General features: G+C 46.3%; 1 protein-coding gene across 1 annotated transcript; it reads left to right on the top strand.

The window, feature by feature from the left end:
- Nucleotides 1-402: 402 nt before the first annotated feature.
- Nucleotides 403-35,558, top strand: LOC138258140 (nicotinamide N-methyltransferase-like). Its single transcript, XM_069205920.1, has 3 exons — nucleotides 403-584; nucleotides 21,801-22,008; nucleotides 34,908-35,558. Exons 1-3 carry the CDS (start codon nucleotides 437-439, stop codon nucleotides 35,341-35,343), a joined length of 792 nt encoding a protein of 263 aa, XP_069062021.1. The 5' UTR covers nucleotides 403-436; the 3' UTR covers nucleotides 35,344-35,558.
- The last annotated feature ends 36,531 nt before the right edge of the window (nucleotides 35,559-72,089 follow it).

Genomic DNA, 72,089 nt, shown 5'->3' on the forward strand with positions numbered 1-72,089 from the left:
ACATTCTTGGGAAGCAGGAAGCACTAGATGACCTTGTTTGTAAATCTGATTGCATGCTTAAGCTATATCTAACATAGAGCCATTGGGTGGTTTTCCTTAGGCCCCGGCAAAGAAGAGGTTTGCTAAGGACTTCACTTGAGGCCATGGACACCATTGTGTGCACATTTAATAATATTGTTTAAATGTGTGTGTCAGGCTTTAAAGTGTTGTCCTTAGAAACAGGAAAAACTCACAAACAGCCACTAGCTAAAATTATCAATTCAGCTTAGCACCAGTGACTCTGAAGGTAAAAGTGAAATTGCGTTGAAGCTGAAATAAGCTGCATGTGTAAACATAGTTTACTCAGTTTGAGAAGAATTTAAAATTTAAATGTCTGGGTATATAGGAAGAGTGCAGGGAACAGACAGTGAGAGCAGGAGAAAGCTCCACCAGAGACATGGCCGCTACTGCTAGCCTGAAAGAGCTCCATGAACATTTTTCCGACATGCAAAAGGCAAAGGAGAGGTATTTGGTCACCAAATCTGCCTTTTTTGACGATACTATTACTGACATGTTTTCTAAATTCATCAAAATCTACTCATCAGGTATGTGAATTTCATGACCCTGCTCATCCACAGACAGTAGGGTGAGTGTAATTCTGTTCACAGGTATGATACTGTATATGTGTCCATTATTTGTCTTATATAAACAATGTGTCCGAAGTATTTACTAATTATAATTGGATTGCTATGCATCAATTATGATAGGACTGCTAAGAAAAAAAAACTAAATTATTGGTAAGACTGTCTCTATTTCAAGAACTTGTGTCGCGCCAAGACAAAGAAACAGTAAATTCTGGCCCAACCATATCACAGTGGAAGTTAGTCCACATCTGGCAGCAGAAAGGATCTGGCCTGGTCAGTTGCTCTTGCCCCTGTCTTTTCCTGTCTATTTCTTGCTTTTCCCACGTTTTCACTGTTTTCTCCTTACTTCCCCTCCTTTTTTAGTGTGCTTTCTCCTTGCTTTTCGCTTTTCACTGCTTTCTCCTTGCATTTCTCCTGTATTTTGTGTGCCCTCTCCTCACTTTTCTGTCGTTTTTGATCCATTCTCCTTGCTTTTCATCCCTTTGTTGTGTGCCCACTCCTTGCGTTTCCCTCATTTTCATTGCCATCTTCTTGCTTTCTCCCTGATTTTGTGTGCCTTCTCCATGCTCTTCCCTCATTCCTACTGGTTTCTTGTTGCTTTTTCCTCTGTATCTTGTGTGCCTTTACCTTGCTATCTCCTTGTTCTCACTGCTTTCACCTTGCTTTTTCCCCTTTTTTGTGTACTTTCTCCTTGTTTTCCGCTAGTTTTTACTGTTTTCTCCTTGCTATTCATCCCCTCTTTTTTAGTGCGCCTACTCCTCTCCTTTTACCTCATTCTCACTGCTTTCCCCTTGCTTTTCCCTTGTTTTTGTCTGCCTTCTTGTTGCTTTTCTCTCATTTTCACTGCTTTCTCCTGGACCTGAAAGCGCCTGGATACCATGGGGTATATTTATACTCCGTTTGCGCCGAATTTGCGTCGTTTTTTTCGACGCAAATTCGACGCAAAACCAACGCCAACTAACGCCATATTTATACTATGGCGTTAGACGCTTCGGGCGCCAAAGTGCCCGGAGTGTGCGTCATTTTTTAGCGTGAACCCCTTCCTTGCGTTAATGAGATGCAAGGGTGGCGTTCCCGTCTTAAAAAATGACTCCCAGGCCTTTACGTGGTATTTATACTCCCGGGCAAAAATGACGCCCGGGAGTGGGCGTGGCCAAAAACGGCGCATTTGCGCCGCTTTTTAACGCCTGGGTCAGGGATGGCGTTATGGGACAAGTGGGCTCAAAATGAGCCCACAGTGCCCTCCCCTGCCCCCAGGGACCCCCCCTGCCACCCCTGCCCACCCCAGGAGGACACCCAAGGATGGAGGGACCCACCCCAGGGACATTCCGGTAAGTTCAGGTAAGTATACATTTTTTTGTTTTTATATTTTTTTTTTGGCATAGGGGGCCTGATTTGTGCCCCTCTACATGCCACAATGCCCAATGACCATGCCCAGGGGACATAAGTCCCCTGGGCATGGCCATTGGGCAAGGGGGCATGACTCCTATCTTTACAATGATAGGAGTCATGTTGATGGGGGATGGGCGTCGAAAAAAAATGGCGCAAGTCGGGTTACGACGATTTTTTCGACGTAACCTGACTTGCCCCATTTTAAGACGCCCATACGCCATTTTCCCCCTACGCCGGCGCTGTCTGGTGTACGTGGTTTTTTTCCACGCACACCAGGCAGCGCCGGTCCGCTTGCGCCGGCTAACGCCATTGCATAAATACGGCGCCCGCATGGCGCTTCAGAATGGCGTTAGACGGCGCAAAATTTTTTGACGCTAAACTGCGTTAGCGCAGTTTAGCGTCAAAAAGTATAAATATGGGCCCATGTGTGGTTATTAGACGTGAACAAAAACAAAGCATAATACTTATAAGCGTGGAATAAATTCTGAAAGGCCATGGCCGTAAAATAGAAATTAAAAAATGTATGAGTCATGTAGTCAGTTAAAACTTCAATTAAATGTGTGCATTCACTTCAACAATCCATGTAATGATAATTTAATCTTTTGAAGACCACATCAGCATCCTTAAATAATCCAATCCACGTACATCTCTGAGGCTCTTCCCCTGCGCTGTTAACTCGGGGCAGCGTGTCTTCCTCCTTTCAATATGCACAACTTCCAGGACGAGAAACAAATGAAATTTAAGGCAACAAAGTTTCTGCAAAAAACAATAGACAAACAAGGGTGAGAGTGACGGATTTGTCTAGGAAAGGCAAAATTGCACAATTTGTATTTGTGCAAATTAAAGAACCATCACCCTAGCTCTACTTTTGAAACAAATCTTGGAAAACGTGCATAGTGCACACGTGCTTGATGTTTGAGTACATACTCTGGGCAGGTTTAAACCTCAGCTGTGAAATATTATCCAATAGCAGCCTGAAATGGGACGCTGTACAGGTTCAGTTCATCCGGATGGTTTCCATGGGAAACCCGAAATTTAACATCAGTATTTACTTAGCAGAGATAATTTGTACACAGATGAGGCGGACAGGAATTTCCAACAGACTCAGGAGGGCCAAATCGAAGTAAAGTGGGGTTAAATGGAGGTACCGCCCTCTCCTTGTGTTAGAAGGCAGAGACTCTTTCAAGGTTGTCTCCCCTGAAAAAATGCCCTTCAGATTTTTATATCTTACTATGAGCACCATAATCTTCAACTTTTTCAATTATTGCATAAGTGATTGATAGAGCCAGAAATACACTGAGCCCAGGGGGACAGTCAAATCTGGCCCCAGAAAGAGAGAGTTCCAAGTAATTTCTTGAGAATTTAGGATCGGGAGCAAGAACGCACTCCTTCTGAGAACCTCTGGTGATGCCTGGATTACTTACCAATAACCTTCATTACTCCAATTCCTTATTCCTCATCCCATTACTTAGGTTCCCTTCCCTCCTTCCCTCCCTTTTCCTTTTAGGGAGTGTCTGTGGAGTCTTGGAGGTATTTTTATACTTGTTTTGCACCAAATTTGCATCATTTCTTTTGATGCCAATTCAGTGCAAAACTAACTCCATATTTATACGTTGGCGCTAGACCAGTCAAGCACCATAGTTACAGAGTGAAAGTCATTTTTGGGACGTGGAAACCTACCTTGCGTCAATGAGATGCAAGGTAGGCATTCTCATGTCAAAAAATTACTCTATGGCATTAGTCCCATATTTATCTCCCGTGCTAAAATCAAGCACGGGGAGAGGAGTGGTAAAATAATGGTGCAAATCTTACTTTGCACCAATATTTAATGCCAGGGTCAGGGCAGGCGTTAGGGGACCTGTGGGCCTATTTCCATGCTGGAATACCATGGAACAAGCCCACAGGTGCCCTCCTCAGGCCCAAGGGACAACCCCACCCACACCACAGGGACAGCGGAGGATGTCATCCCAGGTGAGTATAGGTAAGTACAGGTCAGTATTTTTTTTTTAAGTGCCATTGGGGTCCCCCAATAGCACTGGTCCCCCTTGCTGGCCATTGGGGTGGTGAGCATGACGCCTGTCTATTCTAAGACAGGAGTCATGTGGTATGGATGGTTTTGGGTCAGAAAATGACACTAGGCTGATTAGAGTCATTTTTTTACTCTAACCTGCCTAATGTAATTTTTGGGTGAAAACCCCCCTTCTCCCATGCCGACCCCCACCCTCACCCCCTGGCTAACATCTTTTTTTTTATGCTAGCCCACTCTTTGCGCCGGCTTGCACCATTCTATAAATATGGTGCCCGGCCGTCGCTCAAGAATGGTGCAAGCCGGTGCAAAACCTTTTGATGCAAAACTGCGTATAAATATGCCTTTTGGAATGTTCACAAAGTGCATAATTGTTGTTCCCCTTTAATACTAAAAGAGACTTTGCACTTGTATAGCACACTACTCACCCGTTAGGGTCTCAAGGTGCTGAACACATACTGCTGTGGAACCCCTCCTGGCTTTTCCCTGTGAGGCACCCACTCATGGACAGCCCCAGGGTGAAGCCAGGCATCCAAGCACTGTGAGTGCTGTTGTGGAGATTAAGCAAGCTATTGCCCAGAGTTACAGAATGGGTCCCCTTAATTAGATTAGGCACTGAAGCTGGAATTATTTGGTCCAAGGGAATTGAGCCCAAGACCTGCTGAGGTGGGAATTGAACCCAGGTCCTGGGCTAGATCTCTGCATCAGGGTCTGCTGCTCTAACCATTGTGCCACACTTCTCCAGAGGGTTGTTTTTCCTTCATTTTAATGACGAGTTGCTTGGTAGAGGTAACTGTATGGGAGAAATGGATGAGGAGCTAATGTTTATCTTTTCTTGGAACAGTTGATGTTCCTCATTTAACTTTGACCCAAGTTTTTGAATGTCACAGTAAGCCTCTTCGAGTAGTCCATGGGATGACCATCCCACCAGTGAGGACCAGAGGACGTCTGTGCACATTCTCAAGTGATGTACAATTAACAATCTTTGGCGTGGACTATTTTAAGAATCAGTTCTGAGAAGATGTTTAAGTTGTCCTCAATTCATGTCTTCTCCAGCCCCATCTCATGCAGCAGCACTTTAGAGGACCGTGTCCCATCAACAAGTAACAGGGTAATTATTCCATGCTTAGTGAGGGAGGTATGGAGCCCTTGTTGTACATTGGGAGCACAATAGAACCCCTCAATCTGCCTTTCCTGATACCAGGCAATTATAAAATAGTGGAACAAACTACTTGGTTCAAAATTCCAAATTATGCCATGACATACAATATGACTTACATTGTGATCGGTATCTGCTACATACTGCTGTCTTATGGGCAGTTCCACTTCTCTGGAGGGATTCAATTACCCGTCAACATTAAATCCCTCTATTTATTTCATAACGTCAATAGTGCCATTCTCCCTAGAAACAGTGGGAAGCTTGATTCATTCTTTCTTCTTAACTTCACAATGGGACAACCAAACCGTGGTGCTCAATTTGAGCCAGTGGTTGCCGGTCAGGGCCACCAGCAGTTATTTGTGGGAGACAGGTACTTTTTTCCTGCATCAGATTTATACTAAGTGCAAGAGAAGAATTAACACACAGTTCGTTAAAATGGAGAAAGAGAAAGATGGCAAAACCATCACAAAAAGAGAAAGCAGGAACCTGCAAAAGCAACAAAAGTGCAAAGTAGTGATTTAAATACAACTATCCTTGGCATTGTGCAAGTCAACATTTAATTTCATGGACAACAGCTTCTAGGCAGAGCTTCGGACACCAGCACTCTTTCTTTCCCAAACTAAGCACTCCGAAATAGCCTTTTTAGGCTAGAGCTTGTATCTTGCTTGGGAGACAATTATGGTAGCAAAAAAGGGTTTAGAGCCCACCCGTTGCTTACCATTTGTTGGCTTGCCTAGCACTCTTCTTTACAGCCTTGGAATTTGCCACTGCAGGCCTGGCATCATTTCCGTTCCTCTCTATGGAGGAAGAACCAAGCACTGATTGACTCAAGTTAATCAGTACTCATTTGCTGCTCCCAACGTGACGGGGATACAATTTTTTCTTTTTTACTTCTAGTGCTCTGCACACAGAAGGTGTGTAACTGCCAAAAATGTGACTTGCAGGACAAACAAAATTGCTAAGTGTTGCTTTCTACAGTGAACTTTCTTTATTTTGCCAAGTCTTTATTCCTCACTGTGCACTCATGTTATATTTTGTTTTTGCTTGTGGGCAATATTCTTAGCTGATGACGATTATCTTGTTATGAGTATTCCAAAGCAACATTGTTTCTTTGTTAAATGTCGTTCTTTAAACTATGTTTTAACATAATGGTGCAGAACACCTGAATACAACCTACTCCAATCAATGCCAGTCCACCATACCTTACCCCTCTACAATACAACCCAACCAATCCAATCTACCAGAGACTAACACTATTCACCCTACTCCAAACCAAACCACTCAACCCAGTCCAATCAACCGCAATCCTTTCAACCCACCCCATACAAATCTGTATCACTCCAATCCAAAACAATCTGCCTACTCCAATTCAAAACAATCTCCTCCATGCCAATCAAAACAATATGCCCCACTCCAATCTCCTCCAATCCAAAACAACCTGCCCCACTATAATCAAAAACTATCTGTCCCACTCAAATTTGCCCTACTCCAATCCAAAACAATCTGTGCCACCACACAACAATCTGCCCCACTCCATTCTGTCCCACTCTGTACTTCAATCCAAAACAATCTGCAAAACAATCTACTCCACTCCCATCCAAAACTATCTGCCTCAGTCCAATCTGCTCCACTTTAATCAAAAACAATCTGCCCCACTCCAATCTAAAACATACTACTCCAATATGTCCCACACCAATCTGCCCTACTCCATTCTAAAACAATCTACCCATTCCAATCCAAAACAATCGCCCCCACTCCAGTCTGCCCCACTGAATCCAAAACAATCTACCGCACTCCAACCTGACCCCAATCTGCCGTACTCCTGTCAAATACCATCAGTCCCACTCCAGTCAGCCCCACTTCAACATGTCCCACTCCAATACAAAACAATCTGTCCACTTCAGACTGCCCCACTCCAATCTGAAACAATCTGCCCTGCTCCACTTCAAAACAATCTGCCCCACTACAATCTATAACAATCTGCCCCTCTCCAATATGTCCCACTCCAATCCAAACCAATATGCTCCACTCCAAAACAAATTGCCCATCTCAAATTTGGTATACTCAAATCCAGAACAATTTCTTCCACTCCAATCCAGTACAATCTGCCTCACTCTAAACCAAAACAATCTGCCCCACTGTAATCTGTCTCACTCCAATTCAAAACAATCTGACCCACTCAAATTCAAAACATTCTTTCCCATTCCATCCCAAAATAATGTACCTCACTTCAATCTGCCACACTCCAATCCAAAAAAGCTTGCCCAACTTCAATCTTCCCACTCTATCCAAACCATCCTTCCCCACTCAAAAATAACCGGACCCACTCCAAACCAATCTGCCCCACTGCAAACTAAAACAATTTGTCCCATTCAAGTCCAAAACATTCTGCGCCACTCAAGTCTAAAACAATCTGCCCAACCCTAAAAAATCTGCCACACTCAAATCGGCCCTACTCGAGTCCAAAACAACCTGCCCCACTCTAATCCCAAACAATCTGCTCCACTTCAATCTTTCCAAATCTAATACAAAACAAACTGTCCCTTTCTAATTTGACCCACTCCAATCCAAAACAATCTACTTCACTCCAACTTAAAACAATCTGTCCCTCTCGAATCTGCCCTACTCCAATCTAAAACAAGATACCCCACTCCAATCCAATACAATCAGCCACACTTCAGTAGGCCCCACTTCATTCTGCTCCACTCCAATTCCAAACAATCTGCCATACACCATTCTGCCACTCTCCAATCTGTATCACTCCTACCCAAAACAATCTGCCTCACTCCAATCTGCCGACACTCCAATCCAAATCAATCTGCCCCACTCAATCCAAAACAACCTGCCACACTCAATCCAAAACAACCTGCCACACTCAATCCAAAACAAGCAGCCCCACTCCAATCTGCCCCACTCTAAACCAAAACAATCTGCCCCACTCAATTCAAAACAATCTGCTGTACTCCAAACTGAAACAATCAGCCCGTTCCAATCCAAAACAATTTGCCCCACTCCAGTCTGTCCCACTCCAATCCAAATCAATTTGCTCTGCTCCTGTCGAAAACAATCTGCCCCACTTCAACCCAGCACAATCTGAAACACTCCGATCTGCCCCACTCTAATCCAAACCAACCTGACCCACTTTAAAACATTTGGCACCCACTCCAACATAATCTGCCCCACTTCAATCTAAAACAATCTGCCCCACTGCAATCCAAAACAATCTGTCCCACTCCAGTATGCCCCACAACAATCTGCCCCACTAAAGTTCAAAACAATATGCCACACTCAATCCAAAACAATATGTACCACTCCAAAACAATCTGACCCACTGAAATCTGCCCCACTCAAACCTAAACCATTCTGCCCCACTCCGATCCAAAAAAAACACCCACTCTAATCCAAAACATTTTGTCCCATTCTAATCCAGAACAATCTGCCTCACTCTAATCTAAAAAAATCTTCCCCACTCCAATCTCCACACCCTATTCCAAACCAGCCAGTCCCACTCTAAAATAATTGGTATCACTCCAGATCAATCTGCCCCACTTAAATCTAAAACAATTTGTCCCATTTCAATCCAAACCAATCTGCCCCCCACTTAAGTCCAAGACAATCTGTTCACCCTTAAACACTCTACCACACATAAATCTGCCCTACTCCAATCCAAAAAAACACCTGCCCCACTCCATTCCCAAACAGCTGGCCCTAATCAAGTCTGCTCATATCCAATCTGCACCACTCCAATCAAAAATATTATGCCCACTCCAATCTGCCACACACCAATCCAAAACATTCCACTTGACTCCAACCCAGAACAATCTGCCTATACTCCAATATTCCCTACTCCAAACAAAAACCGTCTGCCCTCAATCAAATCCAAAACAGTCAGACCCACTCAAGTCTGACCAACTCCAATCTGCCCCACTGGAATCCAAAATAATATGCCCCTCTCCAATCTGCCACACACCAATCCAAAACATTCCACTTGACTCCAACCCAGAACAATCTGCCTATACTCCAATATTCCCTACTCCAAACAAAAACCATCTGCCCTAATCCAATCCAAAACAGTCAGACCCACTCAAGTCTGACCAACTCCAATCTGCCCCACTGGAATCCAAAATAATATGCCCCACTCCAATCTGCCACACTCCAATCCAAAACAATCTGTTGACTCCAACCCAGAACAATCCGCCCACACTCTAATCTGCCCTACTCCAACCTAAAACAATCTGCCTGTACTCCAATCTCTTACTCCAATACAGAACAATCTGCCACACTCCAATCCAAAACAACCTGCAACACTCCAATCCAAAACAATCTACCCCACTCCAACACAAAGCAATGTGTCCCACTCAATCTGCTTACTTCAACCTATCCAATACAATCGGCAGCACTTTAGTAGGTTCCACTCCATTCTGCCCCACTAAAATTTAGAACAATCTGCCTTACTCCAATCTGCCTCTCTTCAATCTATCCCACTCATATCCAAAACAATCTGTCTCAATCCAATCTGACCACACTGCAGGCCAAAACAATCTGCCTCACTCAATCCAAAACAATCTGCCACACACCAAACCAAAACAATCAGCCCCACTCCAATCCAAAACAATCTGCCACACTCCAGTCCCCCCTCTCCAATCCAAATCAATCTGCTCCGCTCCTGTCCAAAACAGTCTGCTCCACTCCAACCCAACACAATCTGCCAAACTCCAATCTGCCCCACTCTAATCTAAACCAACATGACCCACTCTAAAGAATTTGTCCCAACTCCAAATAAATCTGCCCCACTTAAATGTAAACTAAACTGCCCCACTCCAATCCAAAACAATCTATCCCACTACAATTCAAATACATCTCTCCTGTTTCAATCTAAAGCAATCTGCTCCACTTCAAGCTGCCCCACTTCAGTGCAAAACAAGTTACCCCACTCCAATCCAAAACAATCTGTCCCACTATAATCCAAAATCACCTGCCCCTCTCAAATCAAAAACAATCAGCATCATTCCAATTCAAAACAATCTGTTCAACTTTAACCCAAAACAATCTGGCTCCAACTTAAAACAATGCAGCCCACTTCAATATATCCCAAAACAATCTGCCCCACTCCAGTTCAAAACAATCACCCCACTCCAATATGCCCCACTCCAATCCAAAACAATCTGCCCTGCTCCAATCCACAACAATCTGCCCCACTCCAATCCAATATTGTGCACCACTCCTAATGTTAAAATTCTTCCATACTGCAATTCAAAATAATATGCCCTACTCCAATCTGCCACTCTCCAATCCAGCCCATAACAATCTGCCCACAGTCCAATCTTGCCTACTCCAACCCAAAACAATCTGCCCACACTCAAATCTGCCCTACTCCAACCCTAAACAATTTGCCACACTTCACTCCAAAACAATCTGCCCTGCTCCAATCTAAAACTATCTGCCCCTCTCTTATCCAAAATAATCTGCTTCACTCAAATCTAAAACAATCTGCTCAGCTCCAACCCAATACTATCTGTCCCACTCTAATTCAAAACAATCAGCCCCACTCTAGTATGCCCCACAACAATCTGTCCCACTCCAATTCAAAACAATATGCCCCACTCAATCTAAAGCAATATGCACCACTCCAAAACAATCTGTCCCACTGAAATCTGCCTCACTCAAATCTAAAACAATCTGCCCCACTCCTATTCAAAACAATCTGCCCCACTCTAATCCAAAACAATCTGCCCCACTCTAATGTGTCCCATTCCAAACCAAAACAATCCACCCTACTCCAATCCAAAACATTCTCTCCCATTCCAATCCAAAAAATCTGCCCAACTCCAATCTCCCTTCTCTAATCTAAAACAACCTGCCCCACTCTAAAACAATTGCAGCCCACTCTAAACCAATCTGCTCCACTTCAATCTAAAACAATCTGTCCCACTCCAATCCAAAACAATCTGCCCCACTTCAATCTGCCCCACTCCAGTACAAAACAATTGACTGCACTCCAATGTGTCCCACTTCAATCCAAAACAATATACTCCACTCAAACCTAAAACATTCTGTCCCACTGCAATCTGACAGACTCTCACCTAAAATACTCTGCCTCCCTCCAAACCAAAATAACCAGCCTCACTCCAGTATGCCCTACTGCAATCTTCCCCACTGTGATGTAAAACAACCTGCCACAATCCAATCTGCCCCTTTTCAATCTGCCCCACTCGTACCAAAAAGAATCAGTCCCACTCCATTCCAAAACAATCTGCCCCACTCTGATGCAAAACAACTTGCCACACTCCAATCTGCATGCACCTCTCCAATCTGCCCCATTCTTACCGAAAACAATCAGTCACACTCCAATCTGCCCCACTCCAAACCAAAACAATCTGCGCCATTCCAGCTTGCCCCACTCCAATCCAAAATAATTTGCCCCACTACAATCTAAAATCGTCTGCCCTCTCCAATCCAAAGTAATCTACCTCACTCCAATCCAAAACAATTTGTTTGACTCCAACCCAAAACAATCTGCCTACACTCCAATCTGCACTAATCCAATTCAAACTCATACTCCGATCTCCCCTACTCCAACCTAAACCAATATTCCCCACTCCAATCCAAAACAATTGGACCAACTCAAGTCTGCTCACCTCTAATCTGCTCCATTCCAATCCAAGCTAATATGCTTCATTCCAATCTGCCACACTCCAATTCAAAACAATCTGCTTGACTACAAACCAGAACAATCTGCTCACCCTCCAATCTGCCCTATTCCAACCCAAAGCAATCTGCCCACACTCCAATCTGCCCTACTCCAGCTCAAAACAATCAGCTCACTCTCCAATCCGCCCTACTGCCCAATCCATCCCACTTCAATCTAAAACAATTTGTTCCATTCCAATCCAAAACAATCTGCTGCGCTCAAGTCCAAAACTATCTGATCATGCCTAAACAATCTGCCACACTTAAGTCTGTCCTACTCCAATCCAAAAAACAACCTGCACCACTCCAATCCAAAACAATCAGCCCTACTCAACTCTGCCCACATCTAAACCTCCACACTCCAATCCAAAATGATACGCCCAACTCAAATCTGCCACACTCCAATCCAAAACAATCAGCTTGATTCCAACCCAGAACAAGCTGCCCCTCTCCAATCTGCCCTACTCTAACCCAAAACAATGTGGCCGCACTCCAGTCTGCCCTACTCCAACCCAAAACAATCTGCTCCACTCCAATACAAAACAATCTGCCCACACATCAATCTGCCCTACTCCAACTCAAAACAATCTTCCCTACTCCAATCCAAAAGAATCAACCCCATTGCTGTCTGCCCAGTTCCAATCTGCCCCACTCCATTCCAAAAGAATAGGCACCACTCCTATCTTCCCCACTCCAATCCAAAACAGTAATTCCCACTCCAATCTGCCCCATTTCTTTAAAAAAGAATCAGTCCCACTCCAATCTGCTGGGCTCCAATCTGCCCCAATTCAAACCAAAACAATTTGCCCCACTCCAATTTGAAACGATCAGTCCCGCCCCAATCCAAAATCACCTACCCCTCGTAGATCAAAAACAATCTGTCTCACTCCAATTCAAAACAATCTGCTCAACTCCAACCCAAAACAATCTGGCCCACTCCATCTTAAAACAATGCTCCACACTTCAGTATGTCCCACTACAATCTACCCCACTCCAGTTCAAAAAAATCTACCCCATTACAATCTGCCCCTCTCCATTCTTTTGTACTCCTACCAAAAATAACCGGTCCCTGTAGGAGGCTGGCCTGGCTTATAGTGGGTACCTTGTGGTACTTACACCTTGTGCCAGGTCCAGTTATCCCTTATTAGTAGAATAGAGGTGTTTCTAGCAGCTTAGGCTGTTAGAGGTAGCTATGGCAAAGCAGCTTAGGCTGAACTAGGAGACATGCAAAGCTCCTACTATACCACTTATTTCATACAGCACAATATCATAAGAAAACACAATACTCAGAGTTACTAACAATAAAGGTACTCTATTTTAGTGACAATATGCCAAAAGTATCTCAGAGGATACCCTCACTAGGAGGTAAGGAATATACACAAATTATATGTACACAAACCCAAAACAGGTAAGTAACAGTAAGGAAAGTAGTGCAAGCAATGTAGAATCACAATAGGATGCAATAGGTAGACATAGACCTAGGGGCAACATAAACCATATACTCCAAATGTGGAATGCGAATCACAAATGGACCCCAGGAATATGGGAGGTTGTAGAGGGTCACTGGGACCGTGAGAAAACAGTAAGGGTGTCCAAATACCCCACCCAAAGACCCTGAAAAATAGGAGTAAAGTTACCCTACTACCCCAGAAAGACAGTATAGTCATGATAGGGGATTCTGCAAGAACCACAACTGCTACCAAAGCACTGAAAATGCATTCCTGGACCTGAGGACCTGTAAAAGAAGGGGACCAAGTCCAAGAGTCACGCAAGTGTCCGGGGGGGGGGCAAGAGCCCACAAAACCCCAGATGAAGTTGCAAAAGGGCTGTCTCTGGGTGGAAGAAGCCAAAGATTCTGCAGCAACGGATGGTGCCAGGTACTTCCCCTTTGATGAGAAGATGTCCAACGGCGTGCTGGAGGTTTCAGAAGTGTTTCCACACAGAAATACTGCAGTCAAGCCTTGCTAGCTACAAGAGTTGCGGTTGAGGATTTTGGGTGCTGCTGGGGCCCAGGAAGAACCAAGATGTTGCCCCTTGGAAGAGGAGACAGAGGGGGTGCTCAGCAACCCAGAGAGCCCCCACAGAAGCAGACAGCACCCGCAGAAGTACTGGAATTGGCACTTAGAAGATCTGAGGACAGCGGTTGACTCAGAGTCACAAAGGAGGGTCCCACAATGTCAGAGTCCAACTCAGTGAGCTGGGCAATGCAGGACAGAGTGCTGGGGACCCAGGCTAGGCGGTGCACAAAGGAAGTCCTCGAAAAGTGCACAGAAGCCGGAGCAGCTGCAAATCACACAGTACACATGTTTGCTGTCTGGCGTGGGGAGGCAAGGACTTACCTCCACCAAACTTGGACAGAAGGGCCCCTGGACTGTGAGAGACACTTTGACCCAGCTCCTATGTTCCATGGACCACACTCGTCAGGATGAGAGGGGACCCAGAGGACTGGTGATGCAGAAGTTTGGTGCCTGCGTTGGCAGGGGGAAGATTCCGTCGACCCACAGGAGATTTCTTCTTGGCTTCCAGTGCAGGGTGAAGGCAGACAACCCTCAGAGCATGCACCACCAGGAAACAGTTGAGAAAGCCGGCAGGATGAGGAGCTACAATGTTGCTGGTAGTCGTCTTGCTACTTTGTTGCGGTTTTGCAGGCATCCTGGAGCAGTCAGTGGTCTATCCTTAGCAGAACTCAAAGAGGGAAGTGCAGAGGAACTCTGGTGAGCTCTTGCATTCGTTAACTGACGAATAGCCCAGAGGAGAGACCCTAAATGGCCAGAAAAGGAGGCTTGGCTACTGAGAAAGGAGGCTTGGCTACTGAAAGAGGTAAGCACCTATCAGGAGAGGTCTCTGACATGACCGGCTGGCACTGGCCACTCAGAGTTGTCCATTGTGCCCCAACACCTCCGAATCCAGAATGGCAGAGGTCTGGGACACACTGGAGGAGCTCTGGGCACCTCCCGTGGGAGGTGCAGGTCAGGGGAGTGGTCACTCCTCTTTCCTTTGTTCAGATTCACGCCAGAGCAGGGCTGGGGGATCCCTGATCCGGTGTAGACTGGCTTATGCAGAGTTGGGCACCATCTGTGCCCATCAAAGCATTTCCAGAGGCTGTGGGTGGATACTCCTCCCCAGCCCTTCACACCTATTTCCAAAGGGAGAGGGTGTAACCCCCTGTCTCAGAGGAAATCCTTTGTTCTGCCTTCCTGGGACTGGGCTGCCCAGGCCCCAGGGGGGGCAGAATCCTGTCTGAGGGGTTGGCAGCAGCAGCAGCTGCAGTGGAGACCCCGGGAAGGCAGTTTGGCTGTACCCAGGTTCTGTGCTAGGGACCCGGGGATTCATGGAATTGTCCCCCCAATACCAATGGTATTGGTGTAAAAATTCCATGATCCTAGACATGTTACAAGGCCATGTTTGGAGTTACTATTGTGACGCTACATATAGGTAGTGAACTATATGTAGTGCGCGCGTGTAATGGTGTCCCCGCACTCACAAAGTCTGGGGAATTTGCCCTGAAGAATGTGGGGGCACCTCGGCTAGTGCCATGGTGCCCACACACTAAGTAACTTGGCACCTAACCTTTACCAAGTGAGGGTTAGATATATGGGTGACTTATAAGTTACTTAAGTGCAGTGAAAAATGGCTGTGAAATAACGTGGACGTTATTTCACGCAGGCTGCAGTGGCAGTCCTGTGTAAGAATTGTCTGAGCTCCCTCTGGGTGGCAAAAGAAATGCTGCAGCCCATAGGGATCTCCTGGAACCCCAATACCCTGAGTACCTAGGTACCATATACAAGGGAATTATGAAGGTGTTCCAGTATGCCAATCAGAATTGGTGAAGACAGTCACAAGCCTGCAGTGACAATTGTGAAAAGCAGAGAGAGCATAAACACTGGGGTTCTGGTTAGCAGAGCCTCAGTGATACAGTTAGGCACCACACAGGGAATACATACATGGCATACATTGTGAGAACTGGGGTCCTGCCTGGCAGGATCCCAGTGACACATGGGCAAAAACAAACATACATACAGTGAAAATGGGGGTAACATGCCAGGCAAGATGGGGCTTTCCTACAGTCCCACTCCAAACTGCCCCTCTCCAATCTGCATCACTCCAACCAAAAACAATCTACCTCACTCCAGTCTGCCCCACTCCAATCCAAAACAATCTGTCCTGCTCCAAACTACAACAACCTGCCCCACTCCACTCCAATATTGTGCCCCACTCCAATACAAAAAAATATTCCGTACTATAACCCAAAACAGTCTGCCATACTCCAATCCAAAACAATCAGACCCACTCAAGTCTACCCACCTCCATTCTGCCCCACTCCAATCCAAACCAATATGCCCCACACGAATCCAAAACAATCTGCTTGACTCCAACCCAGAACATTCTGCCCTCACTCCAATCTGCTGCCTGCCCACACTTAAATCTGCCCTACTCAAACCAAAACAATCTGCCACACTTCACTCCAAAACAATCGGCCCCACTCAATCTGCCACACTCCAATATAAAATTGTCTGCCCCTCTCTTATCCAAGATAATCTTCCCTACTCCAACCTAAAGCAATCTGCCACACTTCACTCCAAAACAATCTGCCCCACTCAAATCTACCCCGCTCGAAACCAAAATCATCTGCCCCTCTCCTATCCAACAAAATCTGCCTCACTCAAAAACAAAACAATCTACTCAACTCCAACCCAATACAATCAGCCCTACTCCAGTATGCCCCCCAACAATCTGCCCCACTCCAGTTCAAAACAATATGCCCCACTCATAAAGAGCGAGAAGTCAAGGATGATTCCGAGGTTACATGCGTAGGTCAGTGTTGGAGGGTTCCAAGTGCTGCGCGCCACCAGATTCATCCCAGACAGAGGGGGTTATGCACAAAAGTCAGTACTTCTGTTGTGTCGAAGTTAAGGCAGCTGTCTTTCAACCAGGTGGCGATTGCCTTTATCCATTGTGGATGTTGGTCTTTGAGACTGTAAGTTTGTCGGTGTTGAAGAGGATAAGCTTAGTGTCATCAGCTTAGGAGACAATGTTGAGTCTGTGGTTTCTGACGATGTCTGCCAGCAGAGCCATATAGATGCTGATGAGAGTGGGGCTCAGGGAGGAGCCTTGGGGGACGCCGCAGCTGATCTCTATCGGTAAGAATCTGAACGGTGGGAGACTGACTCTCTGGGTATGGCCAGTGGGGAAGGAGAGGATACATTTCACGTCTTTGCCATGAATGCGGGCGTCGTGGAGTCTTGTGCACAGGGTTCAGCTGGGAAATAGTGTTGAAGGCAGCCGTGAGGTCCAGGAGGATGAGAGTTGCAGTTTCACCTTGGTCCAGGAGATTGTTGCGGCAAGGAGAGCAGTCTTAGTGCTGTGGTTGCATCTGAAGCTGGATTGGGATGGGTCCAGGATGTGGTTGGTCTCGATGAATTTGGAGAGTTGGGCGTTGATGGCTTTCTCAATGACTTTGGCCAGGAAGGGGATCAGAGAAATGGGCCTGTTAGTTCTTGAGGTCTGTCAGGTCTGCAGCAGTTTATTCTGCAGGGGATTGATCTCTGTGTGTTTCCAGTCTTCAGGGAAGGTGGTGTTGGAGCAGTTGATGGTGCGGCAGAACTTGGGGTGATGGCTCGGTTGAAGATGTGGTTAGGCAGGGGTCTGAGGGGGCTCCAGAGTGGATGTTTTTATGATCCATAGGGTGTCAACAGTGATGAGGGGGGTCCATTTGGTCAAGGTTGGCTGGGGTTTAGAATCTTTGGCTGCAGTGGTTGAGGGTGGGGTTGTGGGTCCTGCGTTGTGAAGCTGTTGTAGATCTTGGAGATCTTGTGGTGGAAGAAGGTGGTGAGGTTGTCGTAGAGGGCTTGGGATGAGGGGATATCTGTCGTGTCAGTGCTGGGTTTGGTGAATTCTTTGATCACAGTGAACAGTTATTTTCTGCTGTGTGCATTAGCATTGATTTGTTCTTGTATGTCAGTTTTCTTTGTGGCTGTGATGAGGCGGTGGTGTGATGTGACAGTGGTTTTGAGGGATGCGTGGTCTGGCGGGGTCTTGCTTCATCTATATATTCCCTTGTGTCATCTACAGTTGCATCTGGACTCTTGGAGGATGGGGAAAACCAGCTGGCTTTCTTGGTGGTATGTTTGCCGGAGGGTTTCCTGGAGGGGTCAGAGTGTTGGTGCAGTCAGAGATCCATCAGTGGAGGAGGTATGCAGATGTGGTAGCATCGGTAACGGTCGGTGGTGATGTGTTGGGGAGGGTGGTGGCAAATTGGTCTTTGGTGACCTTGTTCCAGCTTCTACATGGGGGGCGGCGGGCATGTTGGTGATGGGTGGGTTTGGTGAATGAGAAGTGGACACAGTGGTGGTCAGTCCTGAGTTCCGAGGCGTGGCTGACGGAGATGTTGTTCTTGGCGGAGAAGATGGGGTTGAGGGTGTGTCCTGCTGAGTTCACTGGGGAGCGTACCAGTTGTTTGAGTCCAATGCTCGCAGGATTCTCCAGTAGGGGTGCGGTGCATGGATCACTGAAGTTGTCTAGGTAGAAAATTAGGTCTCTGAGGAGGATGTAGTCTGTAGAGGCAAGGCCTGTGTTAAAACCACATATCAGTCGATCCCCAAATATAACAGGTGATATTTTTAAATTGCTGGCTAAGAGGCGAAAGAGAGAAGATAACTGCACCATTGAAAGTGACTGAGATACCTGGCTCTATCAGAACTTGAACACACACACTCTAAGCCATGTTGCAGGCTTTTAACAAGTTGAATGTGGTAAGGGATGTGGTTCTTAGAAGGATGATAATGCAGATATACAGCTTGCCTATGAAATACATGATGCCCACCAAGCTGGTATTCGCAACTTTAAAATCCCCAAATGCACATGCAAAGTAAGATGCAGCACTGCCATTTTTGTTATTGAAGTGCAGTAAACAGGTTTATAAATGAAAGTTACTAGTTTCTTTTCACAAAGATTCCGCACAAATGTTCAAAAAGCACTATTCTGTTGTTTACAAAAAAAGCAGAGTTCCTGAAATGGAAAGGCAGGGGGAGCAGCTGTGGAAACAGAGAGCTTCCAATGCTTCCAGAAACACCTTGCAGGGTGAGTGGTTTCCATTGTATGTCTTACTCTCTTGTGCTTCCACCCCCATTCAGCTAACGAAACAAAACAACTGGGGCACAATGATATAGCCTCCAGGTCATAAAGCACTTGTGCTGATCCCAATGGCTTAGGGAAATAAAACCAAAGACAATGGAAAAAGAGGGTGGAGATTTCCAGGCTATTCGCAGAATGTAAACTAAACAGCCATGCACCCCAAGTACCGGTAACATTGGCATTGAAGCAATCACTTTGAAGTCAGAGAAAGAAAAGAAACCACATGCTTCTTTTTCACAAAAGATTTTGCTCAAACATTCAAAGCGTGTTGTTCTGCTGTTTACATTAAAAGCAAACATCTCAAAGGGAGCAGCTGTGTGAACAGAATGCCTTCCAACACTGCTGGAGACACCTAGCAGGACTGCTGCTATCCACCTCAAGTCTTCCTCTCCTGTGCTTACAACTCCTTTCAGATGAAAACAAAACACTCTGGCCCATTAACAACATAGCCTCCTGCTCAAAAAGCACTTGTGCTAATCCCAACGGTTTAGTTACATCAAATCAAAGACAGTGGGAAAAAAATGAGGGAGGAGATATTTTGGCTGCTCAAAGTTTCTAAACTAAGGAGCCATGCACCCCAAATGCCAGTGACACTGGCATTTAAGCAATCACTTTGAAGTCAGAGGAAGAAAAGTGAACAGGTGCTCTTGGAAAGCAGTGTCTCAATCTTTGAATGCTCAACAAATGTTACAAAAAAACAAGATTTACTGGCCTGTTTAACGGAGCTCGGAGTGAGTGAAAACAAAAGCACTCAGGGTGAAATCCTCTTAAAAAAAAAAAAACACGAATTCTGAAAACATCTCCTAAAATGAGAGCAATGGAAAGGTAGTAATAGTTGGTCCATGCTCTTGGAGATGCCCAAACACAGGAAGAGGCATGATGCATGCATGCATGCCATGGACAAATGGAGAGAAGGAATAGGAGTTCCGTGATGGAGCACGCAAATGGGAAGCCTATGGGTTGGCTGAAGGCCACAAAGTACATACCACATCTCTCTTCTAATGTCAGAGCATTCACTGTCTAGAGCCAAGATTTAAAAAGGCAAAAGCTGTTGAATTGCTGCCTGTGTTTGAGGTCTCTAGCCATAGTCGGCTTTAAAGTAAGTCTTCATCTGAAGCTCATAACTTAAAGCATTTGTTTTATAAACACCTCTTATCTTTCCAGTATTTAGTTGATTCATTTGAATTCCAGTCAGATTCGGGCTGAAGAGTCATGCTGTGGTACGTGGAACACTCATCTGTAAGTGTTAATTAGGAGTTTGCCTAAGAGGACAGAGTCACTCCTAAACATAACTTCAGCCCCATAGTGGTGGGGAGTAGCTTGGTGTGTGACTGTCATCACTGGATCAAGAGTAGGGCCACATTTGTTTTGAAGTTTTTAAAAAGCACGGAGCAGAGAGGAGGCCTTTGCTTTTATGAGTTGCTTGCGGGGATGGAAATTTTCTCTGTTGTCGATCACCACCACAATCCTAGTTAATTTAAAGCAGAGTGCCATAAATTAAGCAGCTGCATAAAAGTGTGAAACACCCATCTGCATCCACCACCAAAACATAGTGGGTCTTATTTACAAGCCCCTAGTGCCACAGCTGTGTAGTTTGTTTGAAGTAGCAGTAGTGGGAAGCAGTACCTTATAGTGCATCGCATTCACAAACTGGCGCATTGGGAATATTGCGCCAGTTTGTGAAGCCTGGCACCACATTATACATGTGCCAGGTATAATGTATTCAATGTAGCCATTTCCCCATTAAAAGCCAACTGGCGCAGTGAAATCTAAAAGATTTCAATGCATTGTTCTGTGCCTTCACTGCATCAAAAATGTAACACCTGCTCAGAGCAGGCATTACACTGACAAAAGGATCTTTAAAATGGGAGCCTTCCATGCATTGCATAACTTTAGCGCCACAGTTGCGTCCGAATTTCTGACACATCTGTGGAAAGTGTGCACCACGGAGCTCTGTATAGTAAACACAGCTCTACCATGGTGTCGTTAGGGGGGCACAGGGGCAGTGCAAGAAATCTGACACATTGGAGCCAATGCGTCAGGTTCTTGTAAATGAGGCCCAAAGAATTTGCGATGGAGATGGCCCTGCTAGTCTGAAAGAAAGAGAAAGCAAAGTGGGAGGCAGTTCCAAAGAAAGGTTACTAATGCAAGATGCATAGGGAAAGAGTGCAGCAACATGAGGGCAAAAAATAAAAGGTAAATAAACAGTGAAAAGACGACACTATCACTAAGAGATAGGGTGGGGGTGAGGGAAAAGAGGAAACATATCTCAGGGGGACAAATGTTGTTTGCCTTTCATTTTAATAAAGTACCACATCACTGTAGGTAATATGTTGCATAATCAATGCAAGAATGGTTAAGAACTGGGCTGATGTAGTCTGGCTGGTAATTCTCCTTAACAAAGGTGGCAACTCTGTCTATAAGAGAGGAGCTGCAACCACTGAGAGGGGACCTAAAACCCACCCAGTCTACATGAAGAACAAAGCTGTAAGGTATGCATGAAAGAGATACCCCTTCAACTTCCTGACACTGCAGCTAATCCCAAATGAGAGACTATAGGGCCTTGACCCTAAAGTAAATCAGGGGAAGTCATGGGAGTCAAAGCAGTGCACAAGATCAGATGTAGTAGTCTTACGTGGCTGAAGGAGACTACAAAATGTAACATACAAATGATAGTGATGAGCAAAATGGATAAGTCCATTTATTTTTGTTTGCTGATAAGGTAGACACATAATAGATTTTCAAATCACTCAAGTATGAACATTTTTCTAAACAGGTGAAGTTAAAGGAGACACCCTGATTGGGCTTTGCTGTGGTGCCTATATCTACTACACCCTCCCAGCCTGTAAATATTTCAACAAGATCATCTATGCTTGTTCAGATGACAAATCCATTCAGGAAACACAGAAATGGCTGAAGAATGAACCAAATGCAATCGACTGGAGTGATGCAATAAAGAAGATTTCTGAGCTTCAGGGAAATGGGTAAGGATTCAACATTGTAATAAATCTGTCTTACTTTATATTCCTATTTAGATTCTCCTCTTAGCATCTTTAGAAAGAATGTGAATGCCAGGGAGCACTGCAAACATGTCAAGGGGAGAGTTTAAGAAAATTAAAATTAAAAAGAAAATAATTTCTGTTTTTATTAAATATTATAATGCCTGAGGGCTTTATGGGGTGCTCCTTCCTAGGAGCATTGAATAATAAATGATCTTCTAACATTCATTCTTTATTCACTTTTTAAAACAAACATAGTTTGAGTGTCACAGCGCTGACCCGAGGCACCCATTTATTTTATAAGGGACTTTGCAGGCACCAGTGCTTCATGCCCCAAGGTTGTATTTCTTTATAAGGGCGATGGGACACGGCCTCCCTCTCTGAACCACTACAAATCCTGAGTAGCCCATTCCCAACAGTCCTTATTTTTATATTAAGAGTGAGGAGGTGTGTATCCCCTTCCCCATGCACTAAGGGTCTCTTGGAACCCCATTCCCCGGGGTCTTTTTCAATTAAGGGAGGAGGAATTCGGCCTCCAAACCCCTCAGTGGGTGCCCAGTGCACTCATGAAACACTGTGTTGTGGGCTGTGGGGATGTTCGGGGGCAGCAAACAAATAATTGCTGCTGCTTCAAGGGCTTGAGAAAACATATTCAACCACTGAAAAGGAGGCTTTGGGGCTGAGACGGGGTGTTCAACAACTCAACAACTTTGTGTGGAGTAATACATTTATTATACACATCAGCCTCTTGTGGATTTGTTTAGCACCGATGGTAATGGAGGGGAAGGCGACAGTATTGATTACAGGAGTTCCTGTATGAACTTAAATAGTGGAAGCAAAGAACTTTTCTGCAAAATGGCTTTATAGGTCCAGGTGTCCATTGAAGAGAGAAGTGGTGGAGGGTGACAGTGATAAAGACGATGTTGGGATTCAGCTTCAGTGGTGCTTTGACTGAAAAATACTAGAGAAATGATTTGCAATTGCATGTTGGGTTGCAGGAGGTAATAGCGTTTATATCTATTTTGTTCTTGTTGTCAACATGGGGCATGCAGTGAAAGTTTTAAATGTTGGCAATGAAGGTTGTGTTGGTATTCGGGTAATGAAGTAGAGAATAAAAGAGGATTTTGATGATATGGATTGGATTGAGCTGTTGAGTGCCATGTAAGAGATTGCTGTCAATGTGTATTAAGTGGCAATAAACAAGTGACTGCGCCTTTCTCAATAACCCATTGGCTGGTCCCAGATTTCAATGGAGGAAGCTAGCACTCAATAATTCAGGTCCATTTGGTGTTTTACACAGCACATACAAGTATATCCTTGTTCATGTAAACAACTTGTCTAAGTGGCCTAATATATACATATAAATATATATATATATATGAAAAATAAATATTATATATATATATATATATATATATATATATATATATATATATATATATATATATATATATATTGTTGGACCTGGCGTTTTGACAGAGTCATCCCCAAACGTTTTGCCTCCTTCCTCCTATTATTTCTGACCTGTTGTTGTTGGCTTTTGACCTCTGGGCACTTTACCACTGCTAACCAGTGTTAAAGTGCATATGATCTCTGTGTAAATTGTACTATTGATTGGTTTATCCATGATTGGCTATTTAATTTACTTGTAAGTCCCTAGTAGGATGCACTATATGTGCATAGGGCTTGTAGATTAAATGCTACTAGTGGGCCTGCAGCACTGGTTGTGCCACCCACTTCAGTAGCCCCTTAACCTTGTCTCAGGCCTGCCATTGCAAGGCCTGTGTGTGCAGTTTCACTGCCACTTCGACTTAGCATTTAAAAGTACTTGCCAAGCCTAGAACTCCCTTTTTTCTACATATAAATCAAACATAATGTGTGCCTAGGTAACCCCAAGAGCAGGATGCTGTGTGGGTAAGAGGCAGGACATGTACCTGTGTAGTTATATGTCCTAGTAGTGTAAAACTCCTAAATTTGTTTTTACACTACTGTGAGGCCTCCTCCCTTCATAGGCTAACATTGGGGCTGCCCTCATACATTGTTGAAGTGGTAGCTGCTGATCTGAAAGGAGCAGGAAGATCATATTTAGTATGGCCAGAATGGTAATACAAAATCCTGCTGACTGGTGAAGTCGGATTTAATATTACTATTCTAGAAATGCCACTTTTAGAAAGTGAGCATTTCTTTGCACTTAAATCTTTCTGTGCCCTTCAATCCACGTCTGGCTAGGTTTAGTTGGCAGCTCTTTGTGCATTCACTCAAACACACCCCAAACACAGGGTACTCAGCCTCACTTGCATACATCTGCATTTTGAATGGGTCTTCCTGGGCTGGGAGGGTGGAGGGCCTGCCATCACACAAAGGACTGCCACACCCCCTACTGGGACCCTGGCAGACAGGATTGAACTGAAAGGGGACCTGGTGCATTTCTTAGACACTCTTTGAAGTCCCCCTGTAGGAAAGTACCATCTTGCCTGGCATGTTACCCCCGTATTTCACTGTATATATGTTGTTTTAGTGTATGTGTCACTGGGACCCTGCCAGCCAGGGCAGCAGTGCTCATAAGTGTGCCCTGTATGTGTTCCCTGTGTGATGACTAACTGTCTCACTGAGGCTCTGCTAACCAGAACATCAGTGGTTATGCTCTCTCTGCTTTCCAAATTGTCACTAACAGGCTAGTGACCAATTTCACCAATTCACATTGGCATACTGGAACACCCTTATAATTCCCTAGTATATGGTACTGAGGTACCCAGGGTATTGGGGCTCCAGGAGATCCCTATGGGCTGCAGCATTATTTTTGCCACCTATAAGGAGCTCTGAAAATTCTTACACAGGCCTGCCACTGCAGCCTGAGTGAAATAACGTCCACGTTATTTAACAGCCATTTACCAATGCACTTAAGTAACTTATAAGTCACCTATATGTCTAACGTTTACCTGGCAAAGGTTGGGTGCTAAGTTACTTAGTGTGTGGGCACCCTGGCACTAGCCAAGGTGCCCCCACGTCATTCAGGGCAAATTCCCCGGACTTTGTGAGTGCGGGACACCATTACACGCGTGCACTGGACATAGGTCACTACCTATGTACAGCGTCACAATGGTAACTCCGAACATGGCCATGCAACATGTCTAAGATCATGGAATTGTCACCCCAATGTCATTCTGGCATTGGGGAGACAATTCCATGATCCCCTGAGTCTCTAGCACAGACCCGGGTACTGCCAAACTACCTTTCCCGGGGTTTCACTGCAGCTGCTGCTGCTGCCAACCCCTTAGACAGGTTTCTGCCCTCCTGGGGTCCAGCCAGGTCTGGCCCAGGAAGGCAGAACAAAGGACTTCCTCAGAGAGAGGGTGTTACACCCTCTCCCTTTGGAAATAGGTGTCAGGGCTGGGGAGGAGTAGCCTCCCCCAGCCTCTGGAAATGCTTTATATGGGCACAGATGGTGCCCATCTCTGCATAAACCAGTCTACACCGGTTCAGGGATCCCCCAGCCCTGCTCTGGCGCGAAACTGGACAAAGGAAAGGGAGTGACCACTCCCCTGAACTGCACCTCCCAGGGGAGGTGCCCAGAGCTCCTCCAGTGTGCTCCAGACCTCTGCCATCTTGGAAACAGAGGTGCCGCTGGCACACTGGACTGCTCTGAGTGGCCAGTGCCAGCAGGTGACGTCAGAGACTCCTCCTGATAGGCTCTTACCTGTGTTGCTAGCCCATCCTCCTTCCTAGGTAGCCAAACCTCCTTTTCTGGCTATTTAGGGTCTCTGCTTTGGGGAATTCTTTAGATAACCAATGCAAGAGCTCATCAGAGTTCCTCTGCATCTCTCTCTTCACCTTCTGCCAAAGGATCGACCGCTGACTGCTCAGGACGCCTGCAAAACTGCAACAAAGTAGCAAAGACGACTACTGCAATCTTGTATCGCTGGTCCAAGAGTCGCAACAAAGTCGAGAGTGGGCAGATGCCCACGAAATGCCAGCTGAGGGTGCAAAGAAGCTGCACTGGATGGTAGAAGCTGTGGATTCTGCAAGAACGAAGAGGACTAGGAACTTCCCCTTTGGAGGATGGATGTCCCACGTCGTGAAGAAGCTTGCAGAGGTGTTCCCACGCAGAAAGACCACAAACAAGCCTTGCTAGCTACAAGGGCCGCAGTTAGGGTTTTTCGATGCTGCTGTGGCCCAGGAGGGACCAGAATGTCGCCACTTGGATGAGGAGACGGAGGGGGCGCCCAGCAAGTCAGTGAGTTCTCACAGAAGCAGGCAGCACCCGCAGAATCTCGATCCCAGGAAGGCAGAACAAAGGAAATAGGTTTTATAGGCATGGGAGGGGTAGCCTTCCCAAGCCACTGTCAATGCTTTGAAGGGCACCTTTGGTGCCCTTCTTGTATAAACAAGTCTTCACTGGTTTATGGATCCCCAGTCCCTGCTCTGGCACAAAAGTACAATAAGCACATCTATCGATGATGTGCCCAAAATGACAGGCGCCTGACCTACTGTAGTGGACAGTTGGAAGTAACCTAAGCCCGCCAGCAGAAGTAGCTATGGCGTTAGGCAGTTGCAACCACTGTGCATCTTGCCATTGGTTAACATTGCTGCCTTTGGCTGACTTAGGCCAAGACCATGACTGACGGTGGTGATGGTCCTGTATGTGGCAGCCTTGATTACCATTTTCTGCAGTATTTGCTCACTTGACTCCTGACACTGTTGCCAGCAAGATCTTCACTACGTGAGCTGCTGCACACTGCCTCTGGGAGCCATCCTGCCATGTCCTGCAGCTAATAGGTCCCTTTCCTTCACCCTGGAAGAGCTTGAGAGGCTAGTGGAGGAGGTCCTACCCATGTATGGACAGCTGTACGGGCTCCAGAGGAACAGGTGAGTCCAATGCCCTAGCAGTGTTTGATAGATGTTGTATGTGACGTTGCATCAGGCATTGTGTGAAGCCGTGTGAGCAGAGAGGATGGGTATGTGTGGCTACTTGCTGTGACTGATGTGTACTGACCACTCCCATTGGTATGGTGCAAGTATACATGACTTTCTCCTTTTGTCTGTGTCATCCATGCAGGTCAACAGTCATCAGAAGAAGGGGATTTGGCATGCCATCGCCAAGCAAGTGTGGCCGGCAGAGCACCCATTGTAGAAAACAGTGGGAGGACCTGAGACGCTGGGCCCTTAAGAACGCTGAGGCCCAGATGGGGATGTCCTCCCAAAGAGAGAGTGGTGGCCGTCAGACCCTGACCCCCCTAATGACCTGCATTTAGGAGGTGGCCTACTCTGAGGTGAATGGGCATTTGAGGGCAGCACAGCAGTCACAAGGGAGTAGGTACTAACTGTATCCTTGCACTTGGCTCTGGTATTTTGGTGTTTGCTGTCACCCATTTGCAGCTGTGACAATGTAGTAGGTGCCATATGTATCTAGACTAGTAGGAGTATATAGTACTTACATTGCCTGACTATTAGATTGAGATCTGGCATTGGGGTTGGCCACGTGTACATTTAGATCACCTGTGTCAAGGTATATCTATGACTGCATGTGAAGATGTGCAATTGACATTGCCACATGTGTGAAGCCACCCATCTATCTCCTACCTCGCATCCACCGCCTGGAACGCCCTACCCATCCACATCAGACAAACCACCTCCCTCCCCAGCTTCACAAAGGAACTGAAGACATGGCTTTTTTAATCCACCTCCGGTACACGCTACACTACCCCCCCCAGAGTCTTGAGACGCAAAAGGGTGAGTAGATGCACTTTATAAACACTGATTGATTGGTATGTATGTAAGCTGCTGTTTCATCCTACCCATCTAGTATTTCCAGGTCCATACAGCTGAATATGTGAATGTAGCTCTAAGGTGTCAGTACACTCCCATCTGTGTAGATCACATGGATTTGCCACTGAATGCCTGACATTTTTGGTACAGGGCCTAGTTACCTTATGTTCCGGTACAGGTATTTACTCAATGTGAGGCAGTCAACTGATATGGCCAGTATAGGACTGTACATATTGGTTTGTGCAGGTGTCCGCATTGTCCCTTCAATTTCATGCCATGGGGTATATGAAGGTTGTAACTGAGGGACATCCAACTATGACTGTCTGATTGTTAATACTTGGCCTTACCATGCATAGCACTGTAGGTGATTCACTATTATCCTGATGCCCTTGTTCTAGAGGAAGTAAGTGATTAGGCTGTCCTACCCTCTGAAAATGTACAATGTCCATGCTATAAGATCCAATGGCCTACCAATTATAGTGCAACATGTGGTATTAGCCACGTACATCAAGTCACAATAGTTACTTGGGGGCAGATGTCGTTGAGTGGGACAATTCTTGCTAACATTTGCCTAGCTGCTGCGGACAGGTTGGACAGAAAATGGTTTAGTTTACTTCTTACTTCGAGATGTTATGGTTTGGCTGAACTACATTTTGTCATACAGGTGTTGTTGTTGTAGAATATGTTGTAAGTGCAGTGGCAGTTGTATAGGACCATGTGTACATCATGTATATATGTATTTTCAGTGCGATATGTATGTTGTTTGGACATAGGTACAGGTAATCACATGTCAGGAATGGTGCGAATGATGTTGGTTTACTCATTTTGTCATGTTGTGGATCTGCATGTCAGGTAGAATGTCATGTGCCCTATTATGTTTTAGTTGGCTGGCCTTTGTTTAGTTCTCTGTGATTGTCAGTGGATGTCTCATGTGTGCTATGTAGACCTCTGTAGCTGTACATGCATTTATAATATGGTTTATCTGTGTATAGTAACTGCAGATCTTCCTCAGGGATTTAGTTCATGTAGTAACATGGCTGTTCTCCAGACATGGATTCTTAGCATCAGATATCACCTGTATGGTTCGGCACATGTTGTGTCTTCATCAAAGATTGTGTCCATTTTGGCATAAATGTACAGAGGGTTCAGCTAGGCATGTGATTGGAATGGCAGGTGATGTGTCATCTGTGAATATAGTTGTCTTTACTTGCATGGGACATGACCTACCTCTCTACCCCTCTCTCCCTCTCTCTCTGTGCATCAGCAGGCGAAGGAGACAGTGCGCAAGTGAGTGGGGATGCTGCTGGCCACGGGACCCAGAGTGCTGATATCACTAACAGCGACGGATCCAGTGTCCCAGAGGGTGAGGCGAGTGGCACGGGAGAGACAAGTTCATCATCATCATCCTCGAAATCCTCCTCCAGTGGACACTCCCTGTCAGTGGTGGACCTATCTGAGACCACCCTATCACCATCTTTGCCTGCCTCCCCCTTAATACCACGCCCTTCCTTTAGGTCCCCACCCAGTTGCCTGTGCCCGCTCATCCAGGAGGGTGGGTGTCTCTATTGCACAGGCACCTCTGCCCCTGCCCTTGTCAGCCCTGAGACCCTTAGTGAGGAGGCTATTGATCTCCTGAGGTTGATCTAGGTGGATCAGTTGACCATTGTGAATGACATCCAGGGACTGGCAACTCAAGTCCAGCAGAGTAATACGTTCCTGGAGGGCATTCATGGTGCAGTGTTGACCTACAGAAATCCTTTCAGGCTCTGCCCTCCACACTGACGGCAGCCAGTCACCCTTTGTCTTCTGTCCTCCTCCACCTTCCCCTCCCCAATACCAAACCCCTATTCCCCAACCCAGTCAAAGCAAACAAACAGACAAGCATGAATCCATCTCAACATCCAAGGGTACCAATGAAAAACACAAGCACCACAAGACCCACCACCAGCAACACACACAAAACACACACAAACAACATCCACCTGCTGACACACCAACACTCACTACCTGCACTGACTTCCACTCCCCATCAACATTCACCGATGCAGCCACAACTCCTATCCTACCCACAGTCAGCATAATAGCAGACCCTCAGACATTCACCCCAGTCACCACATCCCCAGACACCATAACCACAGATACTCCTACATGCAGCACGTCCACCATGCCTGCAGTCACCACCCCAACAGACAGTCACCCATCCACCACAGCTTCACCCAGCACCTTCACCCACTTCCTCCCAAGACACATAAACGCCTACACTCACCTATCGAGCAGACACCCAGCACCCACAAGCATGCCTCGAACACTCCTACTTCTCTCCTACTCAGTGTAACCCCCAAATGCTCTTGCTCTGTGTCCCGCCCTAAGTCCAGCCCTTCCACCTCCAAGACCTCATGTGCCTCCCTGCAACTACCCATGCCCCTCCCCCTGCCAAGAAGTCAACCCCTCCTAAGAGTTCCCAGCCCTCGCCTAAGCCTCGACCTAAGCCACCCTTCCAACCTCAAAGATCCCGCTCCCAAACCTAATCCCAAGCCCCTCTACACCCACTAATCCCTGACGTGCCTTCCTGCCCCCTTGATGCCCCTACCTGTGAAGGTTACATGGCAGTCAGTCAAGTTGTGGCACTTGGAAGTGCCATATTTGCATGTTGCACATATGTGCTTGGATTGGCCAACTCATTGTTTTTTCGAAGGTTACATCTTTGTCCTGCCTTTCTTTTCTTGTGACTTTTTTGGTCTTAGCTGCTTTTGTTTGTGTGTGTGTGTAAGTTTTGTGTGATAGTTGTACTACCAGTTGTGTCTGGTCAGCATGTGTGGGTGTGTGCATTGCATTTGTCCTGCAGTAATGGATGTGTGTTGGTGATGACTATGAAAATGTTCGGGACATGTATTTGCATTGGCATTGTGTGTGGTGATTGTGTTGACATGTGTTATTTGCATTGTTTGCCTTTGTGTGGTTGTACTGCATGCGTGAGTATATGTGGTGATTTGTTGTGATGTGTGTATGTGAGGTATGACATATGCCTCGTTGTATGGATGTGTGATTGGGTGAGTTAGTTCTCTGATGTTGTGTTGTATGTATGATTTGTCAAGTGGAGGTGTGTTTTGTGGATGCTTAATGGTACATTTGCGGTGTTGTGGTGTTGTTGTGTCACTTGGTTGTGTTGTGTGTTGTTCTGTGTGACTGTGCCAGTGCTGTGTATCTGGGGTTTGGTGTGGGTTTTGTCATGTGTGTGTGTGATGGCCATAGTGTGTGCACTATGTATGTGTGTGTGTGTATGTGGCTGTCTGTGAGTGTGTGTGTCAGTGTGAGGTTACGTGTGTGTGTCGCCCTCACCACCCATTCTGGATGTATATGTTATGTGTGCATAGGTACATTGGCATTTTGCAATAGGGACAGGTAAGTGTGTGTACTCAGGGTTGCTGTCATCGTCGCTGGTTCCGTAGTCGTTGGGCAGGCAGGAGCTGCAGGAAGACATGTAGTTCAGGTTCCATGGCAACTTCAGACAAGTATGGCTTCCTGAGGGTGAGTGCCTCCTTTTATAAAGTTGGTTTTCACCAGGGTTTCTGTGGTGGTACGACCACGGCGGAAACCTTGACGGTATGCAGCCTCATAATCTGCCTGACAGGATCAAGGTCTCCGCCAGCCTGCAGGTGGCTGCCGTAGTTCATGGCAACCTGACCACTGTGGCGGTGCCGGCAGTGGATTGGCTGTATTCTGTTGTGAATACCGCCATGGTCATGAGACCGCCAAACTGGTAATGAGGCCCTAAATGATTTAAACCTTTGACTCAAAGTAACAGGTTTGTTACTTTATTCCTCATGACTTGGCAGTTGACAGTATTGCCTTTCACCGCCCCCTCAATCGACCTGGTGGTGGAATGGGGGTGGTCGCTTGTAGATCATTTCATATATCAGCCTTGGCTCTAGAGCCATTAGGCTTTGCAGCAGTACTTGGACTTTCTAACAACATTTCTGGCTCCTTAGAAATCAAAGGCATTTTAATAGACAGACCTCCACTCTGTTACAAATACTTTTGCGAGGCATTCACAAATGTTCTTACCTCTTTAAGGATCAACCACTCCCACCTTTTTGCTTTAGGCAATTTCAATAACTTGGTGGACCCCTGTAATGATGTAATGGGGAAAGCACTAATCTTTTCCCTTCAACACATGAATCTCAACCAACTGGTATGAAGTAACACCCACTCAGCAGGACAAACTCTAGATCTGGTCTTAGTTGATAATTTGTCTTCTATTTTGCAGACAAAATCAGCATAAGTTGCCAAGTCTTTTCACTTTTCTCACAAATACTTATCTCAGAGTTCTCACACATTCTACTCTCCTTCCCCTGAGCCTAAGGTAACACGATTTAACCCAATCTTGCCAGATACATTATTGCACTATGGGTCAGCTATCATTAGAGCCTTTGCATTTACAACCTTATTTTGCTTAGATTTTAGCCTTGAAAAAGCAACTGGATAATGGAACACATTTCGGCTGTATGAATATACTGAAGATTACAGAACTCTTCTTTCTTCATTAAACCATATAATTGAATCATCAACCCAAATCCTTACTTTATGGACTTTCAATTTTTCTTAGATTTCTAATTTAGTGCTATTGTATCTTTTGTTGTTTGTTGCTTGCATTTGTTTGAGTTAGAGTTTCACAAGTGAATGCATGAATTCAGTTTGCATAGTTTGTTGAACTATGGCCAGGTGACTCCTGATTTCAGAGATGTTGCATATTTAGGCTGAGTGAGTAAGCGTTTAATGCTTTAATATTTTTTCCTTAAAAAATCTGAAGGATTTTTGAAGCAATTAGTTCTGCTTTCTGCCACAGGTGGCGCTCATGTGGTTCTGTTTAGCTTGATAATAACTAATACTTTTTAGGATGAAATGCCATTTCTACTTATAATAAAATCTGCCCTGGCTTCAAATATGTGTTTCTTTAAATATTTTTCCTTCTTAATGCTTAACGTTTAGCCTGTAAGGGTTTTTTTTTTTTTTTTTTGTTCAGATGTTTTGTGAACAATTTGATGAATTTCTTAATTTTTTGTCCTTTAGTTTAGGAGATGTCAATTTATTTGATTTTTTCTGGCATTCGTGCGTGTGATCACTATGTTACTGTTTATCTCAAGTTCAGCTGGGGTCATTTTATAGTCAGGAAAGACAGGAGAAGCAAGGATGGATTATTCTGACCCATTATTTTGTTTGTTTTGGTTGTCAAATTTTCACCATTTTGGAAAAGATTGGAGAGAAAGTAAAAGGTGGTCTGACCAATCTAATGGGATCTGGGTCTCAGTTTTCAAGAAGTCATCCTTGGTGATTACCAGGCTAAGCTTGGTATCTAAGATTTGGTGAGAAGCACTGTTGAGGGAGGTCATTGTTGAGTGGGAAGAGAAATAATTGAGCTACAGCTTTGCCAACTTGGTTTCCCAAGAAAGAATTGGAGTCTGTGAGGCGATGGTACTGGGGGGCAGTTTGATTTTTCTGGCCAAAATTGTATTATTTATTTTTACAAAGAAAGTTGTTATCATTGAGAGGGTAATAGTGAAAGTGAAACTTTTTGTACCTCATATTTGCAGATCTCACTTGCACTGACAGACATTAAAAGAGGGTGAATTGTTTACATTCTAAATTCTTGCACTGAAAAGTATGTGTGCTACTCTGGGACTGGGCTGGGAGTCTATTATCTTCTTGGGGGAGTCATTTAACCTGGTTTCTGTTAGGAGGAACATGGGTATATTGTTGAGGATCAAGTCTGCAATGTCTGGGGGCATTTTGAGGCTGAGCGGCATATGTGCAGAAGTCTCTTGAAGGATGAGAAGAGTGTCTTGAAAGTCGTTGCATAAACCTGGTGTCTGATTAAGGCTAATGAGATGTGTACCATTGTTGCTAGGCTATTAGGAAACCAGTCTTCTTGAGTTGAGTATTTTCAGTATCTGGAAAAAAATCTGTGTGGACTATTGAGAGATTGGTCTTGATACCAAAGTAGAAGTGTATCAGTGAGCTCAAGGACTATTTGGAGATGGTTCTCTCGGTTGGTAGCCCTTGCTGTTTCTTTTGTTGTTAAGAGGTTGGAGTTGTATGAAGGGCTGATTGATGGTGAAGGGGAAAGTGCTCCTACACTGTGCCTCAACTATGTGTGATGTGGAGAAAAGAAGCACTGGTTGTACATCTATCTGGCAATGACTACAATTCACACCATGGACCTCATTCACATTGCTAATGTGTTGAAATCTCCAAAACATGCACAATGCTATTGCTTGTCTAGCAAACAACTAATTCCAGAAAAGAAAACTGACACCTCAACGTTTAAGGGAGAAATGAAATGACATCTGTTTTGGCTTCCAGTTCATAAACAGATGATTGCTCCAGAGATGTGAGATACAGGCCCATATTTCTCAAGGTTTTATGCTGCTCTTGAGCCACAAGGTCGACAAAATTGAAGTGATTTACCAAGCCAGTCAGCACCATCTTGTGTGGTCCTGTGTGGCTTGATAAATCTAGAGAAACGCCAGGGATTGTGAATCGCTGCCTTGCATTACTCTGCAGTAGGGAGGGGTTTCCATGGGTAGAGCATGGTTGTTACCATGCACTCAAGGATTTTCATGCATTTCCAGATTTACTATGACTCGTAGCCCTGGGGATGCTTCCAAATGTTACACCTTCCCAGATGAGGAGTAGCAAAAAGAAATATATTTAGCTGTCCTCTTATTTTCCTCTTTCTACATATGCCAGCCTGCACAAAGTCAATCTCACCTACAATGCAGGCACCCTTGCAAAATGATGTAAGGATGCCTACATAAGTGCTAGGACCCAAAAGTTCACCAGCAATACTAAAGGACAGTAACGCATCATATATTGGTAAACGCGGCTCATTCCTGCCCTTTCACGCAGGATAGCAAGGTGGCTTGCGTCATTGTTCTGCAGGAAAGAATGATAAATCTGCCTAGCAATGTTTAGACTACAGACTGTCTGGGTGGCCATCTTGAAAACATCTATACATTTTTATATAGCAGCCACGAAGATGGTTATCTTCACATTATTACAAATATATGTCAGTCAAAAATGTAAAGCATGTTAATCACATTGTATGTCTTTGCTTTCAGCGAAATGTGGAAGGAGAACCAATGTATGTTGCAAGGAAAAGTCCAAAAAGTTATCAGGTGTGACGTCACAAGCAGTAACCCGCTGTCCCCCATCACCGAGCCCCAGGCTGACTGTTTGCTCTTGGCACACTGTTTGGAGCACTTTGTTACAGATAAGAAGTCCTATACTGATGCTCTCAAAAATGTCTCTACTCTGTTAAAGCCTGGAGGACATCTAGTAATGAGTGCATGCCTCGAAGCAACTTTTTACATGGTCGGCGACTTCAAGTTTCCCATTCTCTTCATGGATGACGGTTTTGTGAAGGATGCTCTCACCAAGGCTGGTTATGTCATTGATGACGTTCACATTTTTTATCGGAAAGCAGACAGTTTGTATGATATAGCTGATTATAAAGGGGTTATTGTTTTAAAAGCACACAAAAAAACAGAAATGTAAATAATAAAAAAGAGGAAACTCTCAATGATGGAAAAGTCAGATTGCACCAGCATCAAATTCCTTTCTTTTCCATTTTTCCATGATGGCTTTAGCACTTTGTTTAAAATTGTAGTCATATCTTGAGAAGAAATGTTTATCAAGCTGTATACAGTGTTGAGTAACAATAGAGATTACAAATATTAGTGAGTAGTTGATAATAAACAATGATTCCATTCTATGGTCTGGACATTCCTCACTTTTGAGAACACCTGTCTGCTTCTGTTTTGTTTTTAATTATAAATCCCTAGGATCTGGATCCACCTACATTCAACTATTGTCAGAACCCAGGGGACTGACTGGACTAGTGATCGTTTTTCAGGATAAATGTGTTTAAAGGCCACAATTACTCCATTTCATCCCTGAACTTAAATTCCATTGGGGCAGGTTAAGCATGCACTCATGCTTTCTTTATATTTGTTTTGGAAATGAAGAGGTTACTTTCTCCTACGGTGGTGAGTGGCTGTGAGAAAGTAGTCTCTTACTGGCATGGTTACCCCCACTTTTGGTCTGTTTGTGAGTGTGTCAGTGTGTTTTGCCTGTCTCACTGGGATCCTGCTAGCCAGGACCCCAGTGCTCATAGCTTGTGGCCTGTGTAGTACCTAACTGTGTCACTGAGGCGCTGCTAACCCGAACCTCAGTGCTTATGCTCCCGCTGCTTTTAAATTTGTCACTGTAGGCCGGTGACTTCATTTACAAACTTCAATTGGCATACTGGACCCCCATTACAAGTTCCTAGTAGGAAATCCATATAGGCTGCAGCAATTCTTTTGCCACCCATTGGGAGCTCAGACAATCTCTTACACAGGACTGCCATTGCAGCCTGCGTGAAATAGTGCACACACTATTTCACAGCCATTTTCACTGCACTTAAGTAACTTATAAGTCACCTATATGTCTAACCTTCACTTGCTGAAGCTTAGGTGCAGAGTTACTAAGTGTGAGGGCACATTTGCACTAGCAAATGTGCCTCCACATAGTTCATTAGTCCATTACATACGTGCACTCCATACAGGTTAATACCTATATGTAGCTTCACAATGGTAACTCCGAATCTGGCCATGTAACATGTCTAAGATCATGGAATTGTCCGCCCAATCCAAATTTGGTATTGGGGAGCCAATTCTATGCATTCTGGGGGCTTTACCATGGACCCCTAGTACTGCCAAACCAACTCTCTGAGGCTTGCACTACAGCTACAGCTGCTGCCACCTCACAGACAGGGTTCTGCCCTCCTGGGGTCTGGGTAGCCCAGTCCCAGAAAGGCAGAACTTGACAAAGCATTTCCTCTGAGAGCAGGATGTTACACCCTCTCCCTTTGGAAATATGTGTTACAGGCTGGGGAGGGGTAGCCTCCCCCAGCCTCTGGAAATGCTTTGAAGAGAACAGATGGTGCCCTCCTTGCATAAATTAGTCTACACAAGTTCAGGGACCCATTCTCCCCTGCTCCCCTTCTCTGGCAGGAAACTGGAAAAAGGAAAGGGGAGTGAGCACTCCCCTGTCCATCACCACTCCAGGGGTGGTGCCCAGAGCTCCTCCAGTGTGTCCCAGACTTCAGCCATCTTGCTTTGCAAGGTGTGGGGGCACTCTGGAGGGCTACAAGTGGCCAGTGCCAGCAGGTGACGTCAGAGACCCCTCCTGATAGGTCCATGCCTGATAAGGTAGCCAATCCCCCTCTCAGGGCTATTTAGGGTCTCTCCTGTGGAGTCTCTTCCGATTCTGCTTGCAACTTTCCTTCAGGAATCCTCTGCAACAACTTCAGACTCTTCTGACCTCGGATCAACCGCAGCCTCCTCCAAGAAATGCTGTAACTGCAACAAAGTGTCTACAAGAGACACTTTTCTTCAGCAACCTCAGCTCTAAGTCAGCAAATGCAACAGTTTCCATGGTGTGCATGCTCTGGGGACTCCCAGTCTTCATCCTGCACCAGAAGGAACAAAGAAATCTCCTGTGGAGTAACGGAGTCACTCCCCTGCTCCAAGCAGCCTCCTTCCAAGGCTACGGCCTGTACCCTGGGACTCCTCTCACAGAGATGAGCATGCTCCTAAGGACAGAGATGGTGGACATCATCGACATAGACTGTCCTGAGGTCCTGCTGACGCAATTTGGAGGAGGTAAGACCTTGCCTTCCCCAAAAACGACGGTACCCCTGTGATCTGTGTCTTCTTCGCCTCCTGAGGTCTCTGTGCCAGGTCCCCAGCACTCCATCTTGCAACACTCAATTTGCTGAGTTGTTCTCCGGCAGCGTGGGACCTTCTTTTGTTGTGCTGCATCAACTGTGTTTTGCTCCTTCTTTGAACCTGGATCATGCAACTCCTGGGGGTGCTGGCTGGCATCCTGAGGGCTCTCCAAAGTGCTGAAAGCCCCCTCTTCCTCCTCACAGAGAGTTGAGGCCCCAAGGTCCCTCCTGGGTCCATCCAGCGCCATTTTGATTAAAAATGCACTTTTGTCATAGCCAAGGCTTGTTGGTGACTTCCGACAGAAAATCCCATCTGCAACAATCTTCACACCGTGGAACATCTTTTACATCACACAGGATCACGCTGGCATCTTCCTAGGGTGCATTCCTGCAGTCTTCAACTAACTGGGGACTCTTCTTTTGCACCCTATTCAGGGTTGGCAGGGAGTCCTGTCCTTCCTGGAACTTCTTTCGACTTCTGGACCTGGTCCCCTTCATTTGTAGGTCTTCAGGTCCAATAATCCAACAGTTTTTCTTTGCAGACTTGGTTGGCTGCTGCAAAATCCCAACAATGAGGTGTAGTGTGTCCTAAGGAAACCTGCAGTACTTTACTCATGCTTCTTTGGGCTCAGGGGTGAGGTAATTTACTTACCTTTACTGTATTCTTACTCTCCCAGGGATTCTGCATACACTACACTTGTCTAGGGGGGAAATCGTGATTCACATTTGTAGGAAAGTACCATCTTGCCTGGCATGTTACCCCGCATTTTGACTGTATATATGTTTGTTTTTGCCTGTATCACTGGGATCCTGCCAGCCAGGACCCCAGTGCACAGAACGTGTGCCCTGTATGTGTTCCCTGTGTGTTGCCTAACTGTATCACTGAGGCTCTCTGCTTTTAAAAATGTCACTGCAGGCTAGTGACTAATTTTACCAATTCTGATTGGCACACTGGAACACCCTTATAGTTCCCTAGTATATGGTACCTAGGTACCCAGAGTATTGTGGTTCCAGGAGATCCCTATGGGCTGCAGAATTTCATTTGCCTCCCATCGGGAGCTCAGACAATTCTTAGACACGACTACCACTGCAGACTGAGTGAAATAATGTTCATGTTATTTCACAGACATTTTACACTGCACTTAAGTGTAGGAAAGTACCATCTTGCATGGCATGTTACCCCCATTTTCACTGTATGTATGTTTGTTTTTGCCTATGTGTCACTGGGATCCAGCTAGGCAGGACCCCAGTGCTCATAATGTATGCCCTGTATGTATGCTGTACAACTTAGAGCACTTGTCTAGTCTGTGTTTTAAAGAGCTGCACCAGTGCTGACTGACCCCAGGATGTTTGCTATGGAGATAGACGGCTGGGTGAGTACCAGGTTCCACAAGAAAGTGTATGGGGAGACTTCACCAAAGGTGGGCAGGGTCCCCAGCAACAGAGTCGGGTGACAATGGTAAACAAAAGGCCCCAATCTAACACCTTGGGTAAAAAATTCCAACCCCCCCAGGAGATAGGAAACCATGGGTCTCTTCAGGGAAGCCTGCAGAGACGGGAGCCCGTAAATGTTTTGCTTGTAACCCAGTGAGTCACATGAAGGGGGTCCTAAGTAAACACAGCCCTGGGAAGACAAAGGGGTTGGCCAGTGTAGCATCAAGCGGACACAGAACTGGGAACACCAAGGGGGTGGCCAGTGTAGCACTTGGGAAGGAATTGGTCCCAGGTGGGTGTGGGGAAACAATTGTGATGACCCTTGTCTCACTAGGGGACAGTTATGTTAGTTATGTTACACAATTTATAGAGCGCATGGCTACCCTCAGGTTTCCCAGTGCTACTAAACCCTAACCACAGAGGGGAAGAGAGTGATACGCAACAAGAAAGGAATAAAAACAACTGGACCTAGAATAACCAAGTTTTCAAGGCCTTTCGAAATTCCAGATCTTGCTCCATCAGCCGAAGATTAAGAGGCAGCGAGTTCCACAATTTGGCTCCTAAAAACATCAGAGAGGACCCACCCCATCTTGCTTTCTTTATTTTCAGTACAGTTACTAAAGCAAGAGTAGTGGATCTCAAATCTCTATTCGGCCTATAAAAAGTGGCCAAGTTCCTAAGGAGCATAGGTCCTCTATCATGCAAAGACCTGTGGATATGACATAGAGCCTTAAATTTGATCCGCTGTACAACAGGCAACCAGTGCAAGGAGGCCATTCCAGCTTTCACAGAAGAACTTCTTGGGATGTTCAGTAGTAAACGAGCCGCAGCATTTTGAACTCTGTAATTTCTTGTAACATATACTGGGGAACCTAGAAAAAGGCCGTTCCTGTAGTCTAGCCTTGAAAGAATAACAGCTTGCACAATGAGTCTTCTAGCCAGTGCTGGAAGAATAACAAAAATCTTCCTAAGAAGTCTCAGTAAGGCAAAGCAAGTAGTAGATATTTTTGTAGCCTGCAGGTCTAGCGTCAGAAGGGGATCCAGACTGATCCCCAGGCTCTTCACATGCTTTTTGGGAGGAGGGAACTCACTAGGTGCCGAAGGACAGGTGCGAGAAATGCCAGGCTTTGGTTCAGGGCCCAGTAGCATGACTTCCGTCTTCTCCTCATTTAGTTGCAATTTACTCTGAGTCATCCAGCTTGAGACCACTTGCATACAAGTAAGGAAAGCGGCTCCTTCTGAGGTCTCATTAGCAGAAAAGGAAACCACCAGTTGGGTGTCATCAGCATAGGACACTAATGCTAACCCAAATGATTCCACCAAAGGGGCCAAGGGAGCCATATAAATGTTAAACAGTGTCGGACTAAGGGCAGAGCCCTGAGGTACACCACACCTGCACTGTAGTTTGTTTGATAGGAACGATCGATCTAGGACCTCAAAGGACCTGTCCTGTAGGAAGGAAGTAAACCAGACAAGTGCCTGTTCCTTAATTCCGAGCTCCCTCATTCTCTGGATCAATACCTGGTGGTCTACTGTGTCAAAAGCTGCGCTCAAGTCCAGCATAATAATCACTATGGTGAGACCCTGGTCAACCCGCTTTCTAGCCTCTTCCGTAAATGCAATTAATGCAGTTTCCATGCTGTGACCAGTTCTAAAACCCATCTGAGTGGGATGGAGCAACCTATTCTCTTCTAAAAAGGTAGAAAGTAGCCAATTGATGTATTTATCCTAAATTTTAGTGGGGTGGGCAAAAGGGAAATGGGCCTAAAATTCTTCAACACCGTCGGGTCAAGAGAAGGTTTTTTTAATAGCGGTTTCACTATAGCATGCTTCCAAGAGCTATGTACTACTCCTTTGGAAAGAGAATCATTAAGTAAATGTGTCAGCATAGGAACAACAACTTCCGCCCCCTGCACAAATATGTGAGAGGGGCAGGGTCCAGGGTGGATCCTGATTTCAGGGCACTCAAGAAATTTAACACTTGAGTTTGTGAAAGAGGGTTAAGGTGAGAAAGACAGGCTGTATTAACACCATTAACAAACTCCTCGTCCTTCAGTGAAGGACTTTTCTCCCCAAAAGTGGCATAGATGTCTAAACATTTTTGGTGGAAAAATGCAGCTAATAAATTGCTGTGTTCTATGGAAGCCTCTAAAGGATTGTCTTTCACAGGTGTGTGTAGAATATCTTTTAATATTTGGAAAACTACTTTGGGGGAACCTTTGGGGGAACCTGCAGCTCCCTCAATCAATCCCTCCTTGATTTTAGCATGATACCTTCTGATAGCCCCCTTGTAAGCTTCCCTATCTGCTGGAACAAACAGCTTTCTCCAAGTTCTTTCTAACTTTTTACATTCCATTTTTAGGAGAAGTAATGAGGGGGTAAACCAAGGGACACTGGACTTAAGAGATTCCAAAGTGACTAAAAAATTCTCTTTATCCAATTTATTCCACGATCTCCCGACCTGAACAACAGGCTTACTCCCACTCACCATTGTACCCGTGGCTAATTCAATAGAAATAAAAAAATGATCAGACCAAGCTAGTGGGGTCGGAGACCTAAATGTCAGGGCAGGAGTGTTACTAAACACTAAGTCAATAGTATGACCCTTTTCGTGGGATGGGCCTTTAACAAGTTGGGTCAGACCCATTGCTTCCATACCACCAAGTAGATGCCTTGAATCTGTTCATTCCGGGATCTCACCATAAATATTAAAATCTCCTAAAATGGTAAGATTAGGTCTGGCACCTATAAATTCTGCCGTGCAGTCTAAGAGAGAGTCTACAAACTTTTCCGAGGGGCCTGGGGGGTGATAAATTATGATCCCAGAGAAGGTATACCGAGGGTTAAGAGCTAGAGAAAAAAACATCCCTTCTCCCTCCACTAACTGAAGAGGCTGAAAGGTGAGGTTCAAACAGTCCCTATAAATGACTGCAATACCCCCTCCTCTTGCCATCCCTCTGTCTAATCTGGCAATTCAATACCCAATAGGTAATGCCAGGCTAATATCAGGATCAGAAGCATCATTCATCCATGTTTCGGTTAGAAACAATGCTGTAGGAGAGACCTCAGTTAACATCAAGTTTGTGGGCGACCAAAGAGCGGCAGTTAGTGTAGAGCAAGGAGGTAAGAGGATTACCCCCTGCCTCCAACTCAAGCCCCCTGGGATTGAAAGTCCAGTAACAGGCAGGGCAGCGCCATGTATCTCTAGTACACTCTCTACATATAATACATTCCTTGTTCCCTGAGACTCTCAGGTCATGCAGTTCCTTAGAGGAATAACAGTAGATAGAAGGGGCATCACTAACCTCTGAGGGAGAATCAAGGAAGCAGGCCCCCAGGCCTGACCTGGCACGGACGGGTGCAGACGGGCTTGCCTTTGGCACCAGCCAGCAAGGAAAAAATGGCGGCCGTCACAAAAAACAAACCCCAAAACAAATAGCCCAAAAGAGGAATCAGGGCTACAGGGACCCTAAACACAGGTCACAAACAACAGTCCCCCTCAGCAAAAAAAAAGTAAAACCAGATTCACACTCTTTTTGCATGGTTAGCCCCCCACTTTTTGCCTGATGTTGATGTGTCATAGAAGTTGTAGTGCCCAGGGCCCCTGCTAACAAGGTTCCCTGGGCAGAGCTCTTTCCCTAAATCCGTGCGATGCTTGGCACAATTGGATACACGCTTAACTTTTCCTGTAAGTCCATAGTAAATGGGTACCCATGTACCCAGGGCATGGGGTGTTCAGAGTAGTCCCCTTAAGGCAGTAGCACTGATTGTGCCACCCTCTAGGGCCCTGCACCCAGAGACACCCAGCACTGCTATTGCAGGCTGAGTGTTCTGGAGCAAACCTAAAAAGATAAATTCGACATGGCACACTCCCTATCTGCCCTATCCAACCTACACTGCATATTTTATGGTTAAGTCAGCCCTCTGGCAGGCCATTCAGCCCTATGGCAGGGTGCACCATGATGTATGTGAGGGCACAGTAGCAGGACCAATATGCCCCCACTGTGTCCTTACCAAACCTGGCGCAAAGTAAGTGAACAGAGCAGCCATTTTAAGTCCATGTACTGGACACTGGTCATACATCAGTGTAGGAGGCTGGCCTGGTTATAGTGAGCACCTAAGGTACTTACACCTTATACCAGGTCCAGTTATCCCTTGTTAGTGAAATGTAGGCAGTGCCTAAAAGCCAGGATCTCTAGAGGTAGATGTAGCTGAGCACCCAAGACTTATCTAGGAGACATGCAAAGCTCATGCAATACCACTGTAGTCACAGAGAATTCACACACATGAAAGAAAATACTCTGTATTTACTTTAGTGACACAAATGCCAAAAATACCATAGAGACTATACTCCTTTAGGAGGTAAGTAATACACAAATTATATACACTAGTATGCAGAAATGTGCATAAAAACAATTAGTAACAGTGCAAATAGTGAAAATCACAATAGTTAGAAATGGGCCTAGAGGGAGCGCAAACAATATACTAAGAAAGTGGAATGCAAATGTCAGTTTCCCACCTAGACAAGTGTAGTGTGCAGTGGGGTGCTAGGAGTATTAGAAAACACCAAAGGTAAGTACTAGAACACACCCCAGAGCCCAGGAAAGCAAGAGTAAAACATAGTGCATTCCTGGACCTGAACACCTGTAGAAGAAGGGGACCACGTCCAAGAGGCACAGAAGAGTCCAGGGAGACCAGAAGCCACTGCTAACCAGGATAAAGGTGCAAATGAAGAACCACTGGTGAAGAACATCAGTCAGTACTGCAACCAGGAAGACGGATTCAGTTTCCTGGGTGGTGTAGATGATGTCCCACGCCGGATGGAAGATTGCAGTCTGGTTTGTATCGCTGGAGTCTGCCAACATGCCATGTGACATGCAAAGCTTGCGGTTAGTGAAAAATGGCACTGCCCGGGACCAGGAAGGGCCAGGTGGACTCTACCCAGAAGGAGGAGTCATAGGGGACTCTCAGCAACTCAGAGAGCCCACAGAAGACCAGGCAGCATGCACAGGAGTCCCACAGCACAAGGACAAAGGAGGTGCAAAATGAGGCCCACACAGCACAGTGACAAAGGCTTCTAAGCCGCCGGAGAACCACTCAGGAAGATGTGCATCACAGGATAGAGTACTGGGGTGCTGCATGGTGCATGAAGAACTTCGTGGAAGGATGCCAACAAGCATTGGCAACTGCAAACCACTTGGTGCACATGGGTACTGTCTTGTGTGGGGAGACAAGCTCTTATCTCCACTAAAGTAGGACAGTAGGACGTCAGGTCCACCGTGACCACTTCAGTCCACCACCCGCGATGCAGCATCCATGCAGCTCATCAGGAAAGGGGATCCACCCATCCAGTCATCAATGCAGAGAGGTGCCCGCTGAAGAAGGGGAGTGACTTCTTTGCTTCAAGAGAGATCCCTTTGCTTTTCTGGTGCAGACTGAAGACAGGCTGTCCTCTGAGGTTGCACAACTGGGAAACAGTTGCAGTTGCTGGCAAGAGCTGAAGATACAATGTTACAGAAGTCATCTTTGCTTCTTTGTTGCAGTTTGTAGAGTTCCTGGAGGGTCTAGATGCAGTTTCTTCTGTGAGAAGGTGACGTAGAGGATGCAGAGGATTCCTGCTGGAGTCTTGCAATTTGAATCTGAAGAACCAACCAAAAGAGAGACCCTAAATAGCCCTAAAAGGGGGATTGGTCAGGTAAACAGGTAAGCACCTGTCAGGGTAGGGCTCTTACGTCACTTGCTGGCACTGGCCACTCAGATGGTCCCAGAATTCCCTGCTAACCTGGAATCCAAGATGGCCAAACCCAGGGACCCTCTGTAGGAGCTCTGACCACCACCCCTGGGGTGGTGATGGACAGGAGAGTGGTCACTCCACTTTCCATTGTACAATTTTGCACTAGAGCAGGGACTGGGGGGTCCCTAAACTGGTGTAGACTGGATTATGCAAGGAGGGCACCAAATGTGCCCTTTAAAGCATTTCCAGTGGCTTGGGGAGGTTACCCCTCCCATGCCTGTGACACCTATTTCTAAAGGGAGAGGGTGTAACACCCCAATCCAAAGGGAAATCTTTTGTTCTGCCTTCCTGTGCTCGAGCTGCTTGAGCAACAGGAGGGCAGATACCTGTCTGAGAGGCGGCAGCAGCCGGGGCTTCCTGGAAAACCTCAGAAGGCTGTAATGGCAATACTAGGGGTCCTCTAAGGAGTCCCCAGAGTGCATGGAATCACACAACCAATATTTGCAAAAGCCTTGGGGTATGATTCCAACCTGTTGGATACCAACCATGCCTATGTTCGAAGTTACCATTATGTGGCTGGACATAGATAGTGACCTATGTCCAGTACACACATAAAATGGCATCCCTGAACTCACAAAGTCTGGGGAAATGGTCCTGTTAGTTGTGGGGGCACCTCTGCTAGTGCAGGGGTGCCCTCAAAAACAGGTAGTCTGCTCCCTGCCCTCAGGGCTGGAGGTCCTGCTTTAGGGGTGACTTATCAGTGACCTGGTGCAGTGTAAATGGCAATGAAAGAAAGGGTGCATGCACCTTTTCACACAGGCTGCAATGGCAGTCCTGCAGAAGCCTTTGCATGGGCTCCCTATGGGTGGCAAAAGATATGCAGCAGCCCATAGGGATTCCCTGGAACCCTAATTCCCTGGGTACCTAGGTACTATATACTAGGGACTTATAAGGGGGCACCAGTATGCCAATTGTGGGTGAGATACTGGCTTACCAGCATGCAACAACCAGATTTAAAGGAGAGAGAGCATAACTATTGGGGTGCTGATTAGCAGGATCCTAGTAGACACAGTCAAACACATTGACAAACAGGCCAAAAGTGGGGTAACCAAGCTAGAAAGAGGCTACTTTCCTTCAAAGAGTTCCCCAGCTCCATAATTGCCACTCTGTACTCTGGGTTGTTTGGTATCAAACAACTCAGGATGATAAATCCAAACTGGTACCACTAGTGCATTTATCCCCAAATATATCTAGGATCGCCTTAGAGGTGCCCCCTGCAAAAGCTAACCTAACTGGCATGGTTGCTGACTGGTTCCATCCAACATGCCACCTCCAGACAACTAATATACAAACCTTGGGGGAGAACCCTGACTCCTTGGTTTGTGAGACAATGCCCTCCCTGGTGGTGAGCTTCAAAGGACTACTGCCCTTGAAACTCGAGCCCCCAGGCCTGCTTTTGTCAACCCCACTTTTGGCTTGAGCAGAAGCAGTAAACCACACAAAGGGTAGGAGGAGGGGTCTCACTGAGCATGCACCCCCCCGGTTGCTTGCAAGCAACGTGGACCCTCCATTTCATTTTCCTCCATGTTGGATGGCAGGAAAATGGCCAATGAGGTTTATGGTAGCGACCCTTCACATAGGAAGTGTCACTGTAGTGGGTGTAGCCACCCATTTGTAAGTGTCCCATTGGACACTACCGGATTCCCCCTTAAAGACCCACTAAATTCAGCATTCAGAGAGCTCCCCTAGACCAAGAAATCAGTTCATCAGGAAGAAAAGAAGACAGCACCAAAGAACCAGACAGCACTAAAACACAGAGGACCTGCTGTACCAGAAGAGGCTCCAAGACCCCTGCTTGCTGCACCAGAGTCCCGTAAATCGCAGCTGCAGAGGAGCTGACTACTGGACCGACCTTGAAAGACCCAGAGGACATCCAGACTTCACAAATAGCTTGAGATCTATCGCCTGAGTGGAGTCACTACTTAAGAAACCAAAGAAACCTGCACAGAATCAGCAACCCAGTGATGTTAATTCACAAGGTGGATGATATCTCCACAACCAGGAGTTGCAGCTGGACCCGACAACACACCAACAGCAGCTCTGACAAGACCTACAAGTGTGCCAACTTTGGTAGCACTGCGCCCTCTTTTGGCCAAGTTGTGCCATTACCCCGGGTACTGGTCAGTGTACATCGGACAACAGCTAAAACAGCTCACCCAGAGCTGCAACAAGACTAGGAGAAAGCCCTATTTGAGGGACCTCAGGAACACCCCAGACCTCCCACCAGAGCACCCTTGTTGTCCTGAAAGGCCCCCAGAAGAAGACTTACCTCCAGCTACAAAGGGTTCCATTGAACACAGCCTCCAAGACCTCCAACTCACCCAACATCCGGCTGCCCTGAGTCCTGCATCATGGAACCAGCTGTGTGCAATGGGTCCCTAACCCCTTACGACCTTGACAGCCCAAGGGGACCCAAAGGAATCAACTTTAAACCTGCAAACCAGCTTCTTTTCCAGGTGGCCCCTCCAAGTGACCCTGTGCCTGTGAAAGGGACTTTCCAGCACTACTCCGCCTGAACTGGGAGCCACCAGAGATGCTCCAGCTGGCACAGTATGCCCACCATCCTCATCGACTATCCTGCAAAAGAAGAGACTGGTAACTCAACTATGTGATTTTATATGCATTTTCATATGTAATAACGCAGAGAAAGACTAACGTTATTAAAACTTTAAAAAATCACAACTCAAAAAGTTCTTAATGTATCTTAACCATTTTGGTCTTCAAACTTATATAAAGTCTAAAGTATTTTTATAAATTCTGGTTTTGAGTTATTTATTGAGTGTGTGTGGTGCATGATTGATATTTTGAGTACAACAAACGCTTAGCACATCTCCTGGATTAACCTAACTGCTCGACCAGCTATCTAAAAAATTGGAGCATCAGGTGGTCTAATTTTTACATCTGGAAACCAGCATGTGGTTACCTGGACCCCCTGCACAGTGTGCCTAGTTTTGCACACTACATAGAAGGCCAGCCTCCTATTGGCGGTCTAAGGTTCCTTGAGGGTAGCTGTGAGTGCTACCATGCCTGTTGACTGTCTGCTGGGCAACGACCTGGAGACGTCCACCTGGACAGAAGTGGAGCTCTGGTCGCACTTTGCACTTGGGGAAGTTGGGGTTGTCTGAGTGGGCGTGTGTGACTACTTGGTTCATAGCAACCAGTCACAGTGATCAGAAGAACCTAGAGCCTGAAACAATAGCCCAGGTGCCTGCCAAGAGAAAGGACAAGGGGCACAGGAAAACCACCCCTGAAGTTCCCATGGTCAGGGAGGAGGATGACCTTGAGGGGTACGCCAAGGCACATTCAGGGGAACAAGTTGCTGAACTGGGAGGCCTACCTGAGCTGACCCATTGGCAGCAAGAAGTGAGTCCCACTAGAGAGGAGTTCTGTGAAAAGCTGAAGCTGTGCCCTACTCTCATGGGTCTTAGGCAGCAGAAAAGACTCACCTGATCTATTGGGAGAATTGTCTCCTGTATAGCGAGCCTAACGCTGCTGAGCCTGGGGCGACTCGTATGCTGGTGGTACCCCAATGCTTCAGAGCCTTCCTACGTGGTTTGGCTTTTGATGTATGTAGGAGGCTGGCCTGGCTTGTAGTGGGTACCAAGGGGTACTTACACTCTGTGCCAGGTCCAGTTATCCCTTATTAGTGTAGAAGAAGTGTTTCTAGCAGCTTAGGCTGATAGAAGGTAGCTATAGCAGAGCAGCTTAGGCTGAACTAGGAGACATGCAAAGCTCCTACTATACCACTGGTATCATATGCACAATATCATAAGAAAACACAATACACAGATATACTAAAAATAAAGGTACTTTATTCTTATGACAATATGCCAAGCGTATCTCAGTGAGTACCCTCGGTATGAGGATGCCAAATATACACAAGATATATGTACACAATACCAAAAATATGCAGTAATAGCAAAAGGAAGTAATGCAAGCAATGTAAAGTTACAGTAGATTGCAATAGGAGCACATAGGAACAGGGGCAACACAAACCATATACTCCAAAAGTGGAATGCGAACCACGAATGGACCCCAAACCTATGTGAGCTTGTAGAGGGTCGCTGGGACTGTAAGAAAACAGTGAGGGTTAGAAAAATAGCCCAACCCAAGACCCTGAAAAGTAGGTGTAAAGTTCACCTATATTCCCCAGAGAGCACAGAAGTCGTGATAGGGGAATTCTGCAAGGAAGACCAACACCAGCAATGCAACCAAAGTGGATTTTCGGACCTGAGTACCTGTGGAACAAGGGGACTAAGTCCAAGAGTCGCGACAATGTCGAGAGAGGGCAGATGCCCAGGAAAAGCCAGCTGAGGGTGCAAAGAAGCTTCCACTGGATGGTAGAAGCTGTGGATTCTGCAAGAATGAAGAGGACTAGGAACATCCCCTTTGGAGGATGGATGTCCCACATCATGAAGAAGCTTGCAGAGGTGTTCCCACGCAGAAAGACCACAAACAAGCCTTGCTAGCTGCAAGGGTCGCAGTTAGGGTTTTTGGATGCTGCTGTGGCCCAGGAGGGACCAGGATGTCGCCACTTGGATGAGGAGACACAGGGGGCACCCAGCAAGTCAAAGAGCCCTCACAGAAGCAGGCAGCACCCGCAGAAGTACTAGAACAGGCCCTTGGAAGAGGAGTGAACCAGAGTCCACCCGAAGTCAGAAAAGGAAGTCCCACGACGCCGGAGGACAACTCAGAAGGTTGTGCACTGCAGGTTAGAGTATCGGGGACCCAGGATTGGCTGTGCACAAAGGAAATCCTGGAAGAGTGCACAGGAGCCAGAGCAGCTGCAAATCACGTGTTACCCAGCAATGCAGTCTAGCGTGGGGAGGCAAGGACTTACCTCCACCAAACTTGGACTAAAGAGTCACTGGACTGTGGGAGTCACTTGGACAGAGTTGCTGAGTTCCAGGGACCACGCTCGTCATGCTGAGAGGGGACCCGGAGGACAGGTGATGTAGTCTTTTGTTGCCTGCGGTTGCAGGGGGAGGATTCCGTCATCCCACGGGAGATTTATTCAGAGCTCCTGGTGCAGAGAGGAGGCAGGCTACCCCCAGAGCATGCACCACCAGGAAACAGTCAAGAAGGCAGCAGGATCAGCGATACAAGGTTGCAGTAGTCATCTTTGCTACTTTGTTGCAGTTTTGCAGGCGTCCTGAGCAGTCAGCGGTCGATCCTTTGGCAGAAGGTGAAGAGAGAAGTGCAGAGGAACTCTGGTGAGCTCGTGCATTTGGTATCTGAAGAATTCCCCAGAGCAGAGACACTAAATACCCAGGAAAGGAGGTTTGGCTACCTAGGAAGGAGGATAGGCTAGTAACACAGGTAAGAGCCTATCGGAAAGAGTCTCTGACGTCACCTGCTTGCACTGGCCACTCAGAGCAGTCCAGTGTGCCAGCACACCTCTGAATCCAAGATGGCAGCGGTCTGGGGCACGCTGGAGGAGCTCTGGGCACCTCCCCTGGGAGGTGCAGGTCAGGGGAGTGGTCACTCCCCTTTCCTTTGTCCAGTTTCGCGCCAGAGCAGGGCTGGGGGATCCCTGAACCGGTGAAGACTGGCTTATGCAGAGATGGGCACCATCTGTGCCCATCAAAGCATTTCCAGAGGCTGGGGGAGGCTACTCCTCCCCAGCGCTGACACCTTTTTCCAAAGGGAGAGGGTGTAACACCCTCTCTCTGAGTAAGTCCTTTGTTCTGCCTTCCTGGGCCAGGCCTGGCTGGACCCCAGGAGGGCAGAAACCTGTCTGAGGGGTTGGCAGCAGGAGCAGCTGCAGTGAAACCCCGCGAAAGGTAGTTTGGCAGTACCCGGGTCTGTGCTAGATGCTCGGGGGATCATGGAATTGTCTCCCCAATGCCATTCTTCCATGATCCTAGACATGTTACATGGCCATGTTCGGAGTTACCATTGTGACGCTGTACATTGGTACTGACCTATGCGAAGTGCACGCGTGTAATGGTGTCCCCGCACTCACAAAGTCTGAGGAATTTGCCCTGAACTATGTGGGGGCACCTTGGCTAGTGCCAGGGTGCCCACACACTAAGTAACTTTGCAACCAACCTTCACCAGGTGAAGGTTAGACATATAGGTGACTTATAAGTTACTTAAGTGCAGTGGTAAATGGCTGTGAAATAACGTGGACGTTATTTCACTCAGGCTGCACTTGCAGGCCTGTGTAAGAATTGTCAGATCTCCCTATGGGTGGCAAAAGAAATGCTGCAGCCCTTAGGGATCTCCTGGAAACCCAATACCTTGGGTACCTCAGTACCATATACTAGGGAATTATACGGGTGTTCCAGTGTGCCAATGTGAATTGGTGAAATTGGTCACTAGCCTGTTAGTGACAATTTGTAAAGAAGAGAGAGCATAACCACTGAGGTTCTGGTAAGCAGAGCCTCAGTGAGACAGTTAGGCATCACACAGGGAACACATACATATAGGCCACATACTTATGAGCACTTGGGTCCTGGCTAGCAGGGTCCCAGTGACACATAACAAACATACTGAAAACATAGGGTTTTCACTATGAGCACTGGGCCCTGGCTAGCAGGATCCCAGTGAGACAGTGAAAACACCCTGACATATACTCACAAACAGGCCAAAAGTGGGGGTAACAAGGCTAGAAAGAGGCTACTTTCTCACAACGTGTTAGACCTGGAATCTTTGGCATGTTTCCACAGTCTTTTTGCCTTCTGACCTCATGTTTTTATGGTATGCTGCACTTTGTTTTTGCTGGTTTATTGTCTCCGTGTACTCTATCACTGCTGATAAGTGCTAAAGTGCAAGTGCTCCCAATGTAAACTGTATTGGTGATTGTGGTTTAATCATGATTGGTATATTTGACTTACTAATAAGTCCCTAGTAAAGGGCACCATGTGTGCTCAGTACCTGTAAATCAAAAGGTACTAGTGGGCCCGCAGCACTGATTGTGCCACCCACATGAGTAACCTGTAAATATGTCTTTGACCTATCACTGCAGTGTCTGTGTATGCAGTTTTAGTACTGCGAATTCGACCTGACAAGTGCACCGACTTGCCAAGATAAAACCTTCCCTTTTACTACATGTAAGTCACCCCTACTATAGGCCCTAGGTAGCTCCATTGGCAGGGTACAGTGAATTTAAAAGGTAGGACATGTGCTGGTGTGTTTTACATGTCCTGAGTGAAATACAGCCAAATTCGGTTTTAACTACTGCAAGGCTTATCTCTCCCATAGGTTAAGATGGGGACTGCCTTTAAATATCTTTTAAGTTTCCCATTGGGAACAGATGGAGATATGGAGTTTGGGGTCTCTGAACTCACAATTTAAAAATACATCTTTAGTTAGAGTTGGTTTTTAGATTGTGTGTTTGAAAATGCAACTTTTTAGGACTTGGGCATTTTCTTGCTTAACCATTCTGTGCCTCTGCCTGCCTGTGGAAGTCACGTCGGGGTCATACTGACAGTTAGGCTGTTTGTGAATTCCCTCTAGACAGTGATACAAAGGGAGCTGAGTGTGCCCTGCATATCCTGATGAGTCTTCCTGTGTCAACAACACTGCTGCCTGCACCGCAACCTGGAGACATCGCAAGTCACACCGCCCCTCTTCACACTGCAGCCTTGGTCTCACCGACACCCCAGGACGCTGCCACCATGTGCTCCACACGTCACACCATACCGGTTTGCACCGCAGCCCCGGCGCCATCAATACCAGTGCTCATGACTTTGTCATCAGCCCGGGGTTCAATTGTCAACGTGGGTGACATCAAGGACCTGATGACCCCTGAACCGACCTCCGGAACTGATGCCTGTGATGCCTGTAGACGCCAGCAATGCCCTACATTTCTATGTTGTGTGTGGGTCTTTCCCGTAGGAAGGCTGAAATGTTGGACTTGTTGTTCAAGGCACTGTGAAAACCCCAGAAGAAGATATTGACTTCAAGGAACTGTATTTTAAAGTAATTCTTGCAAAATTAAAATCTTTATTACTGTATTTTGGATTTTTCTCATTTTGGTCTTGTTTTACACAGATAAATATTGCCTATTTTTCTAAAATTGTTGTGGTGTCCTTTTGTAGTGTTTTCAATGTATTACTGTTTGTTATGGCAAAATGCTTTACACATTGCTTCTGAGATAAGCCTGACTGCTCGTGCCAAGCTACCAAGGGGGTGAGCAGGAGTTATTTGAGCTTGGTATGTATTGTATTGTATTGTAATCGTATTTATATAGCGCTTACTACCCCTGACGAGGCGTCGAAGCGCTTTTCGATGAGTAGCACGCTACTCCGGAACCCAACAAGAATTAGTGATGGATTAGTATCATTTAATAATGAGTACAGTTTTAGTATTATTATGAGTTAATTTGAGCCGCGGATATGAGAGTTTGTTAGTTAGATTGACTGGAGTAATGGAGGGGTGGAGGAGGAAAGAAATCCAGAAGTGTTAATTGGGAGTATATCCTTCATTTACTCAACCCAAAGGCTTGGGATGAAGAAAGGGGGGCGGAGGAGGAAGAGTATGTGGACGGGTTAGGGAGAGCATAGTAGCAGGGTGAGATGAATGCAGTAGAATTTAGTAGGGTTGTGTGGTAGGTCACAGAGGTAGAGTGAGGTTTGGTGAGTTAGATGTGGAGGTGGAGGGAAGAGCTTAGGCAGAGATATTTAGGAGATGAAAGTGGTCTAAGGGATTTGGGATGAGTCAGAGTGAGAATGGAGGATAGTTTGATAGAGACATGACATAAGAGTGATGAGTAGATAAGTGTGATAAAATGAGAGCAGAAATGCATAGATATCTAGTTTAACAACCCAAAAAAAACAGGAGCCATGCAATGATCCACGAACATGCCAAGCACAGAAACAACATATACACATACATACACATATATATATATATATATATATATGTAAATATATATATATATATATATACACACACACACACACATGAATACACACACATATGCACATACACTACATAATTAGAATCATGGGTAAAAAATACTTAGTCAGACAGGTTTAAAAGAGTGTGTGTGTATTTTATTGTTATGACAGTAGCAATACATATTTTCCAAAGAAACTATAAATAAATAGAAATATACATATAATCTGAAAAAAAATATATATCCACATAGGCATATGCCGTTCATAGTTGTTTGAAAAAGGTGGTTATGAAGGAAAGAGACAACTCTTGAGTAGTTTTCTGAAAACAAGAAAGTTATCTGTGGCTCTTATAGTTGGGGGTAATGAATTCCATAGTTTGGCTGCTTGGATGGAGAAGGATGTACCACCTACAGTCTTTTTCTTGTATGGTGGTGTTCTAAGGCGGGGTGCCAGTCTTGAGCGGAGGGTTCTTTGTTGGATGTATTTGGTAATTTTCTTCCTGATAAAAAGCGGTCCTGTTCCATGTATAGCTTTGTGGGTGATACAAAGCAGCTTGAAAGTGCATCTTCTGGCAACGGGTAACCAGTGTAGTGCTCTCAAGGCAGGGAAGATGTGGGCTTGCGGCTTTATATGTAGTAGTAGCCTGGCTGCGGAATTCTGGATACGTTGTAGTTTTTTCATAACAGATAGAGATGATCCATGGTAGAGGCTATTGGCATAATCCAGTTTAGATAGTACAAGTGAGATAGTAGCTTGCACCTTGTGTGGAAATCCGAGGTAGGGGAAGATGCATCGTAAAGTCTTTAAGGTGATGAAGCTTGTGCATGCTAATTTGTCTACTTGGGCATTCATAGTTAGCTTGGAATCCATGTTGATTCCTAGGTTTTTCACTTCCTTGGATAATTGAGGAGGTGGTCCAAGATCGTCAGGCCAGATGCACAGAGGGTCATAATTTTTCCAGTCACCACATATGAGTATTTCTGTTTTGGAGGTATTTAGTTTGAGATGGCTCCAGGTCATCCACTGATCAACGGCTCTGAGGCAACTGAAGATTTGTGAGTTTTCAATGTTTTTGGGGTCTTCTAATTGAAGTAGTATTTGTGTGTCATCTGCATAGTTGTAGCATGTGAGATGGAAATCATTGATCAGTTCTGGTAAAGATATCATGTAGATGTTAAAAAGCAAAGGTGAGATGATTGACCCTTGGGGGACCCCTGTTTTTGTGAGGTAGGGTTCGGACGAGAAGGGGGGCGAGTGGATGATATCCGCTCTTTTTTGGAGATAGGAAGTAATCCAGTCGAGAGCAATCCCTTGTATGCTGGCTTCGTGGAGTCTTTGCGTTAGGGTGTCATGGTCAACCGTATCAAAGGCAGCTGAGAGGTCCAAGAGAAGTAGTGCAGCAACTCCATTTCGGTCGACTGTGTTTTTAAGATCGTCCCAGATTGCCATGAGTGCCGATTCAGTGCTTCTTCCTGGGCGGAATCCAGTTTGGAAGTCTGAAAGTATAGAATTGTCTTCAATGAATTGTGACATCTGGGCGAATGCTGCTCTTTCTATAAATTTGCCCAGGAAAGGTCCATTTGTGATAGGTCTGTAGTTGTTGGGGTCTTGCGGGTCTAGGTTTGTTTTCTTTAAAAATGGTCGTATGTATGCCTTTTTCAGGTTTGTAGGAAAAGTGCCTGAAGTTAAAGAGTTGTTGATGATTCTTCTTACAGGTGTGGCAGCAGAAGTAGATAGCAGGATGTTCTTGAAGATTTGTGGTGGGCAAGGGTCAGAAGGGCAACCAGAAGGTCTGCTTGCTTTGACCAAATCCATAAATTCATCCTGGGATATTTGTTTGAAGGACTGTAGAGGTTGGGTTGGTTTATTCTTAGAGGGTATTTTAGTAAAGGGGTTGGTGCTGATGGTTTTCTTCTGTTTTAAATAGGAGTCCAATGTGTCTGCCTTGGTTGTGTAGTGAGTTGCCAATTTGTTTGTGAAATCTTGAGTGGTGGGATGACTTCCTTCCATGCGTGTTGGTTTTCGAAATTCATTGAGAATTTTATAAAATTCCTTGGTTGTAGATTGAGCATTTAGAATTCTGTCTGAGTAGTATATTTTTTTAGCTTTTTTGATTGATGATTTGTATATCCTGTTAAGTTTGTGTAGCTGCAGTTTGTCTTGACTGTTGTTTGTTTTGAGCCAGGTCCGCTGCAACTTTCTGATTTGTTGCTTTATCTTTTTAAGTTCTGTGTTTCTCCAAGGTGTTGGTTTTCTTTTGTCATGTTTAGTTTTTCTGAGTGGAATTAGGACATCAACAGCTTCCTGTAGCCACTCATAAAGTTTTGGTACAGAGTTAATTGTATCTAGATCTGTGTTTGCTGTTAGTTTTGTTTCTAAGTGATCCAAATTGAGTTTGCTCCATGGTCGATAGGTGTATGTATGTAAGTGGTTGTGGGGTGTGTTGATTTGTGCAGTTGTCTGTTGGAAAGTTATCAGATGGTGGTCTGACCAGGTGGTTGGTGTGATGCTATGAATAGTAACGAGTTCAGGCTTAGCAAAAATGACATCTAGGATGTGACCAGCGATGTGTGTGGGATTGTGTACAATCTGATGTAGGTTCAATGCGACTAGGCCAGTGGTGATAGCTTTTGGATGGGGCATATTGGGTTTGTCAAACCAAATGTTTAGATCGCCAAGAATGCATAGATTGGAGTATAGTGTAATAAGGTTTGAGACTGTGTCAAGAAAAGCATCTGGGAAAGTGGAGTTCTTAGGTGGAGGTCTGTAAAGGAGGAGAAACTTACAGGAGGAAGTTGGAGTAGGGTGGCATCTGGTAAGGAGGGCTTCACAACCTTGTATGGAGATGTTGTCTGTTTTACTGAGGTTTATTGCCTGTTTGAATATAATAGCTAGTTCACCTCCTCTCTTGCCTATACGGTTTTGTGTGATGGTTTGATAGCCCGGAGGAAGGGCTTCGTGCAACACTGGTGCCATGTCATCTCCCAACCAGGATTCCGTAATAAATAGTAAGTCAGGTTGTGTGTCTGTGAGCAGGTCGTAGATGTGGTGCTTGTTTTTTGAGAGTGATCGAGCATTTATGAGCTGGCAGTTTAGATAAGGTGTGTTAGTGGTAGTGTTGTTTTGTTTAGTAGAAGGGTAAGTAGTATAATGTGAGCTTGAAGCAGGAGTGTTGCTAGTTGTGATAACTGTTTGAGGCTCACAATAGTCTTGCTTTTCAATATAGTGTTCCTCTTCCAGCAGGTTAAGGAGGCATTTTGTTGGGTCTGTGTGTGTGGGTGGTGGACTTGGTGGCTGAGAGAGCCATGAGGAGTGTAGTGTTTTTTGTAGGGTAGTTTTATTATGTAACAAACAAGGGGATGCGAGGTTGCTATGAGTGGCATGTTTTTTATTTTGTTTGCGTTTGTTTAGTGTGGATGGAGTATGGGTTAGGGGTGGTGGAGGAGCATGTGGATCATGATATAAGGCTCTAAATTGTGCAATGGAGGAGAGGCGAGTGAATGAAGGTTGCTGGGATGGGGTGCTTGTGGTAGGTGTTTGTGAAGAGTGGGGGGATAGGGGTGGAGATAGGATGGAATTTGTATCCTTTGTGTAGTCCTGGGGGTGGGAGTGGGTATGACGATGAGTGTAATGTAAGTTTGTGTTGCTTTGATGTGCTGATGTTTGTGGTCGGTATTGTTTTTGTGGAATAATGAGAGGGGCTATTGGTGTAGTTGTTTTTGGTGAGGGATTTGTATGTGAGTTAGTGCTGCTAAGTGGAATTTGAGTGTTAGATGGGGTGTTGATGTGTTTTGGAGATGAATGTATGAGGTGTGTAAGAGGTGATGGGTGTGTGTCAGGGAAATAAGTATTAGTTGAGATGACCGGAAGGGGTAATATGTGTGGTGGAGTGAAATGTGGGGATTGTATGGTTGTGTGTAATTGGTGAGGAGAGGGGAAGAGTGTTTGTAGATGATGTGTTGGAAGGCAGGGTTTGGGCATTGTTATGAAGACAGGCGGTCTGTGTGGAGCAAACAGCGGATAGTATTTTTGGTTAGTATGAGCAGAGAGTGTGTATCTGGGAGACTGAAACTGCGAGACTTGTATGTTGTAGTTTTGTATTGTGTGGGTGGTGGCAGGTAGTGTTAGTGGGAGGGGACAGAGTAGTGTTTGCTGTGAGAATGAAGGTGTTTGACTGTTGTAGTTATGGGGGGTATGTGTATATGTGTTGTATGTAGGGTATTGTGTCTCTTACCTGGACTAGACTGAGGGTCCCTACTTGGACAGGGTATAAACCGTCACCCAACTAGAGACCACATTTTTAACATATTATATATAGAGTATTCCAATTTTTTCAAAACAATTGTACAGCCGATAGCATTTTTCATGCCTATTTCATTAAGATATGCATTATTAGTTTTTTTTTTTTACTTTTACTGTAGTTGCGTACCCATCACAATTGTTTGCGTTCAAGTCTCACTTTGTAATTTCTATATTGCTGAAACATATATTAACCCATTTTATAGCTATAATTCTCATCCATACATTTATTGGAGAAGAAAAATTCAATTTTCAATAGAATTGTAATTTTTCGGTGGCTTTGCTACTTTTTGTGGAGTCACGATGGATACACGACCCCTAGCGCAACATATTTCCTGAGTCATGATAGAGACGCAAATATACTGTACTTTTAGAAATATCAATTTCTATATATGGAATTATTATGGAAGCAGAAAAACTATTATAAATGTAAATATATCTGTATAAATTCATGTTTTTGTATTATTTAGCATAGCCGCAATAGAGACATGGCATGTACGCAATGCCATTGTGACCTGCATGTGACTCCAAAAAAGATTTTGATTGGTTGAAGACGTTTCAGTTTCTTACACAGGAATGCCCCACCCATTTTTTACCATCCTTTTAGTGTCTTTCAGGCAGTTTAGAACTGTGTTCTTTCACTGCAATTTGGGTTATTTTTTTCTGGTGTTTGTGGGTTTTTGTTAATCACAAGACAGTGGCAGCTGCTTCTCCAACTGATTGCCAGCTGAGCAGTCACTCCGAAGAAGAGGAGTCCCCAGGAAGAAGAAAGAAAGCATTGTCTGGACCTTCTTCACAATTCCTGAAGGGGAGAAGAAGGTGAATGCAAAGATGGTCACGTGCAGACTCTGAAAGAAGGTGTTGTCTCAGATAGAAAATACTCTTGTTGTATCTTCAATGAAAAAACACCTTGGGAGTACCACAGTGCTGGCCTAGCTTGTGCACAATGAGATGGAGACCTCGCACTGCAACCCAAAATCCACAACCTGGAACATGATCAGGATCTGGTTTACCATCTTCTTCAAATGTCACAGTGCTAGAGTTTGCTAGAGTTTGCTGGAGTCGAGCAGCATTATTAAAGTGCAAAAGAACGTTGTGTGTAGGAGAGCAGTGGATTCAAAGTATTTTTAATGCAATCAAAGCACACAAATGATAGTTTTTTGTTTGTTGTTTGCATAATTTTTTTATAACACTTTTATTTATTATGTTTTGTGAAAAATAATTAGCAAAAACAAGCATAATTGTAAAAAAAAACACAGAGAAAATTAAAAACCTCAAGATTAAAAAAAAAATGTTCTTTTCAGAAACGCTATACTGGTACAAAAAAAGAATAATTATGGCCCTCATTACAACCGTGCTTACGGCCGCCAGCATACCGTGACCGCAGTGGAATACCGCTATGAGTGTTATGACCCACACAGAGAAATCCGCCACTATACAGACACCCACACAAGTCTGCCTCACCAAAGGTCAGTGATAAACTGGCGGTATCAAAACCCACACCTTTAAACCAAGAGAACTACACCCACAGTATCAGGACCCATGAATCACCACAGTGGTCTTTCATCCGCGGTGAACCATTGGTGGTACAGGACGACATGCTCAAAATACACAAACACTAACAAAACCACACCACATTGGACAATTCAAACTACATACACCTGACACACATACACACACCACACCCACACACTCAGACCACAAAAAAAAAAACACATTGCCCACCTCTTTCAACGAAAAAAAAAGATTGCGAACAGAGAGAGAAACAAGCCAGGAGAACCCACTCAATCTGAGCCACAGAACACTATCACCCATATATCATTCACGCACCTCACAGCAGGTGCAGCAGACGTCCATTGCTAGGAAGATGGAGCTATGGCGGAGAGTCGTGGACAGGGTCAACACCGTGGGACAACACCCAAGCACAAGGGATGACATCAGGAAGAGGTGGAATGACCTACGTGGGAAGGTGCGTTCCATGGTTGCAAGACACCAGGTAGCTGTACAGAGGACTGGTGGTGGACCCCCGTTCACGGGACAGAGGCACAGGACAACAGGGAAGCTGGGAGGACTGCTGTGCACCAGGGGCAGGACAGGCCCAGGGAACCCACTCTCCACGAGGCACTTGCAGGGATCCTGGGAGCATACAACCATTCCCAGGAGACCATGGGCCAGATACTGTACAAGTTGCAGGAGACCCCGCGGCTGTAGGAGGGACAGTACCTAGGGATCAGGGAAGACCTGAAAGTCATCCACACCACCTGGTCACCATTGCAGGGGTGCTGGCTGACATGGCCAACACCATGATGGAGGCAGTGGCACAACAACGGGCCCCTTACACTAGCCACACCGATGAACAGCCCTCCACCTCAGCCGGCGCTAGTGGACAGGAGGCCCCGCCACTGGAACAACAGGCCACCAGCACCCCACCCCCTGCAAAAGGATAACCACCCCGGAAATGGTCCCTGTGATCCAGGCAGAAGCCAGAGAACATTGCCAAGACCCCCGCCAGGAAATAAGACACTACTGATTGTCACCCTTCTGTCCCACTCTGTAACCCTGTCCACCTTGAACTGCCATTGTTCCCCATCCTATGCCCCATTGGACAATGCACCTGTGATACCAAGAGACTGGAGTCTAACTGAACATTCCTCCACCATCACCCCAGCCCATTGTACATCCCCCTCTACTCATTAGCACTTAAATAAACACCCTTGCAACAAAGTCTGTCAATTAATTGAAATATGTATTAGTACAACATTCTGAAAACATTGCAATTCATATGTACAGCAATTTATACATTGGTACGACCTGTAGTGGGCAGCAGTAAACACCCCAGGAGCCAGAGTGGGGCACAGAGATCTGAAAATAGAGATGCCAAAGGGTACAGTAAGAGGCCATAGACATAGGTAAATCATGCTGCCATGTACAATGTCCAACAGAAAATTGAAAAGAACAGTGAAGTTACAGTGTCTTACCTGTGTGCCACTGGAAGTACTGCTGTATGATATTACTTCTATTGTCCACATCTTCTTCCTCTGCCTCCTCTTCGTCACTGTCCACAGGATCCACCACTGCCAAAAGACCATCCCAAGGCTCATCCCCCTGCAGAAAAGGCACCTGGCATCTCCAGGCCAGTTTGTGCAACATGCAACGATGATCTGGCACACCTTCTTTGGTGAGTAGTACAGGGATCCACCTGTCAGATGGAGGCACCGGAACCAGGCCTTCAGGAGGCCGAAGGTTCTCTCAATAATCCTCCTTGTTCAACCATGTGCCTCATTGTAACGTTCCTCTGCCCTTGTCCTGGTATTCCTCACTGGGTTCTGTAGCCATGAGAGGTCCAGAGGTAACCAGAGTCACCTGCAAATATTGAGGGACAACTGTTAGACACATACTAACCCTAAGGGACAACCCCATTACCAAACACCAACATATACTAGGTGGGGACCTTGGGCTCACCTATTAGCCACACCCGGCGCCTCTGGAGTTGAGCCATCAAATAAGGGATGCTGCTATTCCTCAAGATAAAGGCGTTATGCACAGAGCCAGGATACTTGGCATTCACATGGGAGATGTACTGGTCAGCCAAACACACCATCTGCACATTCAGAGATTGATAATTTTTTCTATTCCTGAACACCTGTTCATTTCTCTGGAGGGGGGGCAAATGCAACATGGGTACCATCAATGCACCAGTGATGTTGGGGACATGTCCCAGTGCATAGAAGTCAGCCTTCACTGTGGTCAAGTCCTCCACCTGGGGGATTACGATGTAGCTGTGCATGTGTTTCAGCAGGGCTGACTACACTCTGGTCTACACGTTTGAGGACATTGGCTGAGACATCCCTGATGCCATGGCCACTGTTGTTTGGAAGGAAACACTTGCCAGGAAATGGAGTACTGACAGGACCTGCACTAGAAGGGAGATACCTGTGGGCTGGTGGATAGCTGACATCAGTTCTGGCTCCAATTGGGCACACAGTTCTTGGATTGTGGCCCATCAAGACTGTATGTTAGGATAATATGTCTGTCCTCTATTGTCGCAAGGTCCAACAGGGGTCTGTACACTAGAGGATGTCTCCATCTCATATTCATCCTCAGCGGTTGAAGCCTAGGGAGGAAAACGGTGAGCAGAGGGTCACATGCATACTTCTATTGCAATGATGATACATCTCTTCATTTACAGAACCAGTATGTGAATCAGAGAATCAGTTGATATGCCAATGTCTGCTGATGATTCAGTGAGGTGCCAACACCTGTGCCACCCTGAAATGGCGGCTGCCTGACCTGTGAGGAGGGACAAGTGGAAATGAGGTAATTCCACGGGCGTTGTGCACCATTGCGGTATGCGGTCGATGACAGCCGTTCAACTTTGCATTGGTTATCATTGGGCCCTATGGGTTCCAGTAGCCAAATGCAATGTATGCCGGCGGTGACGGTACGCACCGTCACGGACGTCACCGCCATTTTCTAGCTATTCACTCACTTGCTACCTGACCTTCAACAGGAAAGGACCTACACTGCAAGTGCTGCTGTGACCTGTGTCTGGAAGCAACAATGGCTCATGTGTCTGAGGAAAGGGCCCCTGCCTTCACTTCAAAGGAGTTAGAGAGACTTGTGGATGGGGTCCTACCCCAGTACACTTTACTCTATGGTCCTCCAGACAAACAGGTGAGCACACTGTGAGCATGATGCGTGGGCCATGAATGTATGGAGTGCTGTGTGTGTAAGCCAAATGTGGGGGGGGCTGAGGTGTCCTGGGCAGAGTGCTGCATGTATGGTGGTCAATGTATGTGCGTTAGTGGATGGGAGGGATATGGTGGGCCATGAGTGTGACGGTCCGGACGGTAACACTAATCCCTTTTCTGCTGTATGTTTCCTGCAGGTCAGTGCCCATCAGAAAAATGGTATTTGGCGTGCCATCGCCAAGGAAGTGGGGACCTTGGGGGTCTTTGACAGGGGGAGCTCCCACTGCCGCAAACGGTGTGAGGACCTGCACCGCTGCGTAAGGAAGATGGCGGAAGCCCAGCTGGGGCTGGCCTCCCAACGAGGAAGGGGTGTCCGTCGTACCCGGACCCCCCTGATGTTCCGCATCCTGGTGGTGGCCTATCCGGAGTTGGATGGGCACTTGAGGGCATTACAGCAGCCACAAGATTTTACCTGGGTGGGGGATGTGGACTGTGGGTGAACATGGCAGGGTAGGTCCCTTGTTGGGCAGGCTCTGAAGCACTCCAAACCCAAAGGTGTTAGTGGGCATCTACTACTGGCAGGGTCCTATGGGTTTCAGGTGTGCAGCTGTGGCTTTATGCCATGTCCCCCATGGGCTGGTGACCAGCATTGTAACTGGTAGTGCAAGGCCTAGTCCATAGGGCAGCTCCCTGTGTGTTGTGTACGCCAATGGTACTGTTGTTGCTGGCATTGACCAAGTGTATCCTCTGTCTGTCCACCCTCTTTTTGTTTTGTCACCCTGTCCGTGTGTGCATTAGCATCATCTGGCAGAGGAGCAGAGGCATCGGGGACGGAGGGAGCTGCATCCCACATGGCCCATGAGGCCGAATCCACCTAGGGTAAGGGCACCAGTGGGACGGAGGGTGAGGGGAGCACCACGACGGAGACAGGAGGGGACACTACAGACAGCAACTCCTCCTCTGATGGAAGCTCCTTTGCAGTGGCGGACAGCTCTGTGCCCACCGCAACAACAGGTACGGCCACCACCCCTGTACCAGCACCGCCCTCCCAGCAGCCCCTCAGCGTATTTCCCATGCCCGCTCACCCAGGAGGGAGGGCATCTCCTTCGCCCCAGGCACCTCAGGCCCTGCGACAGTCAGCCCTGCTGCCCTCAGTGAGGATGCTATTGACCTCCTGAGATCCCTCACTGTTGGGCAGTCAACCATACTGAATGCCATCCAGGGTGTGAAGAGGCATTTGCAACAAACAAATGCATACCTGGAGGACATTCACTCTGGCGTGGCGGCCCAACAGAGAACATTTCAGGCTCTGGCCTCTGCATTGATGGCAGCCATTCTCCCTGTCTCTAGCCTTCCCCCTCCAACTTCCTCTACCCAGTCCCAATCCCCTCAAACCCAGCCTATCCCAAGCAAACCTTCAGACAAACATTCACTCAAATCAACACACTGAAGTGGCGCAGGCAAACACAAGCACCACACTTCATCTCACAGGCAATCCACAAGCACCATCCCCATGCAGACTCCACCTCCACTGTGTCCCTCTCCTCCTCGTCGTCCACCTACCTCCCAGTAGCGTCTCTACTCACACCTGCATGCACTACATCCTCATCCACTACCTCCATCACCAGCACGCCCATCATTACACGCCCCTCACTGGCAGTCACCACCCCCACATCCAGGCACACGTCCCCTGTGTCCTCTCACAGTGTGTCTGTGACCCCTCCTCCCAAAGTACACAAACGCAAGCACTCACCCACCCAACAGCCATCCACCTCACAACAGCATCCAGTTCACGCACCTGCACCCAAACACAGCAGACTGACACCTCCTACAACCACTCCCTCGTTCCTCCACTCCCAAACCTTCGCCCTCTTCCCGCCCCAATGTCTCTAAGAAGCTTTTCATAGCCTATATTGACCTGTTCCCTACGCCTCCCCCGTCCTTCCCCTCAGGCCAGGGTGGCCAAAACCCAGCCCAGGACCTCAGCCTCCAAGTCCACGTCCGCTGTGGTTCCTGCAGCTGTCAGAGGCTCGAAGGAGACACCAGTCAGCCCAGACAGTGTACCACCAACCCCTACCAAGGGCAAGAATATTCCACCACCTGGCAAGGTGAAGAAGGGGACAGCATCCTGCAAGGGGAAGGAGCCACAACCACCTAGCAAGGCCACCTCAAAGACTCCATCTGCCAGTCCCAAGGTGACACCACCATCTGCCAAGGTCAGGAAGGGGCACAAAACACCAGCCAAGGCACTTCAGCCGTCCGAGCCTGCAGGTGAAGGCCTGGTGGCTACCAGCAGCACCGCTAGCACCGCCACCTGCACCACGGCCAGCACTGAGACCTGCACTGCCACAAGCACCACTACTGTCAGCAGCAGCAGCCCCAGTGGGCAGCCGTCCAAGGCTGCAGGAGAAGGGCTAGAGCCTCCCCCCAACACTGGCAGCATCGGCACCTGCACCGTGGCCAGCACTGTCACCTGCACCGCCTCAAGCACCGCCACCTGCACCGCTGACAGTAGCACCAATGCCAGCATCAGCAGCCCCAGTGGGCAGCCATCCGAGGCTGCAGGAGAAGGGCTGGAGCCTCCCCCCAACACTGGCAGCACCCGCGCCACCGGCACTACCATCACGGTGCAGCCATAGCCGCCTGCGGATGGACTGTAGCCCTGCCTCCATGGACTATCATGCATCCTGGTCCCTGCAAATCTCATGCATCAGACACCCAGGTCAAAGAATGTGAACTGCCACACCCCAAGTGCTGCATCACTCGGCACAAGGCCCCCTCCAGAAACAGTGGAGATATTCATCCACTCACCCTACCCTTGGCAGGATGAAGCACACTGGGCACCAAGCCCCCTCCAGAACCAGTGGAGAAAGGCATCCACTCACCCTATCCTTGGCAGGATGAAGCACACTGGGCTCCAAGCCCCCACCAGAACCAATGGAGAAAGGCATCCACTCACCCTATCTTTGGCAGAATGAAACACAATGGGCACCAAGCCCCCTCCAGAACCAGTGGCAGAAGCCATCCACTTGAGAGACTGTGGCCTTGCATTCCTCAGGACCAAGCAGTGGGCAGACCACCCACTTGAGAGACTGTGGCTTTGCACTCCCCAGGACCAAGCAGTGGGCAGACCACTCACTTGAGAGACTGTGTCCTTGCACTTCCCAGGACATCGCTTTGAGCATGGAGCCCCCTCCAGGAGCAGTTGCGTTATTCCATCTTCCGGCTGAGGTGCCCCCCTCCCCCGTCCCCCTGAGGTGCCTGTGTGTTTTCGACATGATGCCGCTACAGTGTTCTCTCTGTATTGGGGCAGGAGTCAAGTGTGGGCTTGGCCCATGATTTTTGGCCCAGTGACCCACGGACATTTGGAAAGGACAATGTACGGCCTTATGTACATATTGTATATTTTTGTAAATACTGTTTTTATAATCGTTACGTATATCTGCCTATTTCTAAAATATCAATTATTTAACACTATTCCTTTTGTCCTTGAGTTCTTCCAGGGAGTTACGGGGTGTAAATGTAATGTTGCTGCATGTGTTTGTGTGTGTGGTGTTGGGGGTGGGGCTGGGGGTAGGGGTGTTGCATGTTGCGTGTGTGTGTCACTCTCTTTTTCCTCCCCCCTCCCCTGTGTACTAGGTGCAGTACTCATCGTGGTCATCACCACCCCCTTTGGTATTCCTGGTAGATAAGGAGGTAGACCAGCACGGGCAGGACCTGTAACTCGGGCTCCGTGGTGTCCTAGTTCTTCGTTGAGTGTTGAGAGGTGAGGGAGTTTCCTTCCAAACACTGTTTCGGCCGTTCTTTTGATGGCGTTGGTACCGCCCTGGAAAAGCTGGCAGATTGGCGGGTTGTGATGGGGTGGGCGGTACATTGTCTTCCGCCTGGCTGTTGGCGGTGACCGCTGTGGTGTTTGTTGCTACCGCCATGGCTGCCAGAGTGTTAAAGTGGCTCTTTGTGTTGGCGGTTTCCACCGTGGTCGTGATTCCATTTTTGTTACTGCCGGTCTGTTGGCGTTATTCCCGCCGCTTTAACACCGACCGCCAGGGTTGTAATGAGGGCCATAGTTTCTTTGATGTCTACATTTCAAGAGTGTGCTGTGTTTAATGAAGAATTACTAAAACTACAGAATGAAATAATTTTAAAGATTACTGCTGTTGACAAAATGGAACACTAATGAGTAACTACACTACTCACTGAAAAATTACAAGATAAGTTGACATCTTTGTAGAAATCTTTTTCCAGGCCTGCTGGACTGAAAAAGTTTTTACATCTCTGCAAGAACTGTAGACTAATTTTAAGACATAATTAAAATGTTGAAGATGGATTAGTAAATGTTGCAACAGGTAAAATAGTTGATTTTATTAATTTTCCTAACTGTGATGAAATTGAATTCATAGCTGTAAAGTTTGATCAGGTTGATGGCATAAAGCAAATTGGAACATGTGTTGTACTCTTTTTGCTTGTGAAAGATTTGCATGTCTGATGAACACAGTTTCAAGTTTGTGTTGCATATGCTGTAACAATCCACAAGTCTAAGGGCTTAAGTATTGATGCTGCATTCATTAATCTTGAAAGTACAGTCTTTAGAGAAGGAATTCATTTGTGGCATTGTCACGAGTTCAAACATTAGCTGCTTTGTTTGTAATTGATTTTAATGAGAAAAAGTTAAGTGCAGATGTAAATTACATGATAGAGTGCAACGGGTTAATAAGTAAATATGCTCCTGATTAAGGACAGTGTTTATGGGAAACAGTAACTACATCCTAAGCGGAAACTGATACAACAGTAAAAAAAGACTATAGATAAGCTGGAAAACAAAGCTAAAGAAGAAGGCGTGATGAAAAGAAAACTGGAAAATGATGCAGATGTTGTTGGTTGGTTACCAGTTGGATAACACTAGTGGTGTTAACTGCTATGTTAATGTTGTATTCAATGTCCTCTTCCATCTACCACACTTAGTAAATGCAATCCAAGAAAAATCACTGACCAAGTTGTGCACAGCACTATTTCATTGCCTTCAACACTGATCACGAAACAGAACTGTAACACAACCTGCTTCAGGAATTCAAGAACTAATAAATAAATATAGTAGTTCTATAGTATTTACTTTAAATGCTCAACAAGATGTACAGGAATTTATCATAGTGATCCTTGGAATTTTAAAAGAAGAAAATGTGAATTTTGATGATATTTGAAGGCTGAAAGTGGATGGACAGAATGCAATGATAGTGGTCTGCAATTTAAACAAAAACTACAGTTCAAACTTCAACCAAAGTTCTAAGCTGGATCAGTAGTATGCATTGGATACAGTCTTCTTTATATGTGGCTCATGACTACTTCAGACTTCATTTGACCTAACAAGGGTGATATCTTCAAGAACATATGAAAAAGTGTCATGTGCTTAAAATGTATTGTAATACTTTTCAGAAAAAAAAGGTACACAGACTTCTCTGTTCATCAATCGTCACTGGTTAGGATATAATTCGGCCTATCAAGGACGATGTCAACAAAGCTATAAAGCTATAGAAAAATCAACTGTGGATGAATTTGTTTATAGTGTTTGTATTAAAAACAATTACCTTTGTACCAGGTATAATAATTATGTCCCTCTGCCCAGGACCCTTGGACCACAAGACAGTGTGCATCTCAAGGTTGCTGGTGCACTATGCATGCAGCAGCATTGCCACCAGCTCATTTATGAGCAGCAACAAATCTGCCGCACAGTTCCAACTGGGCTGATGTGCAGGAACCTTGGTTCCCTGCCTGTCAGCCCAATGGGAAAGTTGTAATATGACCCGTGGGGAGAACGCCTACTCAACAGTGGTCTCCTTACCATTGGTCTGGGGGTCGGGTTTTCCGACCGCCAAACTCGTAATCAGGCCCAAAATTTCTACATAATGTGTGTAATTGCTGTATTAAAAAATAAATGGTGCTTGTGCTTTATTAATAATTTAAAAAATAATATATTTTATATTACAGGTTAGCATGTTTTAATAAATATAATCATTTTATGAAACTTTATCTATTATTAGTCTTCTTTCTCTTTCAATACCGATTAAAGGACAATATTTTAGCACTAATGAAGATAAGTAATTAGATGTTGCTGCATTTATACATAATCCATACAAATTCTTACGTGTGCAGTCACCCACCTTTACAGGCACTCATCTACCCATTCACTCACCTATTCACACCCTCATGCACTCAGTCATTCACCCATGCTTCCACTCATAAACCCTAACACTAATCCATGCAGGCACTCATGCACCCAGTTACTTACCTATACTGCCATTCATACATCCAGTGACTCACCCATACATCCAGTCCTACACCATATCACTCACTTATACAGGCACTCACACAACTAGTCAGTTATTGATGGAACCACTCATGCACCCAGTAACTCACCTACACTTGCACTCACTCACTCATTCACTCACTCACTTACTCCCAGACACTCATGTACCCACTCACTCACCTATACAGCAAATCATGCACCCAGTCACCCATACAGTCACTCATTTACCTATTTACTCACCCATACAGTTACTTATGTACCAATTCACTCACCCATTCAGCTACCCATGTACTAATTCACTCACCCATATAGCCACTCAAGCACCCAGTCACTCACCCATACATCCACTCACACACCCAGTCACTCACCCAGCCAGCCACTCATGCAGCAAGTCACTCACGCATCCAGCCACTTATGTAGCAAGTCACTCATCTATTTAGCTTCTCAAGCAGCCAGTCATTCAGCCATACAGCCATTCATGCACACATTCACTACCCCATGCAGCTACTCACACACCCAGTCACTGACCCATACAGCCACTTGTGCATCCAGTCACTCACCCATATAGCCATTCACACACCCAGTCATTCACCTATACACTCACTAACACACCCAGTCACTCACCCATACACACACTCACACAACCATTCACTTACCTATACAGACACTCCTGCACCCAGACACATTCCCATACAGCTTCTCATGCACCCAAACACTCGCCCATAGAGCCACTCACACATCCGTTCACTCACCCATACAGCTCTTCACAGAAAGTCACTCACCCATGTAGCCACTCACACAGTCACTAACTCAATCAGAGAACCATTCACGCATCCAGACACTCACCCATATAGTGACTCACACACCCAGTCACTCAATCATTCACCCACTCACATACTCAGTCAGCCACTCATACAGCCACTCATGCAGCCATTCACTCACAAATACAGCAACTCATGTACCAAGTGACTCACCTCTACAGCCACTCACTTACCCAGACACTCACACATTCAGGCACTCACACACACAGGCACTCACACATCCAGGCACTCACACACTCAGTCACTCACCCATAGAGCCACTCACTTATCCACTCATGCACTCATACAGCCACTCATGCAGGCAGTTATTCACACATACAGTCAATCAAGCAGCCAGTCACTCACTTATACAACCACTCACATACCCAGTTACTCACCCATACAGTCACTCACACAGCCAGTCACTCACACATATAGCCACTCATACAGCCAGTCACTCCCCCATAGAGTAACTCAAGCATCCAGTCACTCACCTCTACTGCCTGTCACAAACCCAGACACCCACCCATTCAGGTACTGGCATACCCAGACACTTACCAATTCAGGCACTCGCATACCTAGTCACACACTCATACCACCATTCATGCCACCAGTCACTCTCCCATGGACCTACTCACATACCCACTCACTCACCCATACAGCCACTCATGCACCCAGTCACTCACCAATACATCCACTAATTCAGCCAGTCACTCACGCATACAGCCTCTCATGCAGCCAGTGCCTCACCCATACAGCCACTCACACACCTAGTCACTCATCTGTACAGCCACTCATGAAACCAGTCACACACCCATGCAGCCACTCCTGCACCCAGCTACTCACCCATATACCCACTCACGCACCCAGCCACTCATGCACCCATTCACTCACCCATACAGCCATTCGTGCACACAGTCACTCACCCATACAGACACTGATGCATCCAATTACTCAACCAAACACTCAGTCATGCACACATTCACTCATACATACATGCACTCATGCAATCATTTAGTGAGCCAAACTGACAATCATATATGTATTCACTCAGCTATACAGTCATCATGCACCCACTCATTCATTGACACAATCACTATCCCTCTCACCAGTACAGTGAATTATGCACCCAGTAAGTGACCCACACATCTACTTATGCACTCATGCACTCACCCATACAAGCACTGATGCCTCCAGTCACTCATGGAAACTGTCACTCCTTCACACAGATAGTCTAAGAGATACAAGTAACAAAAATAACATATAGGCCCTCATTACAACCCTGGCGGTCGGTGTTAAAGCAGCGGTAATACTGCCAACAGGCCTGCGGTAAAAAAAAATGGAATCACGGCCACGGCAGAAACCGCCAACACATACAGCCACTTTAACACTCTGACTGCCATGGCGGTAGCAACGAACACCACGGCGGTAACCGCCAACAGCCAGGCGGAAGACAATGTACTGCCCACCCCATTACAACACGCCCATCTGCCAGCTTTTCCGGGGTGGTACCAACGCCATAAATGCACTGCGGAAACAGCACTTGAAAGGGAAACCACTCACCACTCAACACTCAACACTCAAGGAAGAGGCAGGACGCGACAGAGGCCGAGCTGCACGTCCTGCCCATGCTGGTATATCTTCTCATATGTCAGGAGTACCAACGGCAGTGACGACGACCACGATGAGTACAGCACCTAGTAGACGGGGTGATGGGTGTGATGGTGATGGAGGTAGTGGATGAGCATGTAGTGCATGCAGGTGTGAGTGGAGATGCTACTGGGAGGGAGTTGGACAACGAGGAGGGGGGCACAGTAAAGGCAGTGGATGTTGGTGTGTCTGCATGGGGATGGTGCTTATGTGAGTGTCTGTGAGATGAAATGTGGTGCTTGTGTTTGCCTGAGCCACTTTTGTGTGTTGATTTGAGCGAATGCTGGTCTGAAGGTGTGCTTTGGATAGGCTGGGGTTGAGGGGATTGGTACTGGGTTAAGGAAGTTGGAGGGGGAAGGCTAGAGACAGGGACAATGGCTGCCATCAGTGCGGAGGCCAGAGCCTGAAATGCTCTCTGTTGGGCCGCCACGCCCGAGTGAATGCCCTCCAGGTATGCATTTGCTTGTTGCAAATGCCTCTTGACACCCTGGATGACATTCAGAAATGGTTGACTGCCCAACAGTGAGGGATCTCAGGAGGTCAATAGCCTCCTCACTGAGGGCAGCAGGGCTGACTGGGCAGGGCGTGAGGTGCCTGGGGTGAAGGAGATGCCCACCCTCCTGGGTGAGCGGGCACGGGAAACATGCTGAGGGGCTGCTGGGAGGGCGGTGCTGGTATGGGGGGTGGTGGCTGTACTTGTTGTTGGGGTGGGCACA

The sequence above is a fragment of the Pleurodeles waltl genome, chromosome 2_1 (assembly GCF_031143425.1).
Source record: "Pleurodeles waltl isolate 20211129_DDA chromosome 2_1, aPleWal1.hap1.20221129, whole genome shotgun sequence".
In the NCBI taxonomy this organism is placed as follows: domain Eukaryota; kingdom Metazoa; phylum Chordata; class Amphibia; order Caudata; family Salamandridae; genus Pleurodeles; species Pleurodeles waltl.

Coding starts and splice junctions, on each gene's coding strand:
- LOC138258140 (XM_069205920.1), top strand. CDS start 437: ATGGCCGCTACTGCTAGCCTGAAAGAGCTCCATGAACATTTTTCCGAC. Junction 585..21,800: donor CATCAAAATCTACTCATCAG/GTATGTGAATTT, acceptor TTTTCTAAACAG/GTGAAGTTAAAGGAGACACC. Junction 22,009..34,907: donor TCTGAGCTTCAGGGAAATGG/GTAAGGATTCAA, acceptor CTTTGCTTTCAG/CGAAATGTGGAAGGAGAACC.